The sequence below is a fragment of the Phacochoerus africanus genome, chromosome 5 (assembly GCF_016906955.1).
Source record: "Phacochoerus africanus isolate WHEZ1 chromosome 5, ROS_Pafr_v1, whole genome shotgun sequence".
Taxonomy (NCBI): domain Eukaryota; kingdom Metazoa; phylum Chordata; class Mammalia; order Artiodactyla; family Suidae; genus Phacochoerus; species Phacochoerus africanus.
Genome location: NC_062548.1, coordinates 49,531,938 through 49,603,616, shown reverse-complemented (window position 1 = coordinate 49,603,616; position 71,679 = coordinate 49,531,938). Strand labels below are relative to the sequence as shown.

Sequence of the window (71,679 nt, the reverse complement as noted above, 5' to 3'; positions counted from 1 at the left end):
AAGCCTGGTCTGCTCAAACCAGGTCATCAGACTCACAAGCAGCAGAATAGGCCATCCTGCTGTGGGGACTGGGTGACTCTTGAACCATCCTTGCCTTGCTTGACACACTCTGGAGACAGTAAGACCTCCAAGAGCATCTCTTTCTCACTCCTCCTGCCCATCTCTGACCCAGGTCAAAGCACGCTGGCCCAGGAAGCCCACACTCTCACCCAATCTCCACCACGCTGTCTAACTTCACCCCCAGCAGCCTTCCCCAGACCTTCCTTCTGCTGGAAGCTATGCTTCCACATGCAGTTTTCTCAGAAACTCTGGGGTCCTCCAGGGATCTGCCTTTTGATCTCTGGGTGCCCCCTACTACAGCAGCAGTGCAGAAGTCCTAGAAGTCTCCAGAGAGGATGGCTTTTATCATCCCCAGTGGCTCCCCTCACATCAGGCTGTGTAGCCCTATTCCACTTGCTCATGGAGAACAAGGCCAAGGTTCTCCCTAGACATGAGGGGCAAATAGGTTTCCTCTTGTGCACTAGCTGCAATCATTTGACAATGGCTTCCTGGCACTCCCTGCAGCCTTGTTGCAGCTTGTGGAGAGAGTTCTGGGCTCGGCTGCTGATGTCTGTCACAGGAACTGTATGAAGGGTGTAGGCATCTGCCTGAAAATATTCCCCTCCCTGGAGAAAGCATCTCAGTGGGAAAAGCTTTGGAGCCCATGGAAGCACAGGGCGAGGGAAGGCTGGTAGAGAAGATTCCATGTGCAGGATAAGGCCATCTTCCAGGACAGAGCTCACCTCCCTTCCATCAGGCCACTGAGCAGTGAGGTAGGGTCACCTGGGGGACAGGTGTTTCTGCCAGCTCACCTTGGAGAGGACTTGGGCTTCCAAAGGAGTAATCATAACAGCTCTGTCATCCGCGGTACACACTCTGCCCTCCTACACTCTGCTAGGACAGTTGATGGATCATCGTCTCCCTCTCAATACACATCTCCAATCTTAAGGTAGTTAACATTATTCTATTTTAAATGTGCAAAGGAGTTCCTGCTGTGGCACAGTGGGTTAAGAATCCGACTGCAGTGGCCCAGGTCGCTGCGGAAGTGTAGGTTCAATCCCCAGCCTGGTACTGTGGATTCAATCCATGGCCCAGGAACTTCCATATGCCACAGGTGTGGCTATAATAATAATAACAGTAATAATAATAATAAATAAACAAACATGAGAAAATGGAGGCACAAGGACATTTGCGCTTTGAGGCCACACAGCCAGTCGGTGATGGAGCAAGGTTTGATTGCAAATCCAGTACTGTGTTCATGTTGCCACTAAGATGACCCAACCAGACCCTCCCCCTGCCAGCCACCCTCTCTATCCAGCCCTGTCTCATCTTCCCCAGCCCGGGACAGGTCCCTGCTGCTGCCTCCTAGGATGACCTGGTGCTTCCCCAGCTCCACGGGACAGTTCTCCTGCCTGTAGCCCAGCCAAGGCCAGGATAGAATCTTCCAACAGAATTTCTCTAGGAAACTATGGAAAACAAAACAAAACAAAACAGGAGAGTTAAACACCAAATGAGAGATGCACTCCCAGAGTGCAGGGTTCCCAGCCTTGGGCAGCTAAGCCCCAAGGCTGTCCCAGATCACTGGGAAAACACACTTGCTCAACAAATGTCCCTGTGCCCTGCTCTACACCATGCTGTGCTGTTAGGCAAGAAACAGGCATCAAGCAGAAGAGTCCTTGCCCTTGATGGAGAGGCTGATGGGCACAGGGGGCTGCAGCAGGAGTTACTTTCAGGAACTCTATTGTCTCCTTGTGTCATTGTCGGACATGAACCCATGGAAGCATGTGTTCCCCAGGAGCCCCCATCCCCTGCCTGCCCCTCCTGGAAGACCTCACCCCTCCCCTACCCAGCTCAAGTCCCCTTCCAGTCTTACTTTATTTATTTACTTATTTTTATTTTTTTTTTTTAGGGCCACACCTGTGGCACATGGAAGTTCCCAGGCTAGGGGTCAAGTCAAAGCTGCACCTGCTGGCCTACACCACAGACACAGCAACACCTGATCCTTAGCCTACTGAGTGAGGTCAGGGGTCGAATCTGCATCCTGATGGAGACTAGCCAGGTTCTTAACCCTCTGAGCCATGATAGGAACTCCCTTACTTTAGACACAACCCTACTTTATTTATTTATTTGCTTTTCAGGGCTGCACCTGAGGCATATGGAAGTTCCCAGACTAGGGGCTAAATCAGAGCTTCAGCTTCCGGGCTACACCACAGCCATAGCAATGCCAGATCCAAGCCATGTTTGTGACCTACACCCTAGCTCATGGCAATGCCGGATCCTTAACCCACTGAGTGAGGCCAGGGATCAAACCCACAACCTCACGGTTCCTAGTCAGATTCGTTTCCACTGTTCTATGATAGGAACTCCCAACACAGCCTTACTTTAGACACAGTGTCCAGCACAGGCTCACTGCTGCCATCCCCAGGCACTCGCCCACTCCCCTCGCCCACAAACCCCCAGCCTGCCTTGGGTGAATATCTTTCAAAATGGCCCTTCTGGGGAGTTCCCGTCGTGGCGCAGTGGTTAACGAATCCGACTAGGAACCATGAGGTTGTAGGTTCGATCCCTGCCCTTTCTCAGTGGGTTAACGATCCGGCGTTGCCGTGAGCTGTGGTGTAGGTTGCAGACGCTGCTCGGATCCCGCGTTGCTGTGGCTCTGGCGTAGGCCAGTGGCTACAGCTCCGATTGGACCCCTAGCCTGGGAACCTCCATATGCCACGGGAGCCGCCCAAAGAAATAGCAAAAAGACAAAAAGACAAAAAAAAAAAAAAAAAAAAAGGCCCTTCTGGAGTTCCTACTGTGGTTCAGCTGAAACAAACCTGACTAGTATCCATGATGATGTGGGTTCAATCCCTGGTCTCACTCAGTAGGTTAAGGGTCCAGTGTTGCTAAGAGCTGTGGTGTAGGTCACAGACCCAGCTGGGATCTGGCATTGCTGTGGCTGTGGTGTAGGCTGGCGACTGAAGCTCTGATTTGACCCCTAGGCTGGGAACCTCCAAATGCTGCAGATGTGGCCCTTAAAAAAAATAATAATAATAAAAAAAAAGAAGCTGGCCCTTCTGAAGTTCATGGCACCACCTAGATTTCCCTGGGTCACAGGTATCATGGCCAGGCCAGGGAGAGGGGCATGCCTTGAGCCTCGGGTGGGAAGGGGTGGAGGCCATAAGTGCCGGCAGAGGATGAAGCCTGGTGGACAGGGTGGGGGAGCTGCTTTCTGAACAGACAAGCAGAAAAAGACAGGAGTGAGGTGGGCACAGGAGACCACTGACTCAGTCCCCGCCATCCCCTGCCCCTGCCCAGACCTGGGGAGCAGCCGGGACATTGTTTAAACCATGCTGTGGTCAGACTCCACCTGACCAGGAGGAATCTGGAGCCCAGAGAGGTGAAGGGATTTGCCCAACATCACACAGCAACTAAGCAGCCTTGCCGGGACCATGACCCAAGCCTCTGGACCCTGGCCAGTGCTTCTGAAACAGCTGAGGAAATGCATCAAACAACTACCAGCCCTGTGCCCACCAAACTCTGGTAGGTGGTGGGGAGGCCACAGCCTGCCTGGATTTGCTGCTGGGACAGCTGCGTCCAAGTGGCACCTGACAGAGGTTACCCTGGGGCCTAGCGGAGCCTGCACTGATGGATGGGAGGCCCGGGTTTAAGCTTTGCCTACCCCAGGGTCCAGGGGCTCCAATCAGCAAGCTCAGGCAGTCTCTCATGCTCCCTCCCCCACAGCCACAGCTGGGCTGGGGTGGGACACCCAGGCTCCCAGGTCCCCATCCAGATGGAGGTAGTGTCAGTCCATCTGAGCCCTGGCTGATCTGAGATGGGAGAGGCATGCTCCCCCCACCCCCTCCACAGTCCATAAGGGGAACCCGCTCTCCAGGGAAATCAGAGGTCAGGACCTTGGCACCCTGGGAGGGGGCCCAGCAACCCCCCGCTGTGTGCCAGGGATCCAGGGACCCAGAGGGCACAGCAGGGGCCAGAAATAGCCTGGACTTACCAGGGAGGGAGGCTCTTTTTTGGTCCCCAGTGTGTTCCCATCCCCTCGTAATCACAATAGTCCATGGAGCCTGCAGGCCCATGAAGAGGGACAGGACTGTCCCTAAAGGAGAAGCAGAGGTTAGAGGGTCAGCAGGAGGCAGAGGGGAGGTGGAGACCCGGAAAGGGGAGGAGGGAAGGAAGAGAGGAAGGATCTGGGTAGAACCCCAGGGGTAGAGAGTGGTATGGGGGGGGGGCGATGCTCCCTTTGAAATCACTGCTATCAATAGATGGTCACAAGGCCAAGTCAAGGGCAGGGGCCTTTGGCCAAGGGCCAGGCGAGGGTGTGAGAAGCTCAGAGCCAGAGAGCCCTAGGGAGGGCGCGAGCTGATATCCAGGCTCCTTTCAGACCTGGCCTTCTGACAACAGCCTTCCCCACCGCTCGCTGCCGCTGCCGGACGGAAGAAAGGACGGATGCGGGAGCTCGAAGGATCCCAGAATCTAATTTTAGCTGAGTGCTCCTGCCTCCCTGGATGCGTAGGACTTCCCACCCCTGCCCAGGCTCCTCTAATGGAGACTCCAGCAGGAAAGGAGTCTGCCCCCAAAGCCGGTGTGTGTGTGGGGGGTCTCTGCAGGTGCAATCATCCAGCTCTCACAGGGCAGGGGCTTTGGTGGGTTGGGGGCCTCAGGACCTTTTCCTCTGTCATGAGGAGGCAGGTACTGAGGCTGTTAGTGCCACAGTTGAGAGTAGATGGGGTGGGTTTGTGTCTTGGCTCTGCATGACCTCAAACAAACTCATCAACCTCTCTCAGTCTCAGTTTCCTCATCTATCAAATGGGACAACAATCTCCAATCTCAGATGACGCATGTCAGACCCAGCCCTGGTGACTCAGAGCGTTCGTTATTCCTCTCAACACTGCCAGGCCGGAAGGGCCCTAAACTGATGGGCCGCTCCAGACATAGTCTGTCTCCGCACTGAGGTGAAACTTTGTGGCCCCGCAGGGACACTCAGGCCCCAAGAGGGACCAGTCCCACCCTAGGTCAGCTAGATAGATGGCAGAAGCAGCTTGTGAGCCGGCCTCCCCACCACCTCCTCACTGGCATGGGAGCCCCACCCCAGTCCTGCCACCCACAGCCAATAGGCCCTCTGAGCAGAACTCCAGGGTTCCTGCTGTGGTGCAATGGCATCAGAGGCATCTTGGGAGCTCTGGGATGCAAGTTTGATCCCTGGTCTAACATAGCAGGATCCAGCGTTGTGGCAGCTGCAGCTTAGGTCTCCAACTAGGGCTCAGATCTGATCCCTGGCCCCACATGCCACAGGGCAGCCAAAAAAAAAAAAAAAAAAAAAGAAGAAGAAGAACTCCTGGCCTGCATTGGGATACAGAAGGTTGCCCAGTGTCAACCCCAGCTGAGCAGGTGCCACCTTCCTAGCCAGCACTAACCTCATTTGCAGGTGGTAGCTGGTGAGGTCTCACAACCCTTCCCAGCCTCCCTTCCCCAAAATACACATGGTGGAGAACTTTCGGCGGAGGGGAGAGCAAAGGCCTGACACACCCTCAAGCCCCCTCCACCTTTAGTCTAGCTGGCAGGTCATCCACCTTCTCGGCAAGTGGGTCGGGCGTGCCCCCTGCAACAATCAGGAATTCAGAGCCCCAAATTTCTCAGCAGCTGGCCTGAGGCAGGGGCTGAGTCTAAACTCTGTTTCAAGGGTATCCTCTGCATTCTAAGGACTCCGACTCCCAGAGTGGGTATGGTTGCAGGAAGGGGTCTTCTTAAGCCCTCCACCCCCCACCCAATGTCTTCTCTGCCTTCTCTACTGGTGCCTCCCTTCGGGCAGGGACAGTTTAAGATAGGGACCTCCACAAGATAGAAGTGCCCAACTGAGACATCTCACCTGCTTGCCTCTAATCCCCCGCCGCCACCTCTGGGATATTTGCCAGGATTACTCCTGGGAGGAGGAGGGCTCCACCTCCACCCCCGTATCTCTGCTGCTCTGAGCCCTGCTCATGGACCCACTAACCCTCAGATGGGCTCAGGATGAAATCAAAAGTAGGTGCTACTCACATAGAACACCAGGATTAGGGTATGAGAGGAAGAGAAGGCCAGGGGTCCTGGGACCCAGCGCCAGCTGTACCACCTATTACCTTGGGACTCCATACCTCTGTTGCTTCTTCGAAGAACTGAATAAGGTGGCAAAATGAAGAGGAGCCTAGCACAGGCTGCAGTGGGCTGTCAGCAGATGTGTCCTGATGGGGACCTGTTATTCCTTGAGCCTGGAGGCAAGCCCTTCACTATGAAGCTGTGGGACGGTGGGCACCAGGTAGGACAACCTGGGTTCTAGACCTGGCTCTCCCACCATGTGGCTATGGGGAGCCATCTCTCTCTGGGCTTTGGTCTCTTCTTTAAGAAAATTCAGGGATTGGGCTGAACCGTCAGGAATGGAAAGACCTGTGACACACACACCATGACTTACTCATACCCTAGCAGTGACAGACCTGAGCAGTCAATCACAGCACTGCTGCCAACTGAATCCAGCCAGTTTCAGAATCCCTTAACCCCCCTGTGTCAGCTAGGTGACTTTGAGCCTCAGTTTCTTCTTCTATAAAATAGCCACATTCAGCAAACTTATGAAGATTAAACAACATAATATATTCAAAATGGACTGCCAACAGTCCAACTCTAGCAGGGGGTAATTTCCTGCTCTCATTTCCAGAGACTGGGCAGAGGAGCCAACAGGAACAGGGTGGGCCAGTGGAAGGAGCTTGGGCCAGGATGAACTCAAGCAAGCTGTTTTACCTTTTTTTTTTTTTTTTTTGTCTTTTTAGGGCCGCACCCACAGCATATGGAAGTTCCTAGGCTAGGGGTCAAATAAGAGCTGTAGCTACCAGCCTACCCCACAGCTATGCCAATGCCAGATCCAAGCCAAGTCTGTGACCTATACCACAGCTCACGGCAAGGCCAGATCTTTAACCCACTGAGCAAGGCCAGGCATTGAATCCACAACCTCAAGGATACTAGTCGGATTTGTTTCCGCTGAGCCATGACAGGAACTCCTGTTTCACTTTTCTAAGCCTCAGTTTCCCTGGAATAAAATGGGCTGACACTCACCTTATAGGATGAGCATAAGCATTCAGCTAGGTGATCAGACAAAGCACCAGAAGAGCACCGGCCTCAGTAAATTGGGGTCTTAGTGGTGGGTGCACTGGCTGGCGGCTGGTACTGGAGCTCCTCAATGCAGAGCATGGCTTCCTTGTTAAATCCTCAGTGAAGCCCCACATCCCCAAGTCCACCAGTGATGGTGGATGTATTGGCGTCTCTGGGTCATTGTCCCCGGCAGAAGCGGTGGCCCCACTTAAGTGCGAATGCTTGGTCACAGTGGGGACCAGATCTGGGCCCTCCTCTCCCAGGCCTCATCCCTGCCCAGGGCCTGGCACTGGCATCGGCCCTGCCCCCACCCCCTGCCACCAGCCGGGCCTCCTAGCCAACCTGGTTCGGGCCCAAGAGATGAACTCCTCTGACATGGCAGGAAGCCTGGTGGGCACAGGGCACCTCTGGGGGCTCAGATGCTTCACCTGGGAAATGAGGAAATGGACAGAAATCATCCTCAGGCCTTCCAGCTCTGAATCTCAGTGCAGGAAGGCCTGACGCAAAGTAGCTCCCTTCTGCTCTCCTGCCTCTCCCTCCCTGAAGGCAGCGGCTTAAAACCTCCTTCAGAGTGGCCACCCCTCCCTCCCTCCCATGTTCCCCCATTCCCTGGGGGTGGTGCAGACCCCCTCTGCTGCCCCCCCCAGCTGCTGCACCTGACTGCCCAGCAGGGTGAACTTCAGGCTGGCTCTTAAACCATCATGCGCTCACCACACACACCATCCTTCACCTGCGCTGTTCTTTGGCCCCAAACGCCTTCCTATTGTCCATATTGGTGAGCTCCTGCTCTTCCCCCAAGACCCTGCCCAAAGGCCACCTCCTCTGGGAAGTCCTCCCTTCCTTCCCTTCTGAGGCAGCCAGTTTCAGGCTCCCCCCCAGACGACTCTCACCCCCACAGACTTTTTTTTTTCTTTTTACCACCGCACTGGAGGCATATATCCAGTTCTCAGGCAAGTTCCCAGGCTAGAGGTTGAATTGGAGCTGCAGCTGCAGGCCTATGCCACAGCCACACCAGATCTTGGCTGTGTCTGCAACCTACGCAGCTCATGGCAATGCCAGATCCTTAACCCACTGAGTGAGGCCAGGAATCAAACCCGCATCCTCATGGATGCCAGTCAGGAAAGAACAGCTGGCTCTGGGAGGGCACCCAAGCCCAGAGCCTTCTATAGAAGTCGCTGAGGAATAACTACTCCTGGCAAACCTGGGGCAACAAGGACACAGCTTGCTTATTACAAAATATCCTTTATTGATAAAATAGCTCAGACTTTTTTAAAAAATAAAACACCTGCATATCACAAGGGAGCCACAGGCAACAGGAGCAGGGGTCTTTTGGGGTACACACAAGACCAGTCAGCAGATGTCACAAGTCAGCCCCTCCCCCAGCCCAGCCTCCCCAGTGCTGCCCCAAGGTAATGAATGCCCTGGCCCCACACAGGGACCAAGGAATGAACTGGACAGCCTCTCATCCCAAGAGGTCCCCTCCATTCTCTCCATCACTGGAAAACTCCTCCAGCCCCCACTCCAAATCTAGCCAGGCCCATCAGAGTGCCACTAGTGCCTTGCTGCTCAGTCCCGCCCCCCAAAGAAGATGCTCACTGGCTTAATGCTAAAGCCAGGCACTGCCGTGGGGAAGATGGGGAAACATCCTCCATGTGCTCCCAGTTGTTCTGGGTACCAGTTCTGGGTGAGGGGAGAGGACCTGGAGGGAGAGGCTCCTGGAGCCCCATCACTGGGTTGGAGCAGGGAGGTGGGTTCTGAGGTGGTCAGACAGCACCCAGCGGGGGTGGGACAGGTGATGCATCATAGGGACCCATTTAGGGCTTGGAGCCCTGCCCTGGGCACTCCAACGGGAGGCTCCCCCAGGAATCCATGGGCCCCCTGCTCACCTGCTCCAGCCCCAGCACCCTGCCTAGACTCATATCTCAGACCGCACCTAGGGGCTGGGTATTTTTAGCTATTTGGGGGAAACAATTTGCCTGCTTGATGACAAAAGACTTCTCCCCCATCAAGGGGGCCCAAGCCAAGAACCCTCTTGGTGTCGCAGGTGAAATGTTGAGAAGTTGTCACGTAGCATGATAACTCAAACCTTTGAGGCATAAAAACACATTCTCCAAAAATCCTTTAACTGAAATCCTGGTTCGTCTGCCACTCCCTACTTCCAGTATGGGGTAGGAATTCACACCCCAGGCACAGAACAAAAGTCGACAGGAAGACAGACGGTGGTAAACACAGAAAAACGGGATCTTTATATCATCGAATCATCACATTTTTTGGTTCTCTAGAGCGTTCTCCCCACAGAGCTCAAAGCTTTCTGCCAAGGCTTTCATCTCCCTGCAGCAAGTAGGCGGCAAGCTATTGTCGGCCCGGTTTTTGCAGGGGGGGAATATGCTAGTGATCAAGGCTCTCCCGTCGAGGCAGAGCCCGGGGCCTCCAGACTGGCACACAGAGGTGTCCACACACCCACCCACCTCCCAGAGGGGCACTGGGTGAGGAGAATGATATGTGGTTCTGACTTTTAAAGGAGTTATAAATCCAAAAGCAGGGGAAAGGCGAAGAAGGGCTCAGAGGCAGTGCTAGCCCACGAACCCCTAGCCGGTGCTTGATGGGGACCAGAGCACCCAACATGGATGCCAGCCGTCATTGTCTGCCTCTTCCTCAGCAGCAGGCCCTTCTGGGAAAAGTGGAAGGCTGGCTTTTTGCTCCTTTCCAGGGAAAGATGAGAAAGGAACAAAACACCACAAGCATGACTGACCAGAAAAACAGAGGGCTTTGGCTTGCAGGAGTCTGGGATGCTGGGAGGGAGTCTGACCTCGGCCACATTCAGGAAAGTCCAAACCTTATCCATGTGCCTGTGCTCAGGCAGGGGGTGGAGAATTTAGTCTCCCACAGCCAAGCCAGCAAGAGGGGGGGCTTCAAATAGATGCCTGTGAGCAGACCCCTATCCCTGCCCCTCCCAGGGGGCTCCAGGATGAAGTCTGTAGGACCAGGGAAGGGACCAGAAAGCCCCAGGGAGGTGGCCACGTAAAACAGGGCGAGAAGCTGGGCAGCCTTGGCACCACCTGACACCAACACCACATGGACAGTGGGCAGGCGGGCTCACCAGGCTGTCTGGGTCCACTGGCGGCACAAGATCCTTCGGAAGGCACGACGAAAGTCCTGGTTGAAGATGGTGTAGATGACAGGGTTCAGCGAGCTGTTGCAGTAGCCGATCCAGAAGAAGAACTGGAAGAGGCCATGGGGCACCTTGCAGTGCTGAGGGCAGATGGCACCCAGGCTATAGCTGAAGAAGAAGGGGAACCAGCAGAGCACAAACACACCAATGACCACAGCCAGCACGAACGTGAACCGCTTCTCCCGGGTCAGCTGCGCCCGCCGACGCCACCACTGCCCACTCGAAGTGCCCACGCCCCTGCCCAGGAGCACCTGGCCCCGTAGGGTTGCCAGCACCCGGGAACCCTGTGGCTGCTGCAGGGGTGGACTGCAAGCTGAGGCAGGAGAGGCTGGCAAAGCCTGAGGCTCACACTCCTCCTCCTCCTCCTCTTCAGCCTCCTCCTCTGGTGATGTCCCACAAACACCTTCCTTCTGACCTTGGCCCGAGCTGGGAAGGGCAGGCCAGCTGGGTGGCAAAGCGGGGGTCCCAGTGTCTTCAGAGGTCTCCCCTTCATCCTTCTCCCCGGTGTGCTGAGAGCACCCATTGGTCTCTCCAGCAGTGGCCAGTTGAGAGACCAAGGTTGGCAACTTGGCTGAAGCTGAAACTTCCCCAGGGACTGGGCGGGGCTGCTTAGACTCCCCCTTCCCAGGGCCCCCCTTAGCCCTAGGGCCTCTGCGGTGGCTGCGCTTAGCGATCAAGTAGATGCGCAGGTAAACAAGGATCATGATAAGGCAGGGTGCAAAGAAAGAGCCAATGCTGGAGGCCAGGATGTACCAGGCCTCTTGATTGAGCTTGCATTGAGGGCGCCCCCGGGGCTGGGGACCCGGGTCGCCCTTGTAGATAAGAGGCGGCAGCGAGATGACAGCTGCGATGAGCCACACGGTGAGGATGATGCACTTGATGCGCCGCGGGGTGCGCTTGGAGTTGTACTCCAACGCGCGGCTCACTGCCCAGTAGCGGTCCAGGCTGATAGCACACAGGTGCACGATGGAGGAGGTGCAGAAAAGCACGTCCAGCGCCAGGTACACTTCACACCAGGTGCGTCGAAAGTACCAGTAGCCCAGCAGCTCATTGGCCAGCGAAAAAGGGATGATGAGTGTGGCCACCAGGATGTCGGCTGCGGCCAGCGACACTAGGAACAGGTTTTGCGGCGCGCGCAGCGAGCGGCTTGTCAGTACAGCCAAGATGACCAGGGAGTTGCCGAAGATAGTGAACAGGATGAGGAAGGTGATGACCGCAGCGATGGCCGCAGTGGCCTGCACGGAGTAGGGCTCCTGGTGGTCCATGGCCGGGCCGGACGGGCCAGAGGGGGCGCTGCTCACCCAGCGCGTGCACAGCCAGCGACGGCACTGTTCCACTCAGGTCGTCTAGACGAGGGGGTTGTCGCCCTGGCTGCCCTGAAGGTGCTGGAGCCCCATGGCCCAGCCGAAAGGGGCTGGGAGGTCGGGGGACGCCCAGGGCCGGCCACCGCCCTCCTACCTCCTCTTGTACCTGCGCCCGGCGTCCCTGCCGTCTGCCCCGAAGTTTACCAAGTTGTCCCGCTGCCGTGCCCGCCCCGCCTATAACCGGGGAAAGTTGCGCCCTGCCGCTGGGATGCTGTTGGACGCACGCTGGGGCGCGGGGCCCAGCCGCCTGGGCAGGGGCACGCCGCCGGTTCTCGGAGGAAGCGGCCCGCTCCGCTCGGCTGGCTGTAGCCCGGAGCCGCGCCGGCAGGCAGCCCGCCGTGTCAGGAGAGTGGGGAGGAGAGCGAGCGCGGCTGGAAGAGGGAGGAGACTGGAGGCGGGAGCAGGAGGAGGGAAGGGAGGCGGGGCGGGTAGTCGGACCCAGGGTGGTTGGAAGGTGTGCCTCGCTGGGGGAAGGGGGAGGACCGGCGGGCCGCAGCCTCTCCGCGTACCCAGCCTCCGCTCTGGCACCCCTGCCCCCCTTCCTCCAGCCCTCCGCGTTGCAGCAGGTCGGAGGGGCCCAGCGTCCGGATCTATGGGACCCGGGGAAGGATGCTGGCAGAAGTGGAAGGGTCGGTGCACGTAGGGAGCTGGGACGCAGCGGCACAGAGGCGGAATATCTCTTTTGTGGGTTGCGGGACTAGGCCCACGACCAGGGTCTAGAGAGGTGGGCGCGAGCAGAATTCCCCTTCGATGGTCCAAGAGCCAGGAGAAGAGAGCGGGTGGGTGTGTCCGGGCGCCACAGCATCCTAAACCACACCCTCTTACTGGCGCCCAAGAGGAAAGAAGCCGAGCGGAGGGCGTGGGGTGAGCGGCGAGACTGCTCAGAACCCCTTCCCCAAATGCTTGCCCACCGGGACTGGACACCGTCGGGCCTCCAGAGCCGGAGAAAGCGCGCGTAGCCTGCTGGCGAGCGCCCCCTGCCGCCGCCCGCGTGCCGAGCTCGTCCACGACCAGCCTCCCACCCAGAGACACGCATCCTCGCTGCCTTCTGGGGGCACGGAGAAGGCTCCCCAGCCCAGTGGGGCAAGCGAGTGCTCAGAGCCTGGGACTGACGATTCAGCCTTCCTGTTTCTCCTGCAGCTGCCTCAGTTTCTTCCATTAAGGGCAAAGAGGTAAGGAAAAAAACTGCCGTGGACTCAGGTCTCAGCGACAACTGAGGTGGGAAGACGAGCGCTTGCCAGCTCCGTCCTGGTGCCCAATAGGAGGAGGATGTCCCCGGGGGCAGAGCAAGGAGACCTAGTCAAGGGCGAGGTCTTTTTGACATAGCTCAAGGAAAATGTTAAGTCTCAGGGGCAGCTTCGCAGGGAGGAGCTTCCCTTTGCCTGTTTGGTGACCACCCCACAAACCCCACTCCTCACCCCCCGCTCCAGTCCTGCAGACTAGCCCCACCCCAATAGACGCTGCACATCCCTGGGTAGCCACGGAAGGAGCAGTTGGGGTAACAGGAAATTTCCAGCTAAACACACACCCCACCCTAATGTAGAAGTGTAAGAGTGGTAAGTGGAAAAATCTTATTTTCACCTGGAATGAATTCACTTCTTTGGGCTCTGATACCTTGTTCTATCAAGGTTGTTACAACAAACTTCTCTCGAATATCAAGTCATAAGTCTCTTTTCATTATGATTACTCATTCTGCTGAAATCAGCCTTAACCAGGACTAGTCTATACACAAGTACTCCAGCTACTTCTGAACATACAGTTTCTATTAACTGAGATCCTTTAATATCATGTTTTAAGGTCTTTCTTAAGATCTATTTATAAATATGTTATATGCCTGTCTCAAAAAAGTTTCTATCACTTGTTTGACTACTCTTACCTAGGCTATTTTCACCTTATATGTTAAATGCCAGCTCTATGCTAAAACCTAAGTTGTCACTGAACACACTGCTCTAAAATACCACAGTGGTGTCATTTTAAAAAACCTTTCCCCAACTTCAGACACATTAGATATTCCAGCTCCCATTCTACAAATCCACATCATATTTGTAGTCTTAGCCCGGCCAGATGTTGTTAAGGAATCACCTGTCAGTGGTTCTTTAACAACAATATTTTTCATTTTCAACAGTTCTGTTGAATCCAGATCCTTTCTCTGAATAACCCTACATACCAACTTAAGGACTAGTCAGTCATTAAGATATTTTTTGATGCAATGCTATTCTCTAAACCTGGCCAAGAAAAAATACTTTCTCAGGGTTTCTCACCAGTAATTTACACTCGCAGTGACTACTGCCTACACCACTATTCTCCACAATGAATACCTGGAAGGAACACAGGTACAATGAGGCACACACAATTTTAAGCAAGTTACTACCACTTAAATCATGATGCATCTTAAAACTGATGGCATGTCCAAAGTTTTGTACCCATCCTTAAAATAATGGTTTTGCCTTTCAAGTGTAAACATTTTAGAGTATATATATATTTCATGAAGATTTCTGCTTCTTATTCCAAAACAGAATTCTAATACTGTGAATATTTTTGCACCCCTTTGTGATATAAAATTAATGAGCAGTTCTTAAAAATTTAGTATGCTTCACTGTTACCCAGACCAATCTTGGTTACAATGGCTCAGATTCAATGACAATGTTCCTGATGATTCAGAACGCAAGGAAATTTTTTTGTTTTTGATCTCTGTCTTCTTCTTTCTTCTTTTTTTCTTTTTAGGGCCTCACCCACAGCATATGGAGGTTCCCAGGCTAGGGGTCCAATCGGAGCTGTAGCCGCCGGCCTACGCCAGAGCCAAAGCAAGGCAGGATCAGAGTCATGTCTGCAACCTACACCACAGCTCACGGCAATGCTGGATCCCCAACCCAGTGAGCAAGGCCAGGTATCGAACCCGCAACCTCATGGTTCCTTCTTGGATTTGTTAACCACTGAGCCACAGCGGGAACTCCTCTTTGTCTTTTTAGGGTTGCACCTGTGCCATATGGAGGTTCCCAGACTAGGGGTCAAATTGAAGCTGTAGCCGCTGGCCTACTTCAGAGCCACAGCAATGCAGAATCTGAGCCACATCTGTGACCTACACCACTGCTCATGGCAACGCCGGGTCCTTAACACACTGGGCAAGGCCAGGGATCAAACCCGTGTCCTCATGGATGCTAGCCAGGCTTGCTAACTGCTGAGCCATGATGGGAACTCCAGAACCCAAATAAATTTGACTGGTGCATCAACAAATAAGGAAATACCTCTCTTCTACCTGACTACTGTCAATCCAATGTAACTATACAATATTAATTATATATGACATATGACATGAGGCAGGAATAAAATATGAAATACCATTTTGGGGTAATTATTCATATGAACTTTTTCTACCTGTAAATTTTTGCTGCTTGATTTCATATGCATCATTTTCACGGGCCATGGTTGCCCTACAACTGTATAATAAATGTTCCATTCTGTTGCTACATTGGAATTTAATTTTAAGTTCACTTTTAAATAAGTATCCAGGTTCTTTCCAAAATTTGGGGTTTTTTAAAATGTTGTATGAAGAGAGTCTTATTTTTGTCTCCCAGTAAAAATGTATAAAAAACGTTAGAGGGTAAACCTGGGAGTGAAACTGCTGAGTTATGGGAAATAGGCGTATTCAATAACTTTAAAGAAAATGTTATGCTGCTTTCCCAAACAGCTGTACTAATTAATACCACTGCCTCATAACTCTTGGTATCAAAAGACTTCTTCATGTTTGAAAATTGGGGGCCTATAACATCATACTATACTGTGATGGGACCTGATAAGTACTTCCTATATAAAGAATTTTTTTCATATATGCCATCAATTCCCTTTGTGGAGAAATGCCTGTTTATGGCCTGTAGCTTTTTAATTCACAATTTTAATAGTTTGATACTTAACTTACATTTGAGCCTCAGGTATTAAATCAGTTAATATTTTAAATACCTGCTCTCGGAGACCTTATATTCCAGTGGAAATGGACAAAAAAGAAAATACCTGACAATATGCCAATAGTATATTAGGTGATAATTGCTTGGGAGAAAAATAAAACAGAAGAAAGATATAGACTGTTTGAGACATGGGTGACATTTTAAATAGGAAAGTCATGGGAAGCCATACTAAGAAGATACTTAGATCTGAATTCTTTATCTGTTGTAGAAACCCAAATCCTTTCTGAGGCATATTTGCAATAAATATTATCTCCCAGTATTTGATTTGTTTCTTCATGGTTATAAAAATATTAAACTTAACATATATATATGCATACAACTCTTTCGCCCATGATAACAAATACCAGAGTGACAACATATGCAACTATCATTTGTCTCAAGAAACAGTCTGGATCAAAGAAACATCAGGTCTTTCTTTTTTTTTTTACTTTCTCTTTTTCCCCCCTGTCTTCTTAGGGCCGCACCCACGGCATATGGAAGTTCCCAGGCTAAGGGTCAAATCAGAGCTGCTGCTGCCGGCCTACACTACAGCCACAGTAACTCCAAATCTGAGTGTTGTCTGTGACCTACAATGCAGCTCACAGTAATACCAGATCCTTAACCCACGGATCAAGGCCAGGGATCAAGCCTGAGTCCTCACGGATCCTAGGCAGATTCGTTTCCACTGAACCATGATGGGAACTCCCAGGTCTTTCTTAAACACAAGTTTCTGCATCATTACAGGTCACAATCACTCAAAATTTATAATAATTATTTGCTCTTATTTCTGTACTGTTTTACAAATCTCTTTTAGAGGCCTTTGGTATTTGGTCATCAAGAAAAAATATATCTATGTGTGGAGGAAGAAGATCTAACAATAGCAATGAACTGTAATCCTAATGTTTTTCCCATCTTGAAAAGGAAGGAACTCAAATACATAATTTAGTGCTGACAAATGAAGTACCAGACATATTTGATATTCAAAAGCTAAAAGCCAAGAGAAATTATGAAAGAAACTAAAGTTGAATGTTAAAATATGGGAAGAAAGAGAAAGTGAGCATTTTAATTTCGTAACTGATTACACATTGGGTGATTAGCAGATACTTTCCAAATAAGTACATGATTAAGTAATTGCATTAGGTCACTGCTTAAGCCAAAATAAACCCTAACTATATTTCTAGGAGGAAAACATACTTACTGTAAAAAGCAAGGAAAACAGGCCTATTATTGAAAAGTTTCTGTAACATTTTAAACACACATACAAACACAGAGCAATACAGAAGTAACTGCCCATTGATCTGAATAGGTTAATGTCAACTTATTGAAATAAAATGCTATTAAGACTGTATCAAGGACATACCTAAAATTAATTTTGAAAATTAGAAATACAAAATTGTAGGAGTTCTTGTTGTGGCTCAGCGGAAACAAATCTGAGTAGTATCTGTGAGGACACAGGTTCAATCCCTGGCCTTGCTCAGTGGATTAAGGATCCGGCGTTGCCATAAGCTGTGGTGTAGGTGGCTGATGCGGCCTGGATCCCACATTGCTGTGACTGTGGCTGTGGTATGGGCCAGTCGCTACAGCTCCGATTCAACCCCTAGCCTGGGAACCTCCATATGTCACAGGTGTGGCCCTAAGAAAAAAAAAAGAAATGCAAAATTGTAAATTAAATAAACATTCAAAAATCTCTCAGGATTCACTGATCTTAGTCTAGGTAGATTCAATTTTTCTAAGTTAAATTCAAGGTTTAGCATAATATCAAACAAAATATCATGTAATTTTTGGAAACTTGATCAACTCATCATTAAAACACGTTATTTTTTTATTTTTATTTTTCTGTCTTTTTGCTATTTCTTTGGGCATATGGAGGTTCCCAGGCTAGGGGTCAAATCGGAGCTATAGCCACTGGCCTACGCCACAGCCACAGCAATGCAGGATCCGAGCCGCGTCTGCAACCTACACCACAGCTGACGGCAACGCTGGATCGTCAACCCACTGAGCAAGGGCAGGGACCGAACCCGAAACCTCATGGTTCCTAGTCGGATTCGTTAACCACTGCGCCACGACGGGAACTCCTAAAACATGTTATAAAGGTGCTGTAATCAGTATGAAATGGTACTAGTGTAGACCTCATTAAGCAAGCTAGAGAAACAAGTAACAAAAACATGACTCTTGACTTCTGAGTTAAGGAACTGGAGTCTAAAACTGAAGAACATTGCAATGTAAAAGATCAGTAAATTGCCATGTTTGAGTGGAAGAGTTTATGTCATTTATATGTAAAGTTATCATCTATGTATTTGGATTTCTATCTTCCATCTTACTCTTTGTAAAGTAAGATCATCAATGTGCTTACATTTCATTCCTTTTCCTGCACACTCCCTTACTACATTAGGACTATACTTTCTTTCTTTTTTTTTTTTTTTTGTCTTTTTTCTATTTCTTGGGCCGCTCCCGCGGCATATGGAGGTTCCCAGGCTAGGGGTCGAATCGGAGCTGTAGCCACCGGCCTACGCCAGAGCCACAGCAACGCGGGATCCGAGCTGCGTCTGCAACCTACACCACAGCTGACGGCAACGCCGGATCGTTAACCCACTGAGCAAGGGCAGGGACGGAACCCGCAACCTCATGGTTCCTAGTCGGATTCGTTAACCACTGCGCCACGATGGGAACTCCAGGACTACACTTTCTAAACTTCAAGATATAAGTCCTTGGAGTTCCCATTTTGGAGCAGTGGAAATGAATCCGACTAGGAACCGTGAGGTGTGGGTTCAATCCCTGGCCTCGTTCAGTAGGTTAATGATCCAGCATTGCCGTCAGCTGTGGTGTAGGTTGCAGACGCGGCTCGGATCCCGCGTTGCTGTGGCTATGATGTAGGCTGTCGGCTGTAGCTCCAATTAGACCCCTAGCCTGGGAACCTCCATATGCCACTGGTGGGCCCTAAAAGGACAAAAAAAAAAAAAAGATATAAGTCTTCAAAAAAGAGAGTGTTAGGAGTTCCCATCGTGGCGCGGTGGTTAACGAGTCTGACTAGGAACCATGAGGTTGTGGGTTCAATCTCTGGCCTTGCTCAGTGGGTTAAAGATCTGGCATTGCCGTGACCTGTGGTGTAGGTTGCAGATGTGGCTCAGATCCTGCGTTGCTGTGGCTGTGGCATAGGCCAGTGGCTACAGCTCCGATTAGACCCCTAGCCTGAGAACTTCCATATGTCCTGGGAGTGGTCCAAGAAAAAGGCAAAAAGACAAAGAAAAAAAAAAAGGAGAGTGTTAAAACTATTTCATGGCATCTACCTCTAACTGACCACTTTAGATCTAATTTCTCCTACAGACCTGTCTACAGTAATAAATTCACCTGCATGGCTCTTGCTTAAAACTCTTCCTCAAAAAACAATGGATCTTTTCCTTGCTCCAACTTGGAGATTACCTCTGGTTTTGAAAAACAATATCCTGTAAATAGGAAATAATTTAGGACTTGGATCAGCTACATTGGCTTTAATGCATATGAATTTGAAGGAATAGTTATAGGAGTAGCATTGTGATGCTGCTCATTGACCTTTCCTTTGGAGAACAAACTATAAAAACATTTTTTCCAAATCTCACAAAAAACTGATCTCCTTAAACTCCAGAATCATAAGTATACATAACATGGATTCTCCAAGTACCGAAGACAATGCATAGGAACTTCCAATCATAGCCATGACAGTGTAAGAGGAATAATGTAATATCTAAAACAACTGGAAATACTACACAATCAATGAAATAATGACCTTTAGGCATTACACACTAAACATTGGCACTGGAACACAAAGATCTCTGAAAGAAGGGAAAGAAACAGAATTTCTAAGTTATGGTTCAGGAAGAAGACACCCAATCACAACCGGTCTCAATAACTAGGAAGGCGATGTCTGGAGTTCCAAGAAGCCCAAACAATTAGAATTTCAGAGCCAAGTGGAGTTCCTGCCATGGCACAACAGCTGAAGGACCCAGCATTGTGTCTGTGGCAGCACTGGTTCAATTCCTGGCTTGGCGTAGGGGGTTAAGGATCTGGCATTGCTGCAACTGTGGTATAGGTCCCACTTTCAACTCAGATTCAATCCTGAGCCAGGGAAATTCCATATGCCCTGAGTCCAGCCAAAAAACAAACAAAAATTCACAGTGAAGTCTAGTGAAAAGACCTTCTAATACAAGAAGTATTAGATACTTTGTTATCAAAAAGAGTATTATTGTTCTACTAGTGTGACCAAGTTATTCCTAAACTAAAGAATGCTAGAGACCTTAAGCAAGTAAACATTGAATCTAGTTTATTTAATTAAATTACAAGTAAGCACTGAAAGTACTGAAATTATCCCAAGACATTTCCTATACTCCCCCAAATGCCCCAAGAGTATGTAAACAAAAATTAGAAAATCGAACAGCCAACAATATAAATTTCACAGTATGTAGCACACTATCAAAAATGACCAAGTATAAAAAGAAGAAAAACATGAAAGATGACCAGATTAGTCAATCAATGGGACAGAGAAAGAACTGTAACCTGGCATTAAATTAGCCTCCAAGGATGTTAAAACTGCTATTATAATACATTACACATGTTAAAGAAGACAGAGGAAACACAAACATGCTAAGAACACAAAGTGCCAAAAAAAGAGTCCAAATCTGGAAGTCAAGGCAGCACAAAATACTACCTGGGGCAGGGTGGGACACTAAAAGACACTCATCGATTTTGCTGTAAGGATTACCAATAGTTACATTAGAAATAAAAACCAACACAGATCTTTTAATAAGTTAGTTAGGTGACCATGTCCTTCCATATTCTATTCATTCCATTATGTTCCAGTCATGTAGTCATTTGGAAAATAAACCGTCTCTTTGCGAAGGCTGTTATTATGACAAGGTTTGACCTCAAAAGCACTCTGAAATGGTCACTGGACTACCAGGTCAAAGCACCATGTGCTCTTAACAGACCTGCCATATTCAGTGCTTTCAGGAATTCCTCAGAAATTTCAATGGGCACCCATCCAGCTTAGCACTTTATTAATCCAGTAGTTTCTTAAGTTGTCGTTCTGGGTAGACCCCCATTCTAAGATGGTTCAAAAGTCTAACCATTTCCAAGATGCTCCACAACTCTTTTATATTGGAATAGCAGATATAGCTATTCCCCTTTGATTTATTCAAAAGAGCAGCTTTAAAGAAAAAAAAAGTTTCTATGCCCAAACATAAACTGTTCATGCTTAACCTATAAATTCTGTATATCATTCACCTTAACAGCTTTATCACCTAAATAGAGATCCCAAAATTAAGTATTAAGTGTCAACTGCCCCAATATTACTAAGGCTCCTCTTCTTTGCACAAACCAGTTATTTAGAATCCTGAGTGAACTCCAACAGAAGTGAGTGCTAGTATTAATCCAAAAATACAATGACTTTGTAAGACAAATAAAGATGTAAAATTCGTTGGCCAGATTACCTGATATAAAAGTTGGAGTTCCCGTTGTGGCTCAGTGGTTAATGAACCCGACTAGTATCCAAGAGGATACAGGTTTGATCCCTGGCCTCACTCAGTGAGTTAAGGATCCGACATTGCCATAAGCTATGGTGTAGGTTGCAGATTCGACTTGGATCTTGCATTGCTATGGCTGTGGCATAGGCTGGCAGCTATACCTCCGATTCGACACCTAGCCTGGGAACTTCCATATGCTATGGGTGCAGTGAAAGAAAGAAAGAAAGAAAGAAAGAAAGAGAGAAAGAGAGAAAGAGAGAAAGAGAGAAGAGAGAGAGAGAGAGAGAGAGAGAGAGAGAGAGAGAGAGAGAGAGAGAGAGAGAAAGAGAGAAAGAAAGAAAGAAAGAAAGAAAGAAAGAAAGAAAGAAGAAAGAAAGAAGAAGAAGAAGGAAAAGAAAAAAGAAAGAAAAGAAAGAAAAGAAAAGAAAGAAAGAAAGAAAAGAAAAGAAAAAAGAAAAGTAAAGTTAGAGAGTTCCCATTGTGGCTCAGTGATAAAGAATCCATGAAGACTCAGGTTAGATGTCTGGCCTCGATCAGGGGGTTAGGTATCCAGTGTTGCCATGAGCTGTGGTATGGGATGCAAAGGCAGCTTGGATCCTACATTGCTGTGTCTGCAGTGTAGGCCAACAGCTGCAGCTCCATTTCAACCCCTTTCTAGCCTGGGAACTACCATATGCTGCATGTATGGCCTTAAAAAGAAAAAAAAAAAAGTAAGTTTAAAAAAGTTATTTATTTATTTTTTTTAAAAGTGCAAATGTGAATCTACCCAAAGAAATAAAGAGAACAGTAAATGGACAATATGTAAATAAAGCACACTTTCCTCATTTAAAAAAGCTACTAGAGTAGAAATACCATTACATGATAGATAACAATGTAATTATAGAGAATTACAAGATATGTAGAAGTAAAATGAACGACAATAACACAAAAGATGAAAGTCAGAAAATGGAAATATTCTGTTCTAACATCCTCATTACATAGTTGAAGTTACAAGATATTATTCAAAGGCATCCCTGCCCTGGGAACTTAAGAGGGCAAAGCAGAGAGAGAGCCACACAGACCAAGGATACCATTGCTCTAGACACCACAGCCTGAGACAATCAGCAGGAAGCTGAATGCTGAGGCCCAGGCTTCAGAGATCAGTTCCAGGGAAAGAACTAGGGTTGGTTGTGTGAAGACAGCCTAAGGTAGGTGTGGAGCTGTGGTTCACAACTGAGGTGTGGGTACAATCTGTGGCTAAAGAACTTCCATATGCTGCAGGTGTGGACTAAGAAAAAAACCAAACAAATAAACTGCTTTATTGCTAATAAATGGTAACCATCATCTAAGCCTTCCATGCCTGATAATCTTGCTGGTGGAGGCTCTTGCCTCAGTGTTGACGGCTGCTGACTAACAACAGTGATGGTTACTGAAGGTGGGGTGATTGTGGCAATTTCTTAAAAGAAGATAAGTTCATCACATCGATGGACTCTTCCTTTCATGATTTCTCCGTAAAATGCAAAGCTAGTTGACAGCATTTTAACAACTGTCAACTTCTTTCCACACTAGAGTCTGTCCTCTCAAACCCTGCCACTACTTTATTAACTAAATGTGTGCTATATTCTAAATCCTTTTGCTGCAATGTGAAGGATAATGGTGGCTTCACAAGGAAGAATTCCATCTCAAAAAACTTTCCTTGCTCCTTCAAGAAGCAACTCCTCATCCATTAAATTTTTATCATGGGATTGAAGCAACTGAGTCACATCTTCAGATTTTACTTGTAGTTTTGTTTCTTCTACTACATCTGCTGTTACTTACTACACTGACGTTTAGAACCCCTCAAAGACATCCATAAGGATGAGAATTGATGTCTTCCAAGCTCATAATACTAATACTGTGACCTCTCCCCAGTAATCACAAAAGTTCTTATGGCATCTAGAATGGTCAAACCTTCCCAGAAGGCTCTCAATTGACTTTGCCCATATCCACAGAGGAATCACGTTCTATGGTAGCCATAGCCTTACAATATGTATTTCTTAATTAATAAGACTTGAAAGTTAAAACAACTCCTTGACACAAGGGCTGCAGAATGGATGTTGTATTAGCAAGCACAAGAACAATACGAAACCCACTGTACATTGCCAGCAGAGCTCTTGCGATACCAAGGGCATTGTTAATGAACATATTTTCAAAGGAAACTTTTGTCTGAGCAGTAGGTCAGTAGGCTAAAAATACTCAGTAACCCATGTTGTCAGCAAATGTGCTGTCACCCAGGCTTTGTTGTTCCATTTCTAGAGCACAGGCAAAATAGACTCAGCATAATTCCTAAGGGCACTAGTATTTCTGAAATGGTAAATGAGCAGCGGCTTCAATTTAGTCACCAACAGCATTAGCCCCTCACAAGACAGTCCGTCTGTCCTTTGAAGCGTTGAAGCCAGGAACTGACTTCTCCTCTCTTCCTATGAAAGTCCTAGATGGCATCTTCCTCTAACAGAAGAGTATTTAATCTATACTGAAATTTGCCATGTAGTTACAGCCACCTTCATGAATCTTCTCAGCTAGATCTTCTGAATAACCTGCTGCAGCTTTTCTATCAGCACTTGCTGCTCCCCCTTGCACATTCATCTTAGAGATAAAATCTTCCTCTCACCATCATGAACCAACCTATAGTAGACTTAAGTGCTTCTACTCTAGGTCCCTCATCTCTCTCAGCCTTCACAGAATTGAGGAGTTATGGCCTTGCCCTGGATTAGGCTTTAGCCTAAGGGACAGTTGTGGCTGGTTTGACCTATCCAGGACATTAGTTGCTTCACTTTCTAATCATTCATGTGTTCACTGGAGTTAGCCCTTTGACTCGCCTCCAAGAACTCTTTCTTCACTTTCACAACTTGGCTGTTTGATGTAAGTGGCCTAGCTTTTGGTCAGTCTTGGCTTTCAACATGCCTTCTTCATGGATAATTTATAGCTTTTAATTTAAATTAAGTGACATGCAATTCTTCCTTGACTTGAACATTTACAGTCCATTGTGGTGTTATTAATTGACCGAAGGTCAATGTTACTGTGTCTCGGGGAATACTGAAGCCTGAATAGAGACAGAGATGGGGAAATGGCCAGTCAGTGGAGCAGTTTGAACACTGACGACATTTATCAATTAAGTTTGCCATCCTCTATGGGCACAATGCATGGTGCCCCAAAACAATTACAACGCAACATTAAAGATCACAGATTACCACAACAAATACAATAATGAAAGAGTATGAAATGTAGTGAGAATTACCAAGATATGACACAGAGCCATAAAGCAAGCAAATGCTGTTGGAAAACTGATAGCAATAGACGTGGTTGACACAAGGGGCTTCCAATGACCCTTCCATTTAAAATAAATAAACAAATAAACAGCTGGGAAGCAGAAAAAAAATAAAGCACAATAAAATGAGATATTCCTATGAATACTTGCCAATAGTCCTAGGAAACCACCTCTAAGGTCTTTATACAAAAGAATGAAGATACAGATATACAAAGACTTGGACTGAAATATTCATGACACCTTTACTTATGAAAGCACCAAATGGAAAAGGAATATAATGTCTTATCAGCAATTGGAAGGACATGACATAGAATGAACATTACTCATTGATAAAAGGAATAAATAACAATACACAAAATAATATCCATGAATCTTCAAAGAATTACACTAAAGGAAAGAAGCCACAGGAAAAAAGAGCACATGAAGTCTGATTCTACTTATACGAAATTTCAAAGAAAGAGAAAGTATTGACCTGGGGAGAAGATTGGTGATTATCAAAAACAGGAATTAAAAAAAAAAAAGAAAAAAGAATAGAAAAAGAAAATGGCTGGGAAGAGAGGACTAATTAAGAAGGCATAAGAAAAATTTTCCTCTGAGAGAAATCATTTGTATCATGATTTTGGTGATAGAGCCGGACACATTTTTAAAAATTCATTGAATGATACACAAAAATTTGCTGAATTTTACTTTCCATTAATTTTCCCTCAAAATAGGTGAAGTTTTAAAAGAAGCAGAAACAGAAAACCGATTACACTCTAGGCAGGGTCGCATGATAAAGGAGGCTCACGCAATGACACAAGGTGGCTGTAGTTCTCCAGCATCACATCTCTGTACAGGATCCTCTGAGCAGGGCTCATCTGCTGCCACTCCTCCTGGGTAAACTCCACAGTCACATCCTTGAAGGACACTGATGCCTCTGAAAGCACATTCCTCTTATTAATCCAAAGAATTCAAACTCAGGTGACATGGAAAATACCTTTGCAATTAATTCCTATCAACTTTATGTTTAAGAAAGTAGGACAAAAACTGAAAGATTTTTTCATATTATGAAAAATCAAAAATGTCTAGAGTTCTCTGCTAGTACAGCAGGTTAAGTGACTTGGGTCACTGCCGTGGTGTGGGTTCAATAACTGGCTGTTTTTATATGCTACAGATGCACCTGAAAACCCACAAAATTTAAAGTGTCTGACAGTACACTCTTCATTTGCAATGTTCTATGGAAGCAGATCTCTTCATACTTTTGGCTCTGTCTTCACAATCCATCCAAAATTTGATACTTTCCAAATACAACTGCTAACATCATCATTTCTTGAAAGGAGTACTGAGAGCCTGCAACAGCATCTGTTGCCATCACCGCCCCCTAGAGTCCACTCTCAGAGTTGTACGTGTCCTTCCTAGGGTCCAAGTTCTCTAAATAACCTGGTAAACAGAGAGAAACACTGAATTCATAGATTAGGAGACTCGATAGGGTGGAGATGTCAGTGCTCCACATAGAGATCTCTGGATTCAATGCAATCACAATCGAAAGCTATCCAGGCTTTTTGAGAATCACAAGTGGATTCTAATATTTATGTAGAAAAGCAAACAACCTGCAATCTGAAAACAATTTTGAAAAGAACAAAGGTGGAGGACTGATAGTTCTTGTTTTCAAGACAAACCATACCACCACTCACCAAAACAGTGCATGCTACTCACAAAAATGAAACACCAAAAATGATGGACCAAAAAATATCTTCAAACACACATTTCTTTAATTTATATATCCAGGTAATTCAATGCAGAAAGTATGTTCTGAGAAAAATCATGCCAGACTAAAAAACACCATTAGAAAATAATCATTATACTCTTGATTCATACTTTGCACCACAAACAACAATTCAAACTACTAACAGATCTCAATGAGTCTTTCTGTTTAGATTTTATTTCTTTTCTTTTCCTTTCCTTTTTTTTATTTTTTATTTTTTTGCCACCCCATGACATGTGGAGTTCCCAGGCCAGGGATCAGATCCAAGCCTCAGGTCAGATCCTTGAAGCCACTGTGCCCATCTGGGAAAACCAACCTGTGTCCTGGTGCTGCAGAGAAGCTGATCCCATTGTACCACAGTGGGAACTCTTGTGTTTAGATCTGAGAGTCAGAGGAACATATCACTTATCTAAAAAAGAAACTGACACTTTTGTACTGAAGTGGGAACCAGCCAAAGGGCTGTGTCTATGCTCCCTCAATTCAGTATACAGAATACATGACTGAGTACAAATTTCCAAGCCCATCCTCAGACCACGAATATCTAGATTTCCGACAGGGCCAACCAGCAACACATTTGGCTGGCTTCTGCTCACCATTCCCTTTATTAAGTACATTACTTGAACATCTGGAGACAGAAATTATCAACATAACAGATATAAGATAGTACTATCAACAAGGTTCCAAAAATACATTTCCTAGCAGATAAAAATGTACAGTTTTCTCAGAAAATATAGTAATAATATAAAGAAGACTAGACCCAGGGTTGTTTAAATAAAGTGACTCAATAATCTACATCGACACATAAAAACACGTACTCACAAAATCCCGTTTTAGAGCTAAGTTTCATGAAGTCTGTAATAAGTGATTTTGTCATGTGAATGAGAGAGGGGAATGGAGGAAAAAGCAAGGGAGGGGGGAGGGGAGAAGAGAAAAGAGCAGGAAAATGCCTCAATAAGGCCAGTAAAACCAAGATATCACAGTTGGGCAGGAACACAAGAAAACAGAATTATAGACTAATCCGCTTAGTCAATACAATGTGAAGAAAAATTCAAATATGATATGAGCAAAAAGATGGCAGTTACAAACTGAAAAACAAAAATAAGCTATACCTTTACTCCAATAGATACAATAAAGTATTCAAAATGATTATTTCCGAGCACATTCATGATTCAAGTAAAATCTTAGCAAACTCATTGTAAAGGGGTCATATTCATTCATAAAGGATGTGTAACATAAGCGAGTGCAACTGGAAATCGAGCGTGAAATCCATCACAGTACAAAGTGGGAGATAAATAAAGAGCTCACCTCAAATAGATTCATTTTCTGGAGCACTTGGGACATTAGAGAGGACTGTGAAGATTCAGCTGAGGGGACAGAGAGATGACAGGGTCAGAACACCTCAGATGCCTGACAGTTCCTTCCTTCACCTCCTAATCACCTCAGCAGCCCACCTGAGGGGCAACCTCCCTACCTCCTCTCTCTAACCCCAAACGAGCAAGGGAAGGACCCACTGGAAGTGCCGTCTGTTTTCCAGTTTGAAATGATCATGGCTCACTGAGTAAAAATCAGCTTCTCCATTAATTGAAACAATACAAAAAACTAACAACAGATGCTTAAAACACCAGACATGAATGCAGAAAACAGACAGAGGCAAAGTGTTTACTCCTTGAGTAAGAGAAACCACAGGAAGTCCAGAAAAAAAAAATATGGGGTGCTTTGAGACAATTTTCAAATTGCTTTCTTTTTTTCTTTTAAGTGGATTACAGTTTCTCAAAAGGGACTCCTGAGAAGATTCTTCTGATGACTGGACAGTCTGAATGCCCTGTTCCACTCCTGGCTCTGTCCCAACCTGGGTGAGTCTGGAGAAATCACCCACCCTCTCAAACTCAGGACCACCTCACCATCCTGAGACTCAGAGGTTTCTGTTCTGCGTGTTTAATGTAGGTGCCCATACCCATTATCAGGAGAGCATCCTGAGGCCTATGTAAACCACCCCATGAAAAGAAGAAAGGGTCATCTACATGCAACAGCAGTTAACACTTTTGGGGGGTTAGTACCTGACACATTGCTGACTCCTGTGTGACACCGTATCTGGAGCTCCCTGCTGGGCTTTTTTGTAATTTCACCACCGGCATCCAATCCCTGGCCTGGGAACCAAGATTCCACATTGAACCCCTGCAAGCTGAAGCTGAAAAGAAAAAATTAAAAAAAAAAAAAAAAAGACAGCACATCGAATACTCAGATAAATGCCGTAAGGCAGACATCATTCACAGCCTCCTTTTCAGACCACTGACCTGACTCTCCCGCAGGTTACTTCTTCAGCCCAAGGTCACAGATTATACAGCAGGAAAAGATCACAGCAATGCCAGAGCCAGAGCAGAGCTGCCCTTCAGACCACCTCTCCTCCAGCCCACCGCCAGCGCTATCATGGAACTTTTCCTCCCACTGTGACCCCGTTACCCCCGCAAGGCAGCAGGCAGGGCCAGACTCATGGTCCCCATACCAGCCATGCACTATCTCCTAATGGGTCTTAGATACACAATGCCCTCAGACCACAGGGCAGCAACACTGATCCCCCACCCACCTACCTCGGGCGAGGTCCTGGCCAGACTGTGGGCATTGCAGGGTCCCGCCAGGTCAGAGGGCATCCTGAGACATCATGCTTATGCCTCTGCCACAAGAACACAGCTCTCAGCAAACCTCCAGGCCACGTGAGGTCCACGGCAGAGCCTGCTGCTCGTTCCCTGGCCAAGACCTAGAGGTTCCAGGATTTGGGGATGAGGCTTGTGAAGGTGGAAGGGAAGAGGTGGGGTCCAGGTTGCACAGGTGCAGAGGGAGGTCTTAGAGACCCAGAGGCTGTTAGAGCTGGAGAGTGCATTATCAGGGTACCTTGCCAGCCCGATCCCCCAGCCCCTGTGACTTTTTAATCAAGTAAACTGTTTAGTGTGGCTGGTTAGAAATGCTAGAGAAATGCTCATTCCAGGGCCTTGGGTGCCCTGAGATCCAGGGTCAAGTGTGTCCCCACACTGTGGATCTTAGACCAGTTATACCCCTGTCTTATATGGGGGTCCCAAGCCGAAGCTGGGAAACCTCACAACTGAAATCAGAGTCTCCAAATTACTAAAGCGTTTTAGTCTTAAGAAAATGTCCTTCTGGAGTTCCCGTCCTGGTGCAGCGGAAACGAATCCGACTAGGAACCATGAGGTTGCAGGTTCGATCTCTGGTCTCACTCAGTGGGTCAATGATCCGGTGTTGCCTTGAGCTGTGGTATAGGTCACAGAGGCAGCTCAGGTCAGGCATTGCTGTGGCTGTGGTGTAGGCTGGCGGCTGTAGCTTCAATTAGACCCCTAGACTGTGAACCTCCATATGCTGCAGGTGTGGCCCTAAAACACACACAAAAATAAAAATTAAAATTAAAAAATGGCCACACCTCCTAGGATCTTAGAAAGAAGTGCAACATACATTTAGGACTCAAAGAAGACCAAAGGTCAAAATAGGTCAGAGATAGTAGACCTAATACCATTGTTACAGATTTGAGCTGAGGAAAAATCCATTACCCAATGCACCTGATGAGGAACTGAGGACATAAGATGGAAATGGACCATCTTGTATAATAAAACACTATAAAAAGGTATTCTGACAGGAGACCAGTGACATTTAAATTGTAAAAAGTTCTCTTCATCTTTCTCTTTAGAGAACACTAATTAGAAAGAGATCCACAGCTATGGAGTATATTATCTGAATGAATCAGATAATCTGTTGACCACTTGAATTAATAAAATTAACAAAACCTTATAGTTGATTTTGACCCAAATGACTTGTCAAAAAACAAGACACTTAAGTTTCTCAACTGAATGTCATCACAACATTACATCATACAAAAACTCATCAGAACTCGAAAGGGAGAGAAAATGTATGGTATATGAATGGCCTTCTGATCGCTTTTCTAGATTCTACTGAAATAAGTAATGATTCAGTAGGAGAGAAGGGGAGTTTTTCTGAAATTCACCTTAAAATTGAGCATCAGGCAATTCCTATATATTTTGTCTGTTATTATTATAGAGATAGAAATCATCACATATGTCAGGTAAATAACCCAATGTAATGTGGCTACCTTTTTAGGGGGTCTTTAATACCAGGGTTCCTCTTTATGATACACACGATTCTAGTTGGATTAGGTTTTCTGGAAGAGTTTTCTGCCCCCTCCCTTTTTTTTCTTCTTGGGGCCGTACCTGCAGCTTAGGGAGATTCCCAGGCTAGGGGTCTAATCGGAGCTGCAGCTGCCAGCCTACACCACAGCCACAGCAATGCAGGACCCAAGGCACATCTGTGACATATACCACATCTCACAGCATCTCCAGATCCTTAACTCACTAAGCAAGGCCAGGGACTGAACCTGCATCCTCATGGTTACGACTCTGGTTTGGAACCTGCGGAGCCACAACAGGAACTCCTGTAAGACTTTTCTTATTGATTTATATCTTAAAAAACATGTCCTAAGGGCTTCATAAAAATGGACATGGAAACCTAGAACAAACGCTGAACAGGATTAGGTTTTAGAGTTTGTTAAATAGAAGAAACCAAATTCAAATGCTCAAGAAGATAATGCAATAGAAAACTAAGACGTTTCAGATCCTGAATTACACCAAATTCTTTTCTGCAGATACTGAGGTGATCATTGGAGTGTTCTTCTTTAGTTTATTAATATGATATGTAATCATCATTGCTTTTTTTGAAGGTGAAAACAACCTTGCCCTTGTGAAAGAAACTTTCTTTAATGGCTTTTGCGTCCATTGCCATTTCCCCAGGAACTTTCATTTCCTCATTGCTAGCATGGCTAGAGGTCCCTCATCCTCTTGCATTCCTTTCCTCTTGCTAGAATTAAATGTGCTGCAATCCAGACATCAGCATTGGGTTTCACAGCAGAGGATGCTGAGACCAAAGAAAGGGGCAAACTGGAAGACTGTGGAGGAGGTCATGGCATATCTGTTAACAGGGCCAGGAACCTTTCATTGCAGGAAAAGTCACATTTCCCAAATAAACAGATACCTAACTCAGAAAAATATCGTCAGCAAAATACAGCATAGTGAAAATGAGAAGATTTTGATACTAAAGGAAACACTTACGTTGTCTTCAGATCCAATGACAACCTATATCATTGGAAGAGCAAAGACATAAACATGATTTTGGTGACCACTACAAATTACCTATGCCGTAAGTCATTCCATGATCAAAATTTGCATAAGTTGGAAGCAAATATTCAGCATGGAGTACTAAGGGCAAAATACACAAGACCCCTTGTGGTAAAACCAAGACTATCTTTTTATCAATTAAAAGATTACCTTTCCATAATCTATAAGTTTGTGTATATGAAATGATCCAATAACTACAAAGTTGAATATCCAAGCATTCCTATGTACCGAAGGTCACAGAATTAATCATTTGTACTCAGGAAATGATGCCCAAGACGCCCTTCTCCATTAATTTGCTAAAGGTGCACACAGAATTCAAGGAAATACTTCTATTTACCAGCTTATTAAAGGATATGACAAAAGATCCAAATGAACACCAGGATGAAGAGAGACACAGTGTGATGCCTGAGAGGGCTTCAAGCTCAGGAGTTTCTATCCCCATGGAGGTGGGGTACGTCACCCTCCCAGAATGTGCATGTATTCATCCACCTGGAAGCTGAGTTCGGTACTTTGGGATTTTTTTCAGGGGGCCTTCCTCATTTCAGCATGATCAACCATCATCTCTATTTTCAGTCCTTCTCCCTTCTCAAGTGAATGGGGCGGGGGCTGAAACTTTCAAGCCTCCATCATGGCTTGGTCTTCTTCTGACCAGCCCTCATGCTGAAGCCATGCAGAAGCCCACCCACACTCACCTCATGAGAACAAAAAGACACACCTATCACCTAGGAAATTACACGGGTTTCAGGAGCTCTGTGCCAGGAACTGGTGGCAGAGACCAATATACAGTCTATTATCCCACAGAAGCATACTGGAAGTGGATTGCTTGCGTGCCTAAGCCTGATCTTCTCGGTCAAGAGGAGACCCACATCTTCATCACAAGTGCCCTTGCAAACGAAGCAGAAATCAGGAGCCACCATGATCTCCACTGATGCTACTCGTTCCAATGAAGGACCCTCCACACTGCTCAGGTACCCTAGTTGCCCACACTGGGGACTGTAATGCCCCACAGACAATCATAAAGGGGGAAGACATGAATCAAAAGCAACAGGAGATGCCAAACATGTGTTCTTGAACATGAACATTCATGACAGTACAGCCCAAGGAATAGTTCACACATGAAGAAAAACTCACCAGGTGGTGATTAAAAAGTACAATCCCTAAATGAATACCCAATTCCACCTGCCAAAAGGGATGTCCAATGATATCACAAGGGAATTTCCTATAAGAATCAAAGTACCCTTTCTATACAGTACCAGCAAGATGTGAGGCTCCAGGAGTGTGAAGGGTAGAGGCGGGAAGGCAATGCATACTCTGAAGAAGAGACTGTGCGCAGAACACACTGGTGATGGCAGAAAAGGCTACTTAAGAGGACTCAAACCCAGGCCCTGGGCCTCCAGCCCCAGTGTCCACTCTAAGATTAGAATTTGAGTTCCATTAAACCATTCCTAGCTTCTGGGTGTGCCACACAGGTTTCTAGACTTTGAAGAATGGAGACTGTCCATTCTGGTCAGAATAAGAAGAAATGTGGTCAAGACCATACACACAACAAAATTTAAAGAACACGAGGACACGTTTAACTTTTAGATTTGAAATGACTGCACTGGTGTGTCAAATGTGTATGGGTGTGTGTTTGTATGTGTCCAGCATGTCCCATATGCCTTTGTGAAGATTTTCTAACTTCAGAAGTGTAAATGTTACTAACACAAACCATATCATTTAGATGTTTAATTACTTATCTTTTCAGTATTGTAAATTTTAAGTAATAAATCATTTATTTGAATTTTTGTGTCAGTTATTCTGAGTGAAAATGGCAAAGGTGGATGGAAACAATCACAAATTAAATATTCAACATTAAGTCAGGATCCAATAAAATTCCATTTCTGGGTTGAGGAAAGTCAAAAACTTACCACATGGGAAAAACAGACAAGATTTGCAACCATGTGGATGAATCTAAAGGACATCCTGCTAAGGGAAATAAGCCAGACAAAGACAAAAACAGCCCATTAGCACTTCATGTGAAACCTACAAAGAAAAAAGTCAGACTCATAGAAACAGAGAGGTGGCTGCCACGGGCAGGGGTTGAAGGAAATAAGAGGCCAGGAACAGGGTACAGATGATACCCAACCCAAGTCTCCTCTGTGTGCCGCTCAACAAGCCAATAAATTTGGAGACAAGTTGTTGGCACAAGGAACAGCAACTTTAATCGGAAAGCTGGCAGACTGACAAGATGGCAGGCTCCTGTCTCAAAAACCCATCTTGCCTCGGTCCCAATTCAGGCTCCGCTTATCCAGAGGGAAGGGGAGAGGGGGAGGGGCCCATGGTCACTCCCTGTCGCTTGCTTGGGGGAAGGGCCCACCGCAATGCCCACCAGTGGCTGAGCAGGGCCATAAGGACACTCCCTAACGGTTGCTCCCTGACACAGGCTTCATTATGAAATGAAGGTTTCGGGATCTAATGTACAACATGAGCTGATAACACTGTGTGGTATCATTGAAATCTGCTGAGGAAGTACAACTTCTATGTAAACAGGTGAGGTGAAAAAAAGGATGAAGTTGTGGACAGAGGAGATGCTGACAGTTTATATGTGTGTCCCTGGGAAACAGCCAAATGCCTGGGAGAGGATCAGACTTTCAAAGGCTAAGAAATAGGTGGGTTCAAGACAAGATCTCCAAGAGACCTGTGGAACCAGGAAATACCTGGCTTTCAGGTGTAATGATCAGAAAATTGCTTGAGGTCTAGAAGGCCCAAGAGGCTGGAAGGAGAGAGCTGAGGGGCTGGGTGGCAGGGGAGGGGCGCTGGCCCAGCCTCCTCCTCTCCTGTCCCCTCCCCGCCCTCAAGAGCCCTTTGTGATGTGGCTGCAGTTCTGTGATATGAGCCTGGGGCTTTAACTGCCAGGTCATTCACAGGGCTCAGTTACCTGAGGGTAACAGTGCTATCTCCTGTGAAAGTGTTGTGAAGAGATGAAGAATCTCAGCTCTTTTGTGAACAGTATGGGTGCTCCTTGGTGGCGCCCCAGTCCTGCTTCCTGGGTGGATGAAACCATCCTTGCCTTGGTGTGTGGACTGGGGCTCTTCTTCCTACTACTCCCCTACCTCAGGAGTGATCCGTCCTCACTACCACCTAGGACACACGGGAGCATCAGGAAGGTAAGGAACCCGGGGCCCAGACCCAAGAGCACATGAGTCTCTCTTTCCTATTATACTTTCACTTTTCGAAGCAACTAGAGAGTCTCCTGAGATGGGAAAGAAGAGGACATCTTGTCTCATGAAACAACACACACCATCCCTCTAGGGACAAGCCAGGCCTGACAGGGGCTAGAGTGGGCGCTGGATTTCTGGCCAAAGATCTCAGACCAGGTGTCCCAGGAGGGGAGAGGGCTCCAGGGCTCGTCCCAAATGCAGTGACCAGCGGCCAAGGACTGGATACTAAGAGTTCCATCTCAGCCACAGGTCAAGCCCCTGAGCACTGGTTCACCAGCCACGAACAAGGGTCTTGAACAAGGGCTCGTCTGAGGGCAGTGCTGAGGCCCTGGGAGCCTCTGAGCGGGTGGGGCCCCACCTCGGGGAGCAGAGACCTGACAAGGTGTGTTTCTTGAGCAGAAGAACAGTGACGCAAGAAATCCAGAGTAGATCTCAAAGAAAAGCCTTCCCTGTGTTCCTCAATGAAGGAACACAGAACACTTGTATCTGCTGGAAAAATGAGTGAAAGAAAAGAAAACCCACAGAGCTCCATGAGTTCCATGGAGAAAGTCCTAGTATGCCTGGTCGTGGAGTGTCTTGAGTGTCTGAGGCTTTAGAGAAGGCAGAGTGAGAAGTGGGAACCAGCCCCTCTTTCTTTTTTTTTTTTTTTCTGTTTCTCAGAAACAAATGGAGCCTCGGGGGAGGAGGAGGAGCATGAGACAGAGCGCTTTGAAAGGTAAGCTTCCACGTTCAGCCCTGTGCGCCTTGAGAGTCTGCTTCCATCTCTCCCAGCCCTGAGGGACCAGCTCCTTGGTCTCTAAGGATGCCAGTGGCAGGGAACAGAACCCTCAGGAAAGGAAAGCAGGAACCAGGTCCTTTTGTGGAATGAAGCTGGGAGGAGCCTGGGAAAGGGCCTGACCCAGCAGGGGTGTGTGGGCTGTCTTGGACCACGAGTACCCGGATTGGGAGGTGGACCCTCCAGGTTGGACTGAGAACAAGTGGTTTCACATGGCCGGGATTCCTCTGTGAGGTCTCCCTGCCCCCCCACCCCCGCACCCCCAGGTAGTTGTGAGGGCAGCCAGGGGTAATAGATATGGAAGCACTTTGCCAATGAGAAAACTGTCTGGGAGCTTCTCCATCATTGTCAGGATCCATGTGGCTTTGGACGCTGGTGCTTGGGCGCCAGTCTCCCAAAAGTGTCCCCTAAAGGCACCAGCCTCCTGTAAAACCCTCATGCCCCTGCCTTCACCACCATGACCCAGTGTCCTGATTTCCAGCCTGCAGAGACTGCCTGCAACAGCTGGGACGTGTTCGGGGCCTGATGGCACGTCTGCAAAGGTAAAGAATCTTTCCTTTCTCTCCTGGGGTCTCCTTCCTTCCAGGGCCCAGGCTGGGACCCCAAGGCTGCAGGCAGCCTGGGGATGACCTGGGAGGGGGAGCCATGGCAGCGGGGTTCACCTCAAGTCCCAAGGGGAGGGACAGCAGGTTGCACTGTCAAGTCCACGTGGGGGCTGTGGGGGGCCATGGCCGCAGGTGCCTACCCCTGCCGGGCCCCGTCGGCTCCTGCCTAGAGCTTGTGCCTCTTGTCTCCTGCAGCCACCTGCGCAGAGGCCCTGACAGGGGCCGCTTTCACACAGCCACTTCACCGCACTCACGTCCGACCCCCTTGGCGAGGTTTGGCCAAGCAGTGGCCGCTGGAGCCCAGCAGCCAGTGCAGGGAGCCTGCACAAGAGGCTGTTCCCACCATGGCCCTATCAGCTTCCCCGGCTCCTCTGACCCTCTGGCCTCCATCCTGGCAGCAGACCCGCAAGACCAATGCAACATCAAGAGCAGTCCTGCAGGGTCCTGCCACAACTTCCTCACCTCCAGGTAACTCCTTTTGGGGCATCTGCCATCCCAGCCATCTGGAGTCTTGGCCTCGCCAGCCGTCCCATGGCATTCCTCTCCTAGCTGGTGGGAGGACCACCAAGGCCTTGTTCTTCCCCACCTCATCCAAGTGGGAGGCCCAGCAAGAGCCCACCTCACCGGAGGAGGCCTCCAACTGGGAAAGCCCCACAGACAGCTGGGGAGAGACGAGCGGCCCCTCGCTTGTCAGCCCGCCTAGCCAGAGGCTGCTGGACATCCTCATCCCCAAGAGGCTGGACCTGAAGTTTCACAAAGAGCGAGAAAAGAGGGGTCATCTTCAACACAAAGCAGCTCAGCCTACCCCCTGAGCTCTTTAGGGATGATATGGACATCACTGAGTCGGCAGCAGGATGCTACAACCCTTCCATCGTTCGGGAACATCAAAGACAAAGCAGAGCTGCTGCCTGGTCCTCAGCAGTTCTTATACCCCGAGGTCTTGAGGGGCTACGTCGAGTGCACATACAGCCAGCTCTTCTGGGGTCTCCCCTCTCTGCACAGCAAGGCATTGGTGACTACTTGCTTTTGTCCCTTGGAGCTCTTCTCACTACAGGCTCCCCCCATTTTATTCTATGGCATTTCTAGTGGCTTTTCCAGAACCCATTCCACTGAGAATATCTGGAGGTTTTTCCCAGGACTCTTTCTTGCCCTGCCCTGAGGCCCAACCCCAGCCTTCCACTCAAATCTTGCCTCAGTCCCAGGCCCTCTTCCTGCCTCAGACCCAGGCCCAGCCCTTCCTCCCACTGTCTCCTCTCCTGTTCAGACCACCGTCTGCTCCACCCCAGCTGGGGACCCTTGGGCTATATTGCCCAACATTCCAGAAAAAGGCACTCTATTTCACCCCAGCTGAAATGCAACCTCTGGCATGCCCCTGGCTGCAGAAGCAAACAGCTGCAAAAGAGGATCACCCAAAATCAAAGAGACAGGGGCCTGCCTCTCGGGATCCCACTGTCTCTGGCAATAAATCCATCTCAGTGCCAACTGGCAGACATGCAGCCTGCACAGGGCCAACAAGAACCCAGGCAGCCTCTCCCCTCACAGCCAGTAGTGGCCTGGGCCCATACAAGAACAAGGGCCAGGAGCCCTACCAGATCCCCGCTGGAGATGCCAAATGACCAACGAACGAGGCAAGGACTTCCTCGAGGCTCTAGAGCCGTGTCTCAGGAGGGTGCTCAAAATACCTCCTCAGGGCCAGCCTCCAGACACGTTTCTGGAAAGGACCTCTGACATGGGGGCAGAAAGGTCCTTACAGAGGGACTCTGCAAAGTGTTTCCCCAGGGTCCCAGATAGAAGACATCTAGAAACAACCCTCAAAGTCCACCTGAGGAAAAAGGTGGAGGAGATTCATAAGGGTTTGATCCCTGTGACTGTACAGCAATCCTGGCTTGCTGTCAATCAGTCTCTTCCTAAGTGCCACAGTGTCAAGAAAAGCCAAACTCCAGCATCCTGGAAGTACTGGAAGCCATATGTAACACCCTCCAGGGAGATGTCTTGCTTAATCCTGGCATTCAACAGATGCTGGAAGTACATATTATGAGCTTTCGGGTAAGGCACATGTGGGACTTTCCTACCCAGGCCTTTAGAATCTATACATCTCAAGCCAAGTAGGGCTCAGCCCTCACCCCTTCCAAGGTCTACCTTTCCCCCTCAGCCACCCAGCAACCCAGGGAACACTCCAAAGCCAAGGTTTCCAGCCCAGGGCTCGTGGCTGACCTCAAAGGGATCGAAGAGAGCAGCCAAGGGCAGCAGAAATCCATAAAACCAAAACGTAGGGACCCATACAATAGCCAGGGTGTGAGGCTTGCCCCAACTGATGAGTGGAGGGGATTTAAGAGGCTCCAACCTGAAGAGCACAAAAACTCAAAGAGCAGCCAGAGACCACAGCAACCCCCAAACCCAAAAGTGAGGAACCCATGCAAGGGCCAGATGGCCTCAGATGATGAGGAGGTCTGCAAGTGGCTCCTACCAGAAGATGATGATGAAACAAACAGCCAGAGAGAGATGTTGCCCCAGATAAAGGAGTGGCAGGGATTCAAGAGGCTCAAGCCAAAAGCACATAAAGAAAGAAAGAGCTGGAGAGAGAGGTTTGCCCCAACTCATGAGCAGAGGGCATTTAAGAGGCTCCAACCCGAAGAGCACAAAAACTCAAAGAGCAGCCAGGGGCAACAGCAACCCCAAAACCCAAAAGTGAGAGACCCATGTAAGGCCAGATGGCCTCAGATGATGAGGAGGTCTGTGAGTGGCCTCCTACCAGAAGATGACGATGAAACAAACAGCCAGAGAGAGATGTTTGCCCCAGATAAGGAGTGGCAGGGCTTCAAGAGGCCCAAGCCAAAAGCACATAAGCAAAGAAAGAGCTGGAGAGAGAGGTTTGCCCCAACTTATAAGCAGAGGGCATTTACGAGGCTCCAACCCGAAGAGCACAAAAACTCAAAGAGCAGCCAGGGGCAACAGCAACCCCAAAACCCAAAAGTGAGAGACCCATGTAAGGGCCAGATGGCCTCAGATGATGAGGAGGTCTGTGAGTGGCTCCTACCAGAAGATGACGATGAAACAAACAGCCAGAGAGAGATGTTTGCCCCAGATAAGGAGTGGCAGGGATTCAAGAGGACCCAAGCCAAAAGCACATAAGAAAGAAAGACTCTGGAGAGAGAGGTTTGCCCCAACTGATGAGTGGAGGGGATTTAAGAGGCTCCAACCTGAAGAGCACAAAAACTCAAAGAGCAGCCAGAGACCACAGCAACCCCAAAACCCAAAAGTGAGAGACCCATGTAAGGGCCAGATGGCCTCAGATGATGAGGAGGTCTGTGAGTGGCTCCTACCAGAAGATGATGATGAAACAAACAGCCAGAGAGAGATGTTTGCCCCAGATAAGGAGTGGCAGGGCTTCAAGAGGCCCAAGCCAAAAGCACATAAAGAAAGAAAGAGCTGGAGAGAGAGGTTTTGCCCCAACTGATGAGCGGAGGGGATTTACGAAGCTCCAATCAGAAGCGTATGAAGAAAAGTTTTCAGGACCTAAGGGCTTCCCAAGCCAATGCTGTGAGCCATCCTCCCAAGGTCAAGGAAAGAGGAGAGTCCCTTGGGAGCAAAGACCTCCCGTTCTCACCAAGGAAGGAACACATTTTACCTGAAAGCTCCTTCAGAAGAAGGATGAAGCACTTTCTGCAGCATGTAAGTCCCCATCAAAAAGGTAAAGGAACAGAAACAGTCCTTCAGAAAGGCAAGCCTGTATCACTCACTGCTCCAAGCCAGGAACCAGTCAAATGTAGATCCGGGGATCCAGAAGCTGAGGTGACTGGAACTGTTATTGGACAGATCCTTGGAAAGCAACCTGGGCTTCGTCAAGACCTCCAGCCCTCAGAGTTAAACCAGCACACACAACAGCTCCAGCCCCAGCAGCGGGGCAGTCCCACTACCAGAAGATTCGGATGTTCTTTGAACAGAAAAGACTGTTGAGAAATCGAGCTCACGGTCACCAAACCACCCCAAGGACCCCAGCTCTCTCAACAGTGGGGGCACCAAAGACAAGGATGGCAAGGGGACCTCCCCGCCCAAGGACCTGGGGGACCCCAGGCAGACCCTGCCAGCAGGGACCAATGGTGGCAGGTACCTCAGGCCACCTGCACCATCCCCTGACATGCTCGCCTCCAAAAGGTGCATCTGCTGGTCAACCAGGGTGTGCTCCTCAAGCTTTGCCTGGGAGGAGAATTCCGTCCATGCTAAGGAAACACGTTTCTCCCTCATGCTAGCACATCTTCTATGTGCCAATGGCTTATTCCTACCATAATGTTCATTGTTTCCCAAATACATGTTTTTTTCCACAAGAGGTGGCGGTTTCTGTCTGTGCCTGCAGGGGGAAGGGATGGGGTCAGGGTCCACTTTCCCAGGTGTCTGCTTTGGCTTCCAGAAGGGACAGGGCCATTGAGGGAGGTCCGGTCCCAGGGTGGAATGCTCGCCCCCGGTTCCCTCGTGGCACCTGAAGCTCCCCTAATACCAGAATTACCGAAGCAAGCGACAGCATTCAGGACATGGCAGGGGAATGCAACCTGTGAGACTTCCCCCCCGTGCCAGCATCTGGCTCAGCCATCCTCTCCCGCTTTCTGTCTACCTTGAACTTGTGTGGCTGTAGGGGATGGGGGTGGGTGGCAGAGCCTGAAATTCCCCTCAGGCTCCAACAAGTATCAGAGACCAGTTCCCATGTCAGAATAAGGAGGGCATTTGGGGGTAGCGCTGGGGTGCAGGTAGCCTTGCCCCCCAGGCCTTGGTGGGGAGATGACCTCCTCCCAGGAAGCCTCTCCTTGGCTGAGGGAGCTGGGGGGGAGATGGCCCAGGAGTCACCCTCTCTCTGCCTTTCTCAGGCTCTGGAGCAGCGGCGAGGACGAGGACCAGGCACTACCCAGCTGTGAGGGTGCAGGGGGAGGGTGGGGGACACTGAGGCTGCTGAGAGCCTGTCCACTCTTCCTGCTCACAGTGCCCACATCCCCTGGGGACAAGCAGGGCCAAGACCATGTGTGCTGTCACCTCACCACCTGGTGGAGGAAACTGTACCCCAGGCTGGGGTGCCAGGAAGGAGGCAAGTGGAAGAGGTGCCCAGGCTGGGATGCAGGCAAGGTGCAGTGATCAAGGAGCCTCTGGTGTCCCACCACATCTCTGGCCCAGAGAGAAGGTGGCTCTTGGTGGCCGTACCCCAGAGCCTCCCTGCCCCTCCAGCTCCCAGAGCCCAGAGGAAGGATGCCTGTAGCTCCTTCATGGAGGTGGGGGGGAGGCTCATGGAGGCAGCAGAGCCTCAACAGGATGGGTCACTTCCCCGCCATGATCTCATCAGCTTTTGCGGGATGGGCAGCTCTGGACAGACTGGCAGTCTGTGACCTTTACCTACATACATGGCCCTGGGCGGCTCCCAGGCACTTAAGAGGCCAGGGACTGTCCTAGGGTTCTAGCAAGTGTCACCTGGTAGCAGCCTTGCTCTCTCCAGAGCCCTGAGGGGGAAGGGCCAGCAGTCAGGATTTGTCACACAGTAGGGAGGAAGTGACCTGCAGGGCAGGAGGGCGCAGGGGGTCCCCTCCCCCACCATCCACATGGGAAGCTGGGGGACCAGGGCAGTTCTCTAGAGCCCTCGGTGCTTTGTGTCATGGTCACTCCCATGGTGGAGGGGCCTTCTCCAGGAGGGGACCCGATCCAGGTGATAGCAGGAAGGGCCCTGCCCCGTGCCTGTCAGGACCCAACATGTGGGCCCAGGACCCGAGGAGGAGGGGGGAGCAGGCACAGGTTTCCTCCCGGAGCCAGGTCCTGCCTCAGGGCCCCATCCTCCAGGGTGGGCACAGCAGTGATGGCGCAGTCCGGACTAGGGGAGGGGCCGGGACCCAGAGCAGAGCACACCCTCGGGAGCTCAGGAGAGGGTGGCCCAGAGCGGGACCTGAGACTGGCCGCTGCTGTGTCCTCTCAGGGGCAGGGAGAGGTGGGGCTGGGGACGGGGGGAGCTGGCTCCTGTCAGGAGAAGGGATACAGACAGTGAAACTGAGAGAACAGCAAGAAACAAGAAAGGGCAAGTCCCTCTGCCCTTCTGCCATAAGATAAGAAAGCCAGCAATGGGAAGCCCACCACCAAGGGTCCCACACAGACACCCCTAAGAGACCCACACAGAGACCTCTCAGAGATCATATACAGAGACCTCCACAGAGACCCCTGACAGACCCCCACAGAGATCTCATGGAGAAGATACACAGACTGCACCGAGACCTCTGACAGGGATCTCTGAGATGATACACAGACCTCACACAGAGACCTCTGAGAGACCCCCACTGAGACCTGTCAGAGATGATACAGACTTCACACAGAGAAAACTCCCACAGGAACCTCATACAGAGGCCACTCTCAGGGAAGAGAAATCTCTGAGACCTGCACACAGATCCAGGAGGTCCACACAGAGGCACCCAGTGCTCCACCAAGAGCACAGAGGGACCTCAAACCGAAGCCTGAGCCAGCCACCCAGAGACAGGTCCTGAGCAGATCCCAAGCCACACAGCAAACTGACAGTGAAGGAGGCTGACACCAGTGGCCCCCACACACCAAGGAAATTCTTGTGTATTTATTAATTACTTCTTTAAAAAAAGAATTAGATTCCTCATGAAAACCTGCAAAATCCTTTCCTTCCCAGGTTTTCACTAGCTTGAGCTCTGACTCACAGTTGAGAGAATGACAAATTTGGAAAAGGAGCCAAACTCTGTTGGCATCGAATGAGGGAAACTATTTGTCCAGTTTCAGTTACCATTCAGTCCAATGGCCTCAGGGGTCTCATGCTTCATTTTGGGGGGGACAAGTTCCTATACTCAAAGTGACTTCTTTCCTTTGGAAATGTGAGGTAGGGAGGCCTATGGCAAATGGGATCCAGGATGAAATGAAGCAGCAGAGAAGCATCTGATGCCTCTTTGCTAGCTTGCAGGCAGCCAAGTGATTCTGTACAGAAGAGCTTGTGTTAGGTCTGTGAGGTTGGCTTTATTTTGTAATGAAAGCAGCCATATTATCAAACACATGAAGCTTATCACGAATGAGACAATTTTTGGTAATACTTCGATTACATCCTCTAGTGTATTTGTACTTACTGCTTAGTATTAAATGATATTGCTCATTTGGCTCCTTTTAAAATACAGTAGAACGTTCATACGGTGGTACGCATGTCTCTAGAAAATGAAAAAACCCTAATGTTTAGCTGTGATAGTTTAAACTTCTGAACCATGCAGAAGGATTCACATTTTCTGTCATTCTAAAAAATGCACATTTTTCCAAGTCTCAGGAAATTTATATTTATTATATTTATTTTCTATTTATTGTAGGGCTACAAAAAGGATATATTGCTTCAAAGAATTTTGATCTCTTAGAAAATATGGCACTCAATATACATTACCTCAAATTTCTTGAGAATTGGCATTTCAGCATCTGTTAAAGAAAGTATACACTCAATCAGCATTTCTATTATAAGACTAATGAAGTCTCACTGTCTGCCTCAGACTTTCCAAACCGTGCTCAGTTGAGACTCCATAGTTCTCATTGGTCATAAAAAGTCTGTTGCTCTCGACACAGGAAAATCTCGATAGTGAACATATGTCAAGCGTATGTCTGGTGAAGTCTCTCAGGTCACTCTTTGGGGTGACAGTATCATGGCCCTTTCTCTCAAAGCTGACGGGAGGGCTCTGTGAAGGGTACTTTTTCAATAAAGAAAAAAACATATTCAGGTAGTAAAATAGTTTACAAAATCAAAGCTTTTATTCTTTTTGAAATGTACTTCCTTTGTGATATTTTCTGATGTTACTGAATCACAGACCTATGGAAAGTGGCCACCATGTCCAAGAATGTCCAATGGATAATATTTACTAACTAGAACAGCATAGTTATTGTACACCTACAATATCTCACGGTCAAAAACATGACACTCTCTTTTTGGAAATTTAAGCTGGAAAACCTTCTTTTTCTTCTTAGTTTCCAGGCTAGGGGTCGAATTGGAGCTGTAGCTGAAACCTATGGCACAGCCACAGCAATGCTGGATCCAAGCCACACCTATAATCTATGCTGCAGCTTATTGCAATGCCAGTCCCTTCACCCACTGGGCAAGGCCAGGGACCGAACTCGCATCCGCAGAGACTAGAGTGGGTCCTTAACCCACTGAGCCACAATGAACTCCTAAACTGGGATTTCTAAACCATGTCTTTGAGATAAAACTAAATTTGAGTAAGAACTACTATAAAATAAGGTAAAGCTCAACAACAGTTGAGGATAGAGGAAATGCTAGCATCTTTCATAGGAAAACACAATTTCCTCTTCTCATCTTGACTACAAGAAATGTGGATGATACAGCTTTTTGGTGTAAGCACGTGTGTATGTGTGCGTGTGCTTTAGCTAGTCCTGTGCATTGGATGATTAAAATTCTTTTTTTTTTTTTTGTCTTTTTGCTATTTCTTTGGGCCGCTCCTGAGGCATATGGAGGTTCCCAGGCTAGGGGTCCAATCGGAGCTGTAGCCACTGGCTGATGCCAGAGCCACCGCAACGCGGGATCCGAGCCGCGTCTGAAACTCACACCACAGCTCACAGCAACGCCGGATCGTTAACCCACTGAGCAAGGGCAGGGACCGAACCCGCAACCTCATGGTTCCTAGTCGGATTCGTTAACCACTGCGCCACGACGGGAACTCCCCTAAAATTCTTTTTTTTTTAAATTTGGGGATCAGAATATTTTTATATAAGTGGTGCAAAGGATATGTGATTTATTAGTTAGGTTCTATGACCATTCTCCTTTTGGAATGGATCACAAGGGCAAAAATAATTACTAACACATATTTTCTGGAAAAGCAATTACATGTCCTTGAAATTTCCCCGTAGGGAAAAAGGTGGAGACTTTGGGAAGGTAGATGAGATATCCTTGCCCCACAAATAAGGTTTAGGCTATTCAAACTCGAAGGGGACAAAACACTGTAAATCAGCTATACTTCAATAAAAATTTGTGTAGGAGTTCCCACTGTGGTGCAGTGGAAATGAATCTAACTAGGAACCATGAGGTTTTGGGTTTGATCCCTGGCCTCGCTCAGTGGGTTAAGGATCCGGCATTGCTGTGGCTGTGGTGTAGGCCAGCACCTACAGCTCCAGTTTGACCCCTAGTCTGGCAACCTCCACATGCCATGGGGGCAGCTCTAAAAAGAAAAAAAAAAATTTTAAAGAACATAGTAAATTAACTATAGCTTAAAAAATTTTAAGAATCAAACAAACAAAAAACCCAAAAAAAACCCAAAACTGGAAGGGCTCACCCAAGGCTGTTTGATAAAAGAAACTGCAGAGAGCAGATCAAGAAGGGCGGACAGGCAGGTCTAGGGTCTGACACCCTGGCAGGACACCATCTAAAATATTTGTCCATAATTTAAGTAGGAACCACAACTTGCCCAAAGTGATGCGTGCTGCTCCTTCTCTCCATTTAGGCAAAGAGGACACTGCCCTCATCACCCCCACACCCCAGAGCCCTCCTTCGCTGCCTAGGGAGTTACCAGGGACTTCGGGTGAAGTAGACGAGGAGACGAAGAAGAAGCAGGAGTGCAGGGGGAACACAAGGAGGAGGAGGAAGAGCCATTACCAAACATAGGACTGGAGCCTCTTCTATAGTTCGGTCACCTAACTAACAAATGGAGACCCTGAGGCACAAAACGGTTCACCAAACTACACATGTGCTTGCTTTCCACAACGGACTCAGACCAAATGCTGCTGCTGCCACAACGTATACAACCTGCGAGAAAGAATCCTTTTCCTGGGTCATCCAGATGATCTCCCCAGAGCAAATCATTTCCACCGCCACCAGGTTATGGCACCTATTACTCTCTGCGCCCTCCCCCCAAAACATCATTTCGCCACTTGGATACAACATGTCAGAGCATAGCACCGTTCTCAGCAGTTTGTTATTTTTATTCATGGCATGTTTAAAAGGAAAAGAATAACAAGAGAAGGAAATTCAATTTACTAACTTTCATGAAAAACAGTGCAATATAGTGTGATCCATTTTGTTCTGGGTAGAACTCCATTATGAAAAACACACCTTTCCCTGAATCTGGAATTCACCTACAAGTCCAAGGTCATCCAGGCAGATTTTGAGGGTTGAAGGCAAAAATACCTTCAACCGTCCCTGTAGATATCATCCCTCCTTTGTCCCCCCCCCCCCAACACACCTTCACCTGAGAGGCACTGAGGTTCTCTCAGAGTGAGACCTCTCAGGCCCACCAATTGGAGTGGAAGACAGTACACCCAGATACAGGAAGAAAATATCAGAACTTCCATTTGGATTCTTTTTCATCTCATTCTTTTAAAATCCCTATGCTTATATAAGTTTTGTCATGCATACAAATTATAGAACTGTAGAACATGCATTTAATTCACATGTCAGAGAACTTTTTACTGAGCAAGAGGATTGAAATATTGGAAAACAATTATATGAACCAGATTCCTGGTCTTTTCTAAGGAATCAAACCAGAATCCAAAACAGCCCTGGGGACTGGGCTCTGTCAGGCAAAGCACACATGTGGCCTGTCCAGGGAGAAGAAGGGCCATGAATAAACTCTAGAAAATGTTTCATCAAACTCTGAAATTCAGAGGGGCCTCATCAGCCCTGAGATTCAGCTTGTAGGCAGAAGGGAGATAACGTGGAGGTGAGTGAATTTTTTCCCCATTCACCTGCAAACACCAGTGCAGTGAGAATGCAATTTAGGAACCTACACCCCCTCCAGGGCCATCAGAGCTGCAGGGTGTGTGTGTCCACGTGTGCAGAAGCAATGGGGACTTCCGGCAGCATCTGGCAGAGACTGGTGCACCGAAGCACAAACAGCACCCAGAAGAATGGCTTTTTGTTAAGAATGCAACAGTTTGTGTTTACATTACATTTTTGGAAGGGTCCTGTTGCTTTAGAGGCAAAATTCTACAGGCAGCAGTTTACTTACTGATTTTTTAATACATACGAAAAATCTACTGGAAGGTGTTTTGGATCAGGTAAGAAAAAAGAAAAATGGACTTGTTCAGTCAAGTTTATGGATATAGTGACTTGCCTAGGAACCAGGAGAGTAAAAATCCTGGCCAAAATGAAGCATCTGATCAAGACACCTAGGGTGTACAACCACTGATTATGCTCCCCAACTGGCATATGGGGAAAGGGTGCCAGCTCTTAGGCCAAGCAACTGCTGGGATCCAGCTGAGGCCTAGGCACATTACAGTTTCTCCCAAGGCAGGGGTCGCAAGCTAAGAGGAAGGGAGTTTAGCCAAGAACCAAGTTGTGGTGAAGGCGGCATCTGTCGTTGTGAGCACTTGCCATTGGAAGATGATGTGTGAAGAGCAAGTTAAGAAAGTGAAGGATTTCCATTTTGATGCCAAAATCAATCACTGGGACACATCACTAGATGTAGAAAATGGACTGAATTCGGCATCTATATTGGTTGAGCCACTGTACACTGTCTAACGTACCCAGTCATCTTCAGTAGACTTGTCATCACTCCACAGTCAGTGATCTCCATAGCAGTGGAGTGGTCAGACATGCTTGTCAAGGTGAAGCTGGATGTCAGGGAGAGATTCAGCGAAAGTGTGAAAATCTTGCCACCTGGTCTCAGACAGATGACCATCAAAGGAAACTTTTTTTTTCTTTCTCTTTTTTGGGCTGTACCCGCAGTATATGGAAGTTCCCAGGCTAGGGGTCAAATGGGAGCTGTAGCCACCGACCTGCACCACAGCCACAGTAACACCAGATCTGAACCACATCTGCAACCTACACCACAACTCACAGCAATGCCAGATCATTAACCCACTGAGCAAGGCCAGGGATTGAACCTGCGTCCTCATGGATGCTAGTCAGATTTGTTTCCACTGAGCCACAACTGGAACTCCAAAGGAAACATTTCATGATATGAGATGTATCAACACACAATGAAATGGTTGAAAAAAAATCTAAAAACTACAAACTTACAGAAAAGGTTGACTGATAATCTCTGGACAAGTACTGTATTTTTAACTTCATCCCACTGGCCTCATGGGCAATCATGTCTATGTTTGTTAGGGTAACATTTTTAGCCTTACTCAACATATGGATAATTTAGCAGTGGTTAATTTTTTTTTTTTTTTTTTTTGCTTTTAAGGGCCACACCTGCAACATATGGAGGTTTCCAGGTTAGGGGTCCAATCAGAGCTACAGCTGCCGGCCTACACCACAGCCACATCAGATTCGAGCCAAGTCTGTGTCCTACACCATGGCTCATGGCAATACCAGATCCTTAACCCACTGATGGAGGCCAGGGATTGAACCTGAAACCACATACTTTTTAGTTGGATTCATTTCCACTGCACTGACAAGGGAACTCGAGCAGTGGTTAAATTCTTGCTTGTTAAAACATTTTGTATTCAAATTAGGAGCAGACTTTATGGACAGTTTTTGTAATGGATGACTTCTTGGTTTTCTCTCATTCCATTCTGATATCACTGCACCAGTTTCCTAATCAATCGAGCTGGGAGGGGTAGTGATAGGGGATTAAATTCTAAGCCAAGAGAATCCACAGCTCCAGGCTGAGACAATCCTTACGGGAGGATGGATGAACTGAAATCTGACTGGTGTTTTTATCGCTTATGAATAGTACATCAAAATACAACAAATATAAAACTCCAGAGTAGAGGCGTTTAAACAAATCTTAGAAAATACATGCAAGCCAGCAACGAGCTGAATGTGCTTCTTCTGTTCACGTTTCTTCTTCATACATGGAGTGGGTGTGCCTAGAAGACCTGTACTTTTTCACTGATTGCTAACATTCTAGAAGGATGTCTTCCAATTCAAGCTAAAAGCCTCCCTCATGCTTCATGTTCCTTGTGAGGAGAAAACAAAGACAAAAACAACAGCCTTGCTGCTATCCACTAGTGAGCCTGGACATAAATACCAAGAAGTATCAGAGAATACCTACACCAAGTAAGATTACTTGGAGAGCATGATAAAGTGAGACAAAATGATGGCAATTCATAATTGTTTTCTAAGTACAGGGAGAAAAAAAAAAAAGGTCACTGTGCCACCCCTCAAATACCAAACACTCCATTCTTTTGGTTAAAATGAATGACAGCTACTTTGTTTCCAGGAACGGCTCTTTCCTACCCATCATCTTCCCTCCTGTGGATAACATTCATTGACAGATGAATCACAGAATTGCCCTGACTTTCAGCATCTGATCTAAATGACCCACCACTTTCAGGCTCTCCCTCAAATCACCAACCTAAGCCCAAATCCTGCAGTAGCTTTCTTCTAACATCCTCCTCCTGAGACACTCACGGCAATGAGGAAGAAACCCAACTTGTTCTAGGTTCCACTTGTTCTCAGGTGTGTTCCTGCTGGCTTTTGGCTGGAGAACATGGACGCGGGAATGATCTCATCTTAATCAGCTGACTCTGGCACCCCAAGGAGAATACCCCCATTCTTGAGCCTTTTTCCTAAACACTTCTTACTCCCTACTTCCCCACGGAGGGCTGGCCCCCTGTGCTATGGTTGTCTAGTACCCCTTGCACTTCTCCCCTCTGACAGCCTCCACATATCTTGAGGTGTTTCTCCAATGGCAACGAAAGGTCTTGCAGGCAAGGGTGAGGAGTGAAGTCAGACCACATTCCCAGTATTCTATTCCCTGATGAAAAGTGTTTTATAAAAGCTTGCTAATTACACTGAGGAATATGGAATGATTGGCCAACGGGGACCTGTTGTATAGCACAGAGAACTCGACCCAATATTCTGGGATCATCTCTGTGGGAAAAGAATCTGTAACTGAATCACTTTGCTGTAGAGCAGAAATTATCACCAACTTCTAAGTCAATTATACTTTAAAAAAACTTGAAAAAAAAGGGAAAAAGTTGGCTAATTCATGGACATAGGAATTAAAGCTTTCTAACCTACCTTCTGTATAGATCACCACTTGGTAATGACATCTCTCAAGCCACCAACATATTTTGAGAAGAATCTGCAAGAATAAAATAGCATTAAAATTTGAAGTTTCAGGAGTTCCCGTCGTGGCGCAGTGGTTAACGAATCCGACCAGGAACCATGAGGTTGCGGGTTCAGTCCCTGCCCTTACTCAGTGGGTTAACGATCCGGCGTTGCCGTGAGCTGTGGTGTAGGTTGCAGACGCAGCTCGGATCCCGCGTTGCTGTGGCTCTGGTGTAGGCCGGTGGCTACAGCTCCGATTCGACTCCTAGCCTGGGAACCTCCATATGCCGCGGGAGCGGCCCAAGAAATAGCAACAACAACAAGACAAAAGACAAAAAAAAAAAAGCAAATTTATTTCAAAGTATTATTTCTGTTTTGACACAAATTCATAAAACAAAATCTATTACCAAAAAAGACATGCAATATAATTTAAATATGTAATCTGCAACAGCTACATATAGTGTAAAGCTACTGTTCTAAAAATAAGGAGGAATTACCTCTTGTTTGCTTTAGCACTTAGTACGCTGAAAAGTCTGGAGAACCATTGGTTTATTAACAAATATATTTAGGGAGTTCCTGTCGTGGCTCAGTGGGAATGAATCTGACTCGTATGCATGAGGACGCAAGTTCGATCCCTGGCCTAGCTCAGTGGGTTAAGGATCCCGTGTTGCTGTGAGCTGTGGTGTAGGTCTCAGACTCGACTCAGATCTGTGCTGCCCTAAAAAGACAAAAAAAGAAAAAAACAACAAATAGATGTAACATGAAGTAGTGCAAAAGAACCCCATGTGCACTTTTGCCTGTTTAAAAATTACTTTTAGAATAATCGAAAAAAACTGAAAACGCTTCAACACATTATTTGAAAGATATGTAAAGGAGAGGGTAGGAAGATATGCCTGCATACTTATTGTCTAATAATTTAAATTACAAATATGGGGAGTATAGACTTTCAGTTATAAGACAGATAAGGTCTAAAAAGTTCATGTACAGCATGGGGATTACAATTCATAATAATGTGCCATATACTTAATTTGCTAGAAGAATGGATCTGAAATATTCTGACCCCCGACACACACACACACACACACACACACACACACACACACACACACACACACACACACACAAAGGTAACTGTGTGAATTGCTGGATATGTTAATTGGCTTGATGATGGGATGGTTTCCTGATTTCATTTCATGAAATGATTGTGGAATCATTTCACATTGTGTATGTATATCAAAACATTATGTTGTACAACCTAAATATGTACGACTTGTCAACCACACCTCAATAAAGCTGGAAAAAGTACAGAGACACAGCACTCCCCTCTCACCTCACCCTTACCATTCTCTGCCTTATCCAGTGTGCTGCTATGATCTACTTTGAACATGTCATGGTCTAGTCTCAGTTCCTTTTTATCTGCTGTTTACTCTGTCGTCAGACTCTTCTCTCTCTCTCTCTCTCTTTTTTTTTTTTGTCTTTTTACCATTTCTTGGGCCGCTCTCGTGGCATATGGAGGTTCCCAGGCTAGGGGCCGAATCGGAGCTGTAGCCAGAGCCACAGCAACGCAGGATCCGAGCCGCGTCTGTGACCTACACCACAGCTCACGGCAATGCCAGATAGTTAACCCACTGAGAAGGGCAGGGATTGAACCCGCAACCTTCTGGTTCCTGGTCGGATTCGTTAACCACTGCGCCACAACGGTAACTCCACGGACTCTTAAGATAGTTGTATGGCCCTGCCCTGACTCCTGCTCTGCTAAAAAGGCACCATGACAGGAAGTACTTCCCTGATTACCTTAAAAACAAACAAACAAAAAACCCCTGGTCCTCACCTCCTCCCTTTTCACTCTTAATCCTCATTCCTGCTTCATTTTAGTTTTTAAATGTTAGTTTTATTTTTACATAAAATAAATTATTTCAAAATTTAGATGTACAGAAAAAAATCCAGAGACAGCAGAGACAGACAGCTTCCATATGTCTGTTACACAACTTTCCTTAAGGTTAACCTCTTACATAAACTATAATACACTGAACAAAAGTAAACAATTAATATTGGTATAATACCATACACTACACAATACAGTTTTTAATTTTACCACTTTTCCACTCATTTGTCTTTTCTAGCCCAGAAGCCAGTACAGGGAGCTATAATGCATTTAGTCATCAAGACCCTTTCCTTTTCCCAAATCTGAGATGGATCCTCAGACTAGCCTTGTTTTTCATGACCTTGACCCTTGTGAAAAATACCAATGAGGTATTTTGTACAGCGCCTCTAGTTTGGGTTTGTCTGACGAGACTGGGCTTCATGGGATCCTCATCCCTGCAATGTCCCCCAGCAGTTCTATCGGCACTTGATGGGGCAAGAGAAATGGGTCTTTTTGAGATTGTCATACACAGCTGGGGAAACCAGGCACTCACTCACACACCCTCACTTTACCCCTTGGAAGAAATCATAGGCTGAGAAGATATGGCCTGACATGAAGCTGTGCCACCTGGAGGACAGAGGACATGTGTTAAGTCAAATTACTCTTCTTCCCCCATCAGTATGTCAAACTTGTATGTGTGTATATATATATTTATATATATTTTACATATGACATATTTCTACATATACACATATATGTATATATGCATATGTATCTGTGCGTGTATGTATACATAACATACACACACACATATATATTTTGTGTTATATACATAACACACACACACGCACATATATATATTTTGCTCCAGTGCTGTGCCGGAATTTCCCTGGAAACCTAGCCTTCCTCAAAGTCTCTCTTACCCATGAGTGATTGTCAGAATCAGTGTTCTTTAGGGACTTCTGGACCCCAGCTGAGCAGAGCTGAGGCAGGTTCATGGGCTGCTACAGTGTTCACAGGCAGGACCAATTCCTTCCACATGGATGGGCAAGACTCCTCCAAGGACCCTTAGTACCTGATGCTGAAATCTCTCATCTCCCAGAAAGTCACCTTTGTCTGTGAATGAATGCCAAGTTGTTGTTGGGGGAGGTGGGTAGCAGGATCTGCATTTTGAAATTCTTTTTGTTAGGTGCATACACACTTAAAATTACTGTGTCTTTTTGGAGAATTGTTATCTTTATCATTATGAGAATCCTCATCAAAATAGGTGAGGCAGAAGCTGATCAATCTGAAAGGAGAAATACACAAATTCACAGTTATTGTAGGAAATGAGGACTCATCCTTCAATAAATGATAGAATAGGTAGGCAGAAAATCATGTGAATCATCATGACCTCAAAAAGTCAGGTGGACACTTACCATTTCAAAAACTAGAGATTACAAATTAAAATACCACTATGGTGTAATTTTTGACTATTTTTTATTACCATCTGAAGGGCAGGTGCAGTTTAGCCAGATCTAGAGCTACATGGCATATAGAAGGGTTTCTTTAGCATGTAACATCAGAATGAAAAGAGGGCTAATATGGGAACAGTGGTATAGTACATTTGGGTTAAGTTAATTGCATATTTTCTTGAGATAAGCCTTCTAATAAGACTCATTATTTATGCACATACATAAAATTGAGACACAATTCCTTTTGTTCAACTCTAATAGTGTATTGAGCATTCTCATTAACAAGTTTTCTCACCAGTGTAGAAGCTGTCCTTTGGTTTTGACTTTTGCTTCTAAACTAAAGATAAAGCTTGCAATCCAATTTTGCATTCACAAAAGAATAAGAAATTGCTCAATGTGTCCAGTTCAATACTACAGTCATGTTTGCATGTTGAGATAAGAACAGCCAAGTGGAGGGAAAAGAGGACGGCAGAGAACAGAAAGCAAGTAGTCTCCTTCCTTTGTTTTTAAAGCTAAGTGTGCTGGTATGTTAAGCAAATTCAAAATGTGAATTGCATTAAATATCCCTACAGAATTCATTCTGCAGAAAAGACTAAAGAAATGACAATCATGGCAGCAACAGCATTGTGATAAAATGTTAATCTTTTTACTGAGAGCTCAATGGAAATGATGGGGCCACAGAGCCCCTGCCATCTGCAACTGAACACAAGTGGAGAGTCAACATCAAATAGCAGTTACTTGCATCTATAATACCTAAAATAATATTTATATGACATACATCACAGGAGAGAAAAGTGCGCTTGGGTTTATTGAGAAATTGAAATTCAAGGATCATTCCAGAATGAAAACCAGTTCCTTAGGATCGATCTTGGCAAGACAGCTGTGCTTTACATACTTCACCGTGTGGTATATTATTAGAAATTAAGTGAACATAATCAGAGGAATGGATCCCTATTTTCACCCTAAGAAGTTATTGATTATAAAAGACATCATTACATTTTAAGAAGACTAAAGGAGGAAAAAGAAATATGAGATTAAATATGCACTTTAGTTTTAAAATTCATGCTATAGATAGTAAATATGAAAAAACATGTCTAACCATTGAAGGAACACAGCAACAATCTCAACATACCGATCAATCATTAGATTACTTTAGTAGCCTCAATGGGGATGGACACCACATCACAGAAAGAACATTAAGGGACAAAAATAACTCTAGAGGAAAACATACAGGAGATAAGGAGTCTGAAAACTTATCCTTAGAACTCAATGGCCATATCTAAGATTTGCTAAAATAAAAAAAATTAACACCCCACCAAACTCTAGGGAAAGGGGAAAATCTGGTTTCTCTAGTTTCCATGTTCATCAAATCCAAAAGTCAAATTTTCAATAAAAGCAATCGAGGCACACAAAAAAACAGCAATGTTTAGCTGATTCAAAGAAGCAAAATAGGAGTTCCCATGGTGGCTCAGTGGAAACAAACCCAACTAGTATCCATGAGGATGCGGATTTGATCTCTGGCCTCGCTAATCAGGTTAAGAGTCTGGTGTTGCTATGAGCCATGGTGTGGGTTACAGACATGGCTTGTATCTGGTATTGCTGTGGCTATGGTGTAGGCCAGCAGTTATACCCTGATTTGACCCCTAGCCCAGGAATTTCAATATGCTGCATCTGCAGCCCTTAAAAAGAAGCAGCAAAATAAATCAACCAACAGAACATGTACCTGAGGAAGCCCAGATGTCAAAATTACTAGACAAAGACTTAAAAAAAATTATTTTAAAGATGCTCAAAGAGCTAAAGGAACATGGACAAAAGTAGAAAAATAATATGTAGAAAGTAATATCGATAGAGGTTAAATTATTTTCAAAAAGAACCAAAAAGAAATTTTTAAGCTGAAAAGTCCAATCACTGAAATGAAAAGTATCTCAAAAGGGTTCAAAACCAGATCTGTGCAAGCAGAACAATCATTGAACATAAAGAACAAAAAAAATGATCAAGTTTAAGGAAGAGAAAAAAAAATGAAGAAAAATGAACAGAGCCTGAGAGACTTGTGAAACATCATCAAGTGGACCAACACAGGCATTGCGGGAATGTCAGCAGGAGAAGAGAGATAGAAAGGAGCAAAATGAATAATTCCTGAAAACTTCCCAAATTTAAAGAACTGAAATGGCTGTAAGTGAATCTATAAATCCAAGAAGCTCAAAAACTCCAAGTAGAAGAAACTCAAAAATACTCACACTGAGATGCATTATCATCAAAATATTGAAAGGCAAAGATGAAGAGAGAATCTTAAAAGGAGCAAGAGAGAAGTGGCTGACTCATCACATACAAGGGATTCCCAAAGAGATTACCTGCCAATTTCTCATCAGAAATCCTAAAGGCCAGAAGTCAGTGGGTTCATACAACCAATATGCTTAAGGGGGAGGGGAGAATATCAATGGACAACTTTATATCCAATAAAACTATCCTTCAACAATGAGGGAGAAATGACGTTCCAAGATTTTAAAAAGCTGAGGGTGTTTATTACCACTAGACCTTCCCTTCAGGAGATGCTAAAGGGAGTCCTTCAGGCTGAAATAAAAGGAAAACAGTAACCTGAAGCCACATAAAGAAATTAGGGTAAAGGTAAATGCATAGGCAACTGTGAAAGCTACTATTACTGTAATTTGCTTGTAGCCTGATTTTCTATATTCTAAAGATTTAAATTACAGATGCATTAGAGGAGTTCCCGTCGTGGCTCAGTAGTTAATGAATCCAACTAGGAACTATGAGGTTTCAGGTTTAATTCCTGGCCTCACTCAGTGAGTTAAGGATCCGGCATTGCTGTGAGCTGCGGTGTAGGTCACAGATGCAGCTCAGATCTGGTGTTGGTGTGGCTGTGGCTGTAGGCTGGCGGCTACATCTCAGATTCAACTCCTAGCCTGCGAACCTCTATATGCTGTGGGTGCGGCCCTAGAAAAAGACAACAAACAAACAAACAAACAAACAAAAAACAACAACAAAAAAATGCATTAGAAATTATTAATCTATTATTATTGGGAACATAATGTATAATGATGTAATCTATGGTATGAATAACAGAAAATAAGGATGGAGCTGTATATTAGTAGAGTTTTGTATGTTACTGAAGTTAAATTGTCATCAATTCAAATTCAATTTTTATAGCTTTGGGATATTAAATGAAACTCCCATGGTAACCACCAAGAAAATATCTACAGACTAAATATATATAAAGAATTGAGAAGAGAATCAAACCAATTCACTACGGAATGTCAACTAAAAATAAGGTAGTAATGGAGAAAAATGAGGGACAAAAAAATTACAGGCATACAGAAAACATACTTGTTTTCTGAAAAATGACAGAAGTAAATCCTCCCTTATCAGTAATTACTTTAAGTGTAAATGGATTAAGCTCTTTAATAAAAAATACACAGATTGGCAGAATAAAAGTTCATGATCCAACCATGTACTGTCTATCAGAGACTCACAATACTTCTAAAGACAAATTTGAACATAAAAGGATAGAAAAAAATAGTTCACATAAATGGTGATTCAAATAGGGCTGGAGTGGCCATACTAATATTAAACAAAATAGATTTTAAAATCTTGTGAAAAGGAGCTCCTTGGTGGCCTAGTGGTTAAGAATCTGGCATTGTTGCAGCTGTGGCTCCACTCATTTTCAACCTTGTGGGTGGATCTACAGAGTATTATGCTTAGTAAGACAAGTCAGAGAAAGAAAAATCCTCTATGTTATCACTTATATGTGGAATCTTAAAAAAAAAAGTATACAACAAAACAGATTCACAGATACAGAAAATAAACCAGTGGTTACTGGTGGGGAGAGGAAAGAGAAGAAGGGCAAGATAGGGGGAAGGGATTAAGAGATGTGAACTACTATGTGTATAAAATAGAGAAACAACAGGGATATACTGTACAACACAAGGACTATAGCCATTATTTTGTAATAATGGTTCTTTCAAAAGATAAACAAAATTGATAAACTAGACTGACAAAATAAAAAAAGAGAAGACACAACTAACTAAAGTCAGAATAATGGGGGGAATATTACTATAAACCTCATAGGGGTGAAAAGGAATTATCAAAGGATACTATGGACAATTATAAGCTAAAAAATTAGATGACCACTAGAAAAATGGACAAACTTCTTGAAACACAAATGCTCTAAAGCAACTCACAAAGAAATAGAAAACCTCAACAGATGTATAACAAGTACAAAGATCGAATCACTAGTCCAAAACCTTCCAACAAAGAAAAGTCCAGGAACAGGTGGCTTTACCGGAGACTTCTACTAAACATCTAAAGAAAAATTAATATCAATTCTTCTCGGAGTTCCCACTGTGGCTCAGCAGGCTAAGAACCCTACATAGTGTCCATGAGGATGTAGGTTCGATCCCTGGCCTCATTCAGTTAAGGATCTAGCACTGCCACAAGCTGTGGCATATGTCGCAGATGTGGCTTCAATCCAGCGTTGCTGTTGGCTGTGGTGTAGGCTGGCAGCTGCAGCTCCAACTGGACCCCAGACCGAGAATTTCCATACATGCAGTTGTAACAAAACAAAGACAAACAAAATCAATCCTTCTCAAACTCTTCCAAAACACTGAAGAGGAGAGAATACTTCCTAACTAATTTTATGAGTCCAACATTAATTTATATCAAAATGAGAAAAAGATACCACAAAAAAATAAAATCACAGACACAGAGCCCTCATAAAGATAGATGTAAAAATCCTCAACAAAATATCAGTAAATTGTATCCAATAGCATTTTTAAATAGCTATTTACCATGACCAAATAGCAATGCAAGAGTGGTTCAACATAAGAATATCAATCAATGTAATATGTCACTTAATAGAACGAAGGGAAAAAAAACACATGATTACCTCAGTTGATGTGGAAAAGGCACTTGACAAAATCCAACACCCTTTCTTGATCTAAAGAAAAAAAAATCCCAGAAATTTGGGAATATAGGGAAAATTCCTCAACATCCTAAACATATTTACAAAAACTTCACAGCTAACATTATCATCAATGATGGGGGACTGAAATCTGTCCCCCCAGAATAAAGAACAAAGGCAAGAATGCCCACTTGCTCTGTTGTTATTTAACATTCTACTGGAAGTTCTAACCAGAACTATTGGTCTGCATCCAAAATAGAAAGAGCCCAAACTATCTCTTTTGCAAATGAAATCATCTAATACAGAGAGTATCCCAAAGAATACACAAGAAAGCTATTAGAACTAATAAATCCAATCAAGTTGCAGAACACACAGTTTGTCTGTTTGTTGTTATGGCCACATCCACTGCATATGGAAGTTTCTGGACCAGGGACTGAACAACAAATCCTTCAATCTACTGTGCTTGCTAGGGATTAAACCCATGCCTCCGCAGCAACCAGAAACACTGCAGATGGATTCTTAACACACTGCACCACAGCAGGAACTCCAAACTGGCATATGCACACTGAGGTATATGAAATGACAGGCCAATGGGGACCTGCCGTATAGCATAGAGGAATCTAGCCAATATTCTGTGATAGACTACATGGAAAAAGAATCTGAAAAAGATGGGATGTGTGTACATATATAACTGAATTACTCTGTTGTACAGCAGAAATGATCACAACAGGAAATCAACTATCATTCAGTAATGTTTAAAAATGAACAAAAGAAGGTGCAAAGTATACACAAAAATCAGATATGTTTCTATACACATCTGCTAGATTTATGCTGTTATTCCAATAACTATGAAAGGATGTTCAATTGTGTCTTGGGCCATTTTCTGTAAATATTGAAATAACTAATTATTGTGGCTCTTTTCATCTATAAACAGTGGCTTACACCAATAATAACTAAATGTTTAACACTTTTGATTTCTAGGACAATCCTTGTTTTTTTTCTTTCTCTTTCATTAGGTATGGAGTCTTAAAAATATGCGGCACACCAGGCCTTTCTCGGCATCTATTTCCAGAGAACCCCACTTGTGACAATGTTGGATTACTGAATTGTATGATGTTTTCAAGCCACCTGCTTATGACATTCTTCAACATCCCTAATCCTACTGGCTTCCAAACTCTTCTTGCCTTGCATTCCCTCCAATTTACAGCTGGTCAAAAGCTATCAAGCTACATCACAAAAAAGAATTTATTCAAGGGACCATATTAACAAAGGGTGAATGTCAAATCTACTGAAAAGCAAATATGTGTCAAATTTTTTTTTAAAAAAGCAAGCTTTGGTCATAAATTTAAGGTAACACAGACCTTAATTATATCTGGTTTTATTGATTCAGAAAATACTATCAAAATATTCATGTGGGTTAAAACTTTATTGTACAAGGAGGGTTTTTTATTCTACTCTAAGAGTACATGTACACCTTTGATGGAGCCCAATAGCTTCAAGCTTGTTTGGGTGTAATGGCCTTTTGGGATATTTATTTATTTGCTTTTTTGAGGCTAGGGGTCTAATCGGAGCTATATAGCTGCCAGCTTACACCACAGCCACAGCCACACCATATCAGAAAAGTATCTGCAACCTACACTACAGCTCACGGCAACACTTAACCCACTGAGTGAGGCCAGGGATCGAACCCAGAACCTCATGGTTCCTAGTCAGATTCATTTCCACTGTGCCACAACATTAACTCCAACCTCTTGGGATATATAGACATGGCCCTTTGAGCCAATTAATGCCATAGTTCTTGGTCTGGCTGACTCTGTCTTCAAGAACAGAGAACCCACCTTTACTAAGAGAAGGTAACTTTTTTTAAATTCCATGTTTGCTTGTCTATATTCTTTTTATCTATATTGTTTTAATATAGTTGGTTCACAGTGTTCTGTCAATTTTCTTTCTTTTGTTCTTTCTTTTTTGTCTTTTAGGGTCACACCTGTGGGATATGGAGGCTCCCAGGCTAGGGGTCCAATTGGAGCTGCAGCTGCCAGCCTACACCACAGCCACAGCAATGTGGGATCTGAGCCACGTCTGCAACCTACACCACAGCTCACAGCAACGCCAGATCTTTAACCCACTGAGTGAGACCAGTGATCGAACCCACATCCTCATGGACGCTAGTCAGGTTCATTAACCTCTGAGCTTCCCCGGGACAGTGTTCTGTCAATTTTATATTGCATAGCTAGCAATCCCACTCTTGGGCATATATCCTGACAAAATGTTCCTTGAAAAAGATACATGCACCTGTATGTTCTATATTGATTTTAAATGTATCATTTGCTTTCCTTGAAAAAGATATATGCACCTGTACATTCTATATTGGTTTTAAATGTATCATTTGTATAGATGTTTTGGCTGTTACTCTGGGTAAGTCATCTTATATAACTTATTGTAGTTCTGTGGTATGGGCATTGTAACACAGCAAGTGGAGGTAGCTTACCCTTCCCACTTTATAATTTGCTTTAAATGTTACAACTACATTCGTTGAAAACCTTATCAGACAAGGTAGTAATTTTTGCTTCAACCTGCAAATACAAGCTAGAAACTCAAGACCAGAAGGATATTCGTATTGTATTTACTCACATTTTTACTCTTTCTGTTTTCCTTTCTTTTTCAGAATATGAGTTTCCTTTTCCTATCATTTCATTACTGATTTCAGGACTGCCTTAACCACTCTTAACTAGGTTTCTAGTCTTCTTTTGAAGCTCAGGCTCCTGAATCAGTCGCAATGTGGCTCTGGGATGTACAGGGGGCACAGACTGTGGGCGGTCCTAGAACTCAAACAGAGGGGTCTGAACTTGGCCCAAGAGTCATACCCCAAGGTGTGAGAGCTCCTGAAACAGGACAGGGTTTTATGCAAGCTGCGTTTCATAGTGATCATCTTTATCTATGTAAATTCAATTTTGGATAACTGTTCCTCTGGGAGACCGACTGGAAAGATTTTAATAATTTCAGTAAATATTGAAACCCTAAGCCAAGATGGAGCTGGGGAAAAAAACAGCAACATGTTGAGATAATCTAAAGGGAAGAAACCAAAATGTTATAGGAGTTTGATTTTGAAAAAGAATCAGGAGGCATTTCTGGCCCCTACTGTCATCTCTAGGAAAAGTTGCATTAGATCCAATCCATGCTAATTACTTGTTCACTCCTAATTGTGAAAAGTGTATGGAAAGAATGGCACACAAAGTCCTTTTCAGAAACTGAAGGCATCGTGTTATTAGCCAAATCCCCTTTGATTAAAAGAAGTACATGTTATTTGTCCTCAATGTGGGATGAACACCAAACATTTACAAACTATCAGAAAGGAGGTCTTTATTGCTTTACTGGCCAATCAAGTCCTGAAAAAGACTGAGAGGGTGGTCAGGGTTTTGAACTAAGTGCTGGAAAAATGGCCTTGGCCTTTTCTTCCTGGAAATGTCCCACTCGATCTTGACTACGAGGTTGTATGACACGAGAAAGCACAGACACTGTGATGAGAGAGGCCATGCCCTTGGAGCATAAAGTCCATGACTGTGACCTTTCACTTGTATGTCTGGAAACTGTGCCTCTGTGAGTGCAGAGCCAGCTGCTGCTCACAGCACTCAGTGCAGTCCATGTGCCTTGCTGCAGGTCTGCCACAATATGTGAAGGATGCTGTGCGAGGACCCTGGGGGAGGGGGGAGTCTCTGACATCACTTGAGGGACCTTATGCCACACACCAAGGTCCACACAGCATCTTGTGAGCAGAAATGGGGAAAGAGGAGAGACTTCAAGGGGCTGCAAAGGTCAACACAAACATGCAAAGCAGAAGCATATTTATTTGATTTTTTTCTAATCATCAGATCTCTCTGAAGTGTAAAGGTAACATTAAAATTCTTAAAAGGTTCTGGTCATAATAAACAATGCTACTTTTAAACTGAGATTTGCATTACCATGTATTTGCAGTTATAGTGTTGTTTTAAAATTGTATCATAATGGGAGTTCCTCTCATGGCTCAGTGGTTAATGAATCCGACTAGGAATCATGAGGTTGTGGGTTTGATCCCTGGCCTTGCTCAGTGGGTTGAGGATCTGGCGTTGCCATGAGCTGTGGTGTAGGTTCAGATCCTGCATTGCTCTGGCTCTAGTGTAGGCCGGCGGCTACAGCTCCAATTCAACCCCTAGCCTGGGAACCTCCATATGTCGCAGGAACAGCCCAAGAAATGGCAAAAAGACTAAAATAAAATAAAGTAAAATAAAATTGTACGATAATACATTTAGATGGAACACAGGGTCTATGGGAAAATATACTGGGAGAACTTGTTATTAATTTCCTTGAAATAAAGTTTAAAAGTATATTATGTAGGAGGAATCTAGAAAGATAGCAGAGGAGGAAGCACCAGGAATTGGTCTCCCCACCTAGGAAACATTTACACTGGCAGAATCTGTCTAATGCAACTAACTAGGAACTCTGGAGTCTATTGAAGGCTTGCAACATCCAGGGGAAGACTCCCACAATACATTGTGGTTAATTTGGGTCAATTTCAGCTCCTAACACAGTAGCAAGTACCAATCTTCTATTCCCCTGCTCAGGGCAGACAGCAGTTTACATGCTTCCTGAGCAGTTTGAACGCAGCTTGCAGGAGCCATGGTGGGCAAAAAGGACCCTGTTCTCCAAATATTGGAACTCTCTGCTCTGATCACTGATTGCTGCTTCTGATCACAGAGTGCAGACAAAGAGACAGGCAGTGACAGTGGTTGTTGCCCCTCACCTCATGGTTGAAAGCCCCTCTCTCTGGCTAAAGTGACATCCATGAGATTTAGAGGGATGGTGCCTTTTGCTCTTCTTTGTTTTACTCTTTCCCCCTTTGGGGAGACAGACATTGAAAACTAGGATAGTAAAGCACAATTACATATGTGAGGAAAATAAGAAAGTCACCACAAAACCCCAAGATAAGGTATGGACTCAGAAAAGACTTGATGAGACCTTATATTTACTCTCAAGGTGGTTCCCAGCACAGAGACAGACAGACAGACAGACAGACAGACAGACAGACACACACACACACACACACACACACACACACACACACGGGAAAAAACTAGGGAAGGGGGAGGATCTGACTCCCAGAGTTATCATATTATTTGATTTAAATGTCCACTTTTCAACCAAAAAAAAAAAAAAATCACCAGGCATGCAAACCAAACCAAACCAGATATATATGACTCATGCAAAGGAAAATAATAAACCCACAAACACTGTCCCTGGAAAAGATGTAATGACAGATCTTCTGGACAAATACCTGAAGAAAAATTACCTTAAAGATGTTCAAAGAACTAAAAGAAGATACAGAGAAAGTTGAGAAAATAATGTATGCATAAAATGTACATGTAGGAGTTCCCGTCGTGGCTCAGTGGTTAATGAATCTGACTAGGAACCATGAGGTTGCAGGTTTGCTCCCTGCCCTTGCTCAGTGGGTTAATGATCTGGCGTTGCTGTGAGCTGTGGTGTAGGTTGCAGACTCGGCTCAGATCCTGCGTTGCTGTGGCTCTGGTGTAGGCTGGTAGCTACGGCTCCGATTAGACCCCTAGCCTGGGAACCTCCATATGCCGTGGAAGCCGCCCAAGAAAAAGCAAAAAGACGAAAAGACAAAAAAAAATGTACATGTAAATAAGATAGAAAACCTGAAAAAGAAATCAGGAACTGTAAAGTACAATCATTAAAATTTAAAATTTACTGGAAGGATTCAAAGGTGATTTTGAGCAGGCAGATGAAAGCATCGGTGAATTCAAAGATAACGGAATGGAAATTATCTGGTCTGAGGAAGAGACAGAAAAAAAGAGAGATTATAGAAAAACAAAGAAAGCCTACGGGAGCTGTGAGATACCATAAAGCTGCCCAATATATATTCCTACTGGTGGGAGTCCCAGAAGAAGAAATAAAGGGACAAAGACTAGTTGAAGACAGAATAGCTGAAAACTTGCAAAATTTGATGAAAGACGTCATTGTAACCATCCAAGAAACAAGTAATTGCATGTAGAATGAACTCAAAGAGATCCCCACTGGAACACAGCATGCTCAACCTGTCAAAAGGCCAAGAGAGAGAGAGTATTTTGAAAGCATAGAGAGAGAAGGGACTGAGCACATCCAAGGAGTCCTTAGTAAGATTATCAGCAGACTTCTCATCAGAAACTTCAGAGGCCAGAAGGCAGTGAGCTAGTATAATCAAAGCACAAAAAAAAAAAAAAAAAAGAAAGAAAAGAAAAAGCAAAAACTGTCAACCAAGAATCCTTCTTTCAGGCAAAACTGTTCTTCAAAAATGACGGAGAGATTAAGACATTCTGAAGTAAACAAAAGCTCAGGGAACTCAATACTAAACTGCAAGAAATGCTAAGGGAGTCATGCCGTTTGACATGAAAAACGACTAGACAACAACCTAAAGCCATAGGAGGAAATAAAGATCTTAGGAAAGGAAAATAAGTGAACAATTATAAACGCTAGCATCCTTGTAACGGTGGTGTGGAATGATGATGTGGAACTTCACTTTTTTGTTTCCGACAGGATTTGAGACTAGGATGCTTTAAACAAAGTATTAGTCCAAAAGACAGTATGATTGTAACTTGGGTTGGTAACCCCACATTCTAATGCAGTAAAAATCATACCATTTTATATGTTTAGCATATTATCTATAAAGATACAATTTTGTAACTTCAACAACTAAAAGGGGTGGAGATGGAGTCATTAAAGGAGCAAAGTTTTTGTTTGTTCCTGAAGTTAAACTGGAATAAATTCATTCTTAGAATGTTATAACTTTAAAACGGTAAATAATTTCTGCAAAAATCACAAACAAAATATCTAAAGAATACATAGGAAAGGAAATGAGAAAAAAAAGTGTTTCCTCACCAAAAAAAGCCCAACTAGGAGTCCCGTCATGGCACAGCAGAAACGAATCCAACTAGGAACCATGAGGTTGCGGGTTCAATCCCTGGCCTCACTCAGTGGATTAAGGATCTGGCGTTGCCGTGAGCTGTGGTGTAGGTCGCAGATGCAGCTTGGATCTCTCGTTGCTGTAGCTGTGGGGTAGGCCAGCAGCTACATCTCAGATTCGACCCCTAGCCTGGGAACCTCCATATGCCTTGAGTGAAGCCCTCAAAAGACAAAAACAAAACAAAACTAAAACAAAAACCCAACTAAACACAACATAAAACAGTAATGCAGGCATGTAAAAAACCAATAGCAAAATGACAGAAGTAAATCCCTCCTAATAGTAATTACCTTAAATTAAGAGGTTTACACTTTCTAATCAAAAGTCAGAATTGGCAGAAGGATTTTTTTTAAGTATATGATCCAACTACCAACTGTCTACAAGAAACTCACTTTAGATCTACAAATAGGTTAAAAGCGAAAAGATGGGAAAAGCTACTTCATGCAAATAGTAACCAAAAGAGAAGAGAGATGGCAATACTAAAGGAGTCCGTGAATTTTCCTGGAGTCATTTGAATTCCAAAGATTTTTTTCCCCTCTTTAATCATGTTCTTTTAAGGCATTGTGTACTCTGCAATTTTCATGGGACATTGTTAGCAACGGATGTGTCATTTCTTGCACATTATCTACTCTGCATTCTCACGATGTCTCTCTTCTATCAAATGATTTAAGTATAAAGAGACTTTCAAAAAGAGTACATTAAGCTTTGAAGTTAATCAATTCCATATAATTTTGTTCATGGGTTATAGCAGTGGGAGAAAATGGATGTACCCATATATTTCCTACTGACTGGGGTGGGGGGCGGTCACTGTGGTACACTTATCATCAGCCATAGTTAAAAAGTAATACCAGGAATCTCCCTCTAGTAGAGTGAACGGAAGGGGTGGGCTGAGTGACCATATCTATAAAATGGCCTTTCTGAAGAGCAGACTACAAAATCAAGTCTGAGGGCCTTTTCTTTTTATTGAAAGCATTGCCTCTTAGTGCATGACTCACTGAAGAGTCAAACAAGGACAGAACCATGCTGCATTTCCCTGAGAGCACACGACAGGAGATCCTCACAGTTTGGGGGAATATTGGCAGACCCTTGGAGTAAGGCTCTAGAGATCATTAATATAACCCTTATACATTATTATTTTATTGGTGAAGAACTAAATCCTCAAGTACTTCAAGAGGCCTACATGATGGAAAAAATTATGTTTGCTGTTCACACAGCTTAAATCATGAATTAGGTTGTAGAGAGGTTCATTACAACAATGGCTACAGTTTGGAAAAGATCTGTGTAATGCCACTGAGTCAGACACCTCTGAATTTGTTTATTCGGACTCACTGGAACCTGTTTTCTTAGCTCATTAAGAGGGTAGTTATTAGTTGACCCTTGCCTGCCCTCTAAAGCTCAAATAAATGTACAATTTTGTAAATTAAGCTAAGTTAACGGTATGATTTGATTGGGCTTAGCAGGATGAATATATAGACTTTACTCTTGACTGTTCTAAAAATTCCTCATTTTGTTTCATTTTGTGAAATGATATCTGCTTTGTAATTTTGCATTTACTTTCACTTTAAAAAAATCGTTTCTTGAGTCCCCCAAAGAGTCTTTTTACAGACCATCTCTAACTTGAAAGAAAAGAAAATTGTCTTTTAATGGACAAGAAAACTAGACTTTGATTTTTCACATAAGGTAAGAGAAAAAAAAACAAAAATCAGGAGCACACTTGCCATGCTCATTCCCATGTGCCCAAGAGGAAAATGAAAATAAAGACCACGTCAAGAAAACTGATGCTACTATGGGAGCTGTCATTCATGATTTGGAATTGTATCTTCAGCAAAATGAGGGCAAAATCCTCTCTCTTAGCAGCCTATAAACAATTCACATTTTTGTCAAAAGACTCTCCTTTAAGAAATGCCAAAAATTGATTCCGATGGGAAAAGGAAATACAACTCATGATGAAATGGAGGAGAAAATACACATCGATGATTTTTCTTGTCACATTTTATGTCTAGATATTGAGTGTATCAAGGAGGTGCATGCTCGGTGATGAATAAAGACAGGCTGATGAAAACACAGACAGCTATTTGCGGAAGCACAAAATTGTGGCTCTGAGAATTGGAGCCCCATCTCAGGCTGTCTTCCACTATTTACTCTCTTGAACGAGACATGCACATGGATTAGAGTCTATGCTTTATCTAGATGAACGCTCTTGAATATACATGAGTAAACTGAGTCCTATAAAAATGAACTCACCCACATTTAGAGTACCCAACTTTATCACATGAATGGATGAAGATTCCCAAAGATTACTGAACCATCTTATGTTAAACTAGTTGGAAAGCCATCAATTAAGTTCAGCAAGATATCCAATGCCTCTCCCATATTTGACATGAAAAATATCAGTGGGAACAGAGTTAAATCAAGGGACTTAATATACATAATGCAGCCAGGTGTGCCACCTGAGCATTTTCCTAGGAAGTCTTCTTTTTTAAGAGACTATTTTCAGCATCTTACCAAAGCCTTGCCAACCTCTGCCATAGGTCTCAGAGAGACGAGCTCCTCCTGTGTTTCTACATCAAAGTCAAGGATATTGTGGTGTTTGTGCTCCTCTTTTACTGAGTGGAGGGAGGATGAGGGCCCCATTCAGATGTCTCACACACCCTGTCCCAGATGTTGGAGGGAAAAAGGCTCAGCCAAGAGGCAGCACTCATCATGGTTCCCACAAAGTCCACTGTCTTCAACCACAGTAACAGGAAGAAAAACAGAGGAAAGTGAGCAAGCTGGAGTTTTGTCATCAGCCCTAGAATCATAAGATTGGCAAATAGCTTTTTTTAAAAGGCAATTTTCTTTTCTTTCTTTTTTTTTTCAGGGCTGCACCTGAGGCATATGGAGATTCCCAGACTAGGGGTCTAATCAGAGCTGTAGCTTCTGGCCACAGGCACAGCCACAGTTATGTGGGATCTCAGATGAGTCTGTGACGTACACCACAGCTCACAGCAGTGCTGGATCTTTAACCCACTGGGTGAGGCCAGGGATCAAACCTGGGTCCTTGTGGGTACTAGTTGGGTTTGTTAGCCACTGAACCACGATGGGAACTCCTAAAAGCAATTTCTAATCTTCTAGTTTCTTCAATAGAAAGATTCTATAAATTATCTATTGTTTTCATCTTCAATTTCCCAATTTTCAACCTAAAAGAAAGTTTATGTCTAGACATGGAGAACAGACTTGTGGTTGCCAAGGGGGAGGGGGAAGGAAGTGGGATGGATGGGGAGTTTGGGGTTAGTAGATGCAAATGACTGCATTTCCAGTGGATCAACAATGAGGTCCTACTGTATAGCACAGGGAACTATATCCAACCTCTTGGGATAGAATATGATGGAAGATAATAGGAGAAAAAGAATGTATATATAAGGGTAGATGATAAGAGAGATAAATAGATGACTAGGTCGCTATGCTGTACAACAGAAACTGACACAACACTGTAAATCAACTATACTCTAATAAAAAATTAAAATTAAATAAATAAAATTGTCATCACACCGTAAAGTTTTTCTCAGTGTTAATGATGAAATGCTGGCTAAACTCCCGGGGGGGGGGGAGACTAATTGACAGTGGCAATACCCTGAGAAACCGGGTTTTGCTATATCACTTCCACTTCTCATAAAAGGTCCTGACTACTTCAGAAATGCTCAGACTGTACATTGCATTAAGGAGTAGTTTGTAAGGAAATAATTTTCCTGATGCTTTTAAGCTATTTACAGACTTCTATCATACATCTACCCATGGAAATTTGTTTCCTTGGAAGACTGTATTTATGTCTGGCCCCCCCCAAAAGAGGTGATACGATGACTCCCACCTCCCTAATGCCTGCTGGGGAGATTTTCTTCTCAGCTTGCCCTCAGGATTTGGCAAAGGAAAAGAAATATTAAATATTAATATGCTGTCTGACGACTGCCCCTACTGAAGAAAACTGTTATTCCAAACCACCCATGAAACGCAGGAACAGTTCTATTAAAGAAGGATCGTTGCTTTATTTTGGGTTAGAAGAGAATTAGTCTAAGAATTCCATGGTTATGGATTCTGATCAAAAGATACAGGGAAAATTTTTGTTTCAGATGATGGAGAAGATTTTCTTTAAGTGCTCCACAAAGACAGCACATACACAGTAATAATGATTTAATTTTGGATTAGTACCACTGGAGTGTTTTGAAGACAATGTATAACATTTCCTGCTTGAGAATTACACAACTACCACAATCCACATCTAAAGAAAAGGACAAAGAGGTAACTCTTCCACCTGGATTATTGTGATGTTGTCTATAAAAAGGAGATAGATGAATGGGAATGTTGGCATGGCTCTAATGCTGCAATACCCAGGAAACGACTCCAGGGGGCCTCTTCCATCTATCTGGAAGAGGAAAGCCCAAGAGATGGCCTCTGTGCTGGGGGCTGCTTAGATGGTCATAGAAAGCTGCCAAAGGGAGTTCCTGTTGGGGCTCAGTGGAAATGAATCTGACTACCATCCATGAGGACATGGGTTCGATCCCATTGGCTGTGGCTGTGGGAGGCTGGCAGCTCTATCTCTGATTCAACCTCTAACCTGGGAACCTCCACATTCTGCAGGTGTGGCCCTAAAAGAAAAAAAGCTGCAAAGAACCAATTTGTTGAAAGTGTTCCACATACTTCCAAAGTGGAAGAGAAGAGAATGAATCTTTCAATATTTTTAAATCTCAAAAGAGTCTCAGTTTTTAATTGCTACTCTATGATATATATCAAACATCATTTGTCATTAATATACATGAAACTAGATTTGATCTGAATAAAAGGGGAAAAAGAGGTTTTACGGTTTTGGGTTTTTTTTTTTTTTGGTTCTCTTATATATTTTTTTTGTTTGTTTTGGCAGCACCCACGACATGTGCAAATTCCTGGGCCAGGGATAAAACTCCTTCCACAGCAGTGACATAAGGCACTGCAGTGACAGTGCCAGATCTTTAACCCACTGAACCATAAGGGAATTCCAAAGAACTATTTTGTATTAAAATAAATTTATTTCATTACCAGAGTAATAGGACATGGCTCATTCAAAATGCAAATTTGGTATATGTTCATCATCAAAGGAAGAAGGAAAGAATGTTCAGTATTTAAATGTGAAGGAAGGCCTATGACAAGCATACGGTAAGCCACTGGCTAATTAGCGTCATTTTGCATTATCTTTATATTTTCTCCAGATAACTATTCCTTCTTTCTTTGAAATAATGTAAAAGGATATAAAACGTAGAGTAAATCTCAAGAAATATCACTGGGAAAACTTGTAGAGTTGAACCTTACATGCTATAGAAATGGAAGATTCTTCTCAAAGTCATGGTGTCTGGAATTCAGAATTAAATCCTGTAATTTTTTAAGTAAGGAACTGGGGTTCTAGTACTGCTTCAGGTAACTGAATATCTGCAGTACATTCGTTCAATCTCCCCAAATGGTGTGTTACTACCCAAATATGCATGTTATAACCAATTTTTAAATTTTGCAATAATTATACCCCTTGCTTGCTTCAAACCATGTTACAAATAAAATTCTTCTTTGAGAGAGAGGAGTATGATTTTACAAGCCAGCAGCTCCTCATTTAAAAAAAAATTAAGAGGCTCCAGGACCTGGCGGGGGGGGGGGGGGGGGAGGGGGACCAGTAGCCGCGGGCAGAGCCCCAGCGCCAACCCATGGCGCCCAAGTCGCCACCCCAACCCTAAAACCCCTCTTTTTGTCTGAACTCAGTGATCTGCCACCAAACTGACTGTGGCTTGGGGAGGCTGGAGTATAGCAGAGGCCACCAAGCGATCCTGGAGCTCGGGCTCCCAAGCCGCAGGGACTCCCGGGCTCAGGCCACCCGCGCCCCCTGCCCCACCCAAACCCAGACCCTTCCTTTCCCATCCCTGGTTCTCTGCACCTGAACTTCTTGCGGCCCGCGCTGCCAAACTTTCCTACGACTTGCAGCGAACTCCCGCCCTTGCCGCGCACAGGGCCTGGGGGAGGAGAGGGAGGTAGGCGGGGAAGGGGAGGAGGCCGGCCTGGGGTGGGGGGTCGGCGGAAGGCCGTGGCCGGACACCTACCGGCTCTCCAGTCCTCCGAGCCGCCAGCACTGCTACTGCTGCTGCCTCCGCCGCCGCCGCCACGAGGCCGAGGGGGAGGGGCGGGGCGGGGCGGGGCGGAGAGATGCGCACCTCTCTGGGCACTGCCTCCGCGATGTGCTCCCCTCCAGCCGCGCTCTATCCGCGGCGCCGGCGCCCGCCGTGCTGGAGGCTACGCAGCCAGAGTCACGTCGCCCCAGCTGGCCTGAGGCGGGGAGGTGGGGGTGGAGCCTACAGCACCTGCTCCTCCTCCCCCGGCCCACATTAAGAAACAACAAAAAGCAACTAATCACCCCCAGCCAAGCGAAGAGCGACTGGCTGGCGGAGGGCGCAGCGTAAGCCGCCTGGACTCCGCAGGCGGCACGCATGGCTGGGCACGGGCTGAGCAGGGCTGGCACTCGGGGCCTCGCTTCGGGGAACAAGGTCCTGCTGCTCTTCTCCCTCGGCTCCGGC

The 71,679-nt window shown here is 45.4% G+C and overlaps 2 protein-coding genes and 1 long non-coding RNA gene across 7 annotated transcripts; all 3 read right to left on the bottom strand.

Annotated features, from left to right (window-relative positions):
* Positions 1 to 8,381: 8,381 nt before the first annotated feature.
* Positions 8,382 to 12,028, bottom strand: LOC125127733 (alpha-2B adrenergic receptor). The gene has a single exon (XM_047781215.1). The coding sequence runs from the start codon at positions 11,590 to 11,592 to the stop codon at positions 10,252 to 10,254; it is 1,341 nt and encodes a 446-aa protein (XP_047637171.1). The 5' UTR covers positions 11,593 to 12,028; the 3' UTR covers positions 8,382 to 10,251.
* A 13,023-nt stretch (positions 12,029 to 25,051) lies between these two features.
* Positions 25,052 to 50,494, bottom strand: LOC125127732 (zinc finger protein 41-like). Of its 5 annotated transcripts, XR_007135046.1 has the most exons (9): positions 50,390 to 50,494; positions 49,863 to 49,926; positions 43,335 to 43,366; positions 43,033 to 43,110; positions 31,284 to 31,307; positions 28,746 to 28,912; positions 28,215 to 28,345; positions 27,463 to 27,521; positions 25,052 to 25,329 (listed from the first exon to the last, which is right to left on the bottom strand). XR_007135046.1 is itself a non-coding variant. In XM_047781213.1 (8 exons), exons 3-8 carry the CDS (start codon positions 43,356 to 43,358, stop codon positions 25,824 to 25,826), a joined length of 414 nt encoding a protein of 137 aa, XP_047637169.1. In that variant the 5' UTR covers positions 43,359 to 43,366; positions 49,863 to 49,926; positions 50,390 to 50,494; the 3' UTR covers positions 25,052 to 25,823. The 5 variants fall into 5 exon arrangements, 2 of the variants coding, with proteins under 2 accessions (XP_047637169.1, XP_047637168.1); XR_007135047.1 differs by lacking the exon at positions 31,284 to 31,307; XM_047781213.1 differs by lacking the exon at positions 43,033 to 43,110 and having other exon boundaries at positions 25,052 to 25,832.
* A 58-nt stretch (positions 50,495 to 50,552) lies between these two features.
* On the bottom strand, positions 50,553 to 71,479 carry LOC125127731 (uncharacterized). The gene is made up of 3 exons (XR_007135045.1): positions 71,209 to 71,479; positions 52,680 to 53,044; positions 50,553 to 50,610 (listed from the first exon to the last, which is right to left on the bottom strand). It is a non-coding gene; the product is annotated as an uncharacterized LOC125127731 (long non-coding RNA).
* Between the last annotated feature and the right edge of the window lie 200 nt (positions 71,480 to 71,679).

Excerpts from the sequence above, each read along its gene's own strand:
- LOC125127733 (XM_047781215.1), bottom strand. The coding sequence starts at position 11,592 with ATGGACCACCAGGAGCCCTACTCCGTGCAGGCCACTGCGGCCATCGCT.
- LOC125127732 (XM_047781212.1), bottom strand. The coding sequence starts at position 43,358 with ATGCCAATTCTCAAGAAATTTGAG. Across the intron at positions 28,913-31,283 it reads TCATTGGATCTGAAGACAAC|GTCTTGGCCAGGGAACGAGC; the intron begins GTAAGTGTTTCC and ends TGGAACCTCTAG. Across the intron at positions 27,522-28,214 it reads AGGAGTCAGCAATGTGTCAG|CTGAATCTTCACAGTCCTCT; the intron begins GTACTAACCCCC and ends CTGTCCCCTCAG.